Source organism: Coffea arabica, chromosome 4c (assembly GCF_036785885.1).
Source record: "Coffea arabica cultivar ET-39 chromosome 4c, Coffea Arabica ET-39 HiFi, whole genome shotgun sequence".
NCBI classification, from domain to species: Eukaryota; Viridiplantae; Streptophyta; class Magnoliopsida; order Gentianales; family Rubiaceae; genus Coffea; species Coffea arabica.
This window is the reverse complement of record NC_092316.1, coordinates 13,676,672-13,748,760: the sequence shown is the minus strand read 5'-3', so window position 1 is coordinate 13,748,760 and position 72,089 is coordinate 13,676,672. Positions and strand designations below refer to the sequence as shown.

The window sequence follows — 72,089 nt, the reverse complement described above, 5'->3', positions numbered from 1 at the left end:
AAGTTGAATGGCACCTCCTTTTGAAGCAGGCGAGACAATGGTTGAGCAATTTTTGAAAAATCTTTTATGAAACGCCTGTAAAAACCTGCATGGCCTAGAAAACCACAAATATCCTTGACATTAGTAGGGTAAGGTAGACTAGTGATCAAATCAATTTTAGCCTTATCTACCTCAATACCCCTTGATGAAACAACATGGCCCAAAACTATGCCTTCCTTAACCATGAAATGACATTTTTCATAATTAAGAACCAAGTTTGTTTCAATGCATCTTTTCAAAACCTTTGTTAAATGGTCTAGGCACTGATCAAAAGAATCACCGTATACTGTAAAATCATCCATGAAAATTTCAATGCAATTATCAATCATATCAGAAAAAATACTCATCATGCATCTTTGAAATGTTCCAGGAGCATTACACAAACCAAAAGGCATACGGCGATATGCAAAAGTTCCAAAAGGGCAGGTAAAAGTGATTTTATGTTGGTCCTCTTGAGCAACAATAATTTGATAATATCCAGAGTAACCATCTAAAAAGCAAAAGAAACACTTACCTGCCAACCTCTCAAGCATTTCATCAATAAATGGGAGTGGAAAGTGGTCTTTCCGAGTTGCGGCATTTAACTTCCTAAAGTCAATGCACATTCTCCACCCATTTTACAATCTCATTGGCACTAACTCATTCTTTTCATTTTTCACCAACGTGATTCCAGTCTTCTTGGGAACAACATGGACTGGACTTACCCACTGGCTGTCAGAAATAGGAAAAATAATTCCTAATTCTAAGAGCTTGAGAATCTCTTTCATCACCACCTCCTTCATTGCAGGATTGAGCTTGCGTTGATGCTCTCTCACGGGTTTTATGTCCGACTCCAAAAGGATGTGATGCATGCAAATGGATGGATTGATGCCTTTGATGTCTGCTAACGTCCATCCAATTGCTGGTTTAAATTCCCGTAAGACCCGTAAGAGCCTCTCTTCTTGTAACGCAGTTAAATCATTGGCAATGATTACAGGCAAAGTCTTGTTATCTCCCAAGTAAGCATATTTCAAATGCTCGGGCAGTTCCTTCAATTCCACATTAGGTGCCTGTTGAATAGAAGGTAGAATCCTTTCATTAGAAGTGGGTAATGGTAGAAAAGAATTTTCAAACCTGCCTGGAAGCGGATGTAGTGAATGTAAGGACATGATAGCTTCTTTGACTTCCTCCTCCTCCATGTCGTCCACTTCCAAATTGGTCTTGCCTTGTTGTAAGACAAAGTCCAACTTGTCCCTCATGAAATTCTGTTCAAAATTCTCTTGCACAATGGTGTTAGTCATGCCAACAAAATTTACAGATTCAGTATCCACAGGATGCTTCATTGCATAAAAAAATATTAAAAGTGACCTTTTCTCCATCAAATTCCACAGATAAAGTCCCTTCATGTACATCTATTTTAGTCCTTGCTGTACTCATGAAGGGTCTACCCAAAAGAATCACTGTTGAATCAGTACAGTATGCAGCATTCATATCAACAATGTAAAAATCCACAGGAAAAATGAATTTATTGACCTTTACTAGAACATCTTCAACTAGGCCCTCAGGGTAGACATTCGACCTATCAGCTAGTTGAATGATTACCCTAGTTTCTTTGAGGGGTCCTAAATTCAAAACTTTAAAAATTGAGAGAGGCATGACATTTATTGAAGCACCTAAGTCAAGCATGTGTTTTTCAATTCTTTGATTGCCAATTATGCATGGTATAGTAAACATACCTGGATCCTTGCATTTCTGGGGCAACTTCCTTTGAAACATCGCTGAGACATTCTCCCCCACCTTCACCTTGTCATCCAGACTCAACTTATTGCGGTTAGTGCATAAGCCCTTCAAAAATTTAGTATATTTAGGCAATTGCCTAATAGCATCCAATAAAGGAATATTGATCTCCACTTTCCTGAAGGTGTCAAAAATCTCTTGCTCAGATTCTTCCTTTTTGGCTCTTGTAAACCTGCCAGGAAAAGGAGGAGGAATGTCAACTTTCTTTGAGACTTCAGAGGATTGTTTCTCATCTTCCTCTTCCCCCTTCCTGGGCACTTCTTCTTCTTTGGCGTGGGCACGCCTAGGAGACTGTACCTCCTTGCCACTCCGTAATTGCATTGCACTGGCATTCTCCTTGGGATTAGGAATTACTTGAGATGGTAACTTTCCTCTATTACTATTTTCCAGGTTGCTCATGGAAGTTGCCAATTGAGACATCTGTACTTCCAAATTCCTAATGCTAGCACGAGTCTCTTGTTGAAATCTGTGAGACTCCTGCTGAGATCTTTGAGCCTCTTGCTGTAATTGACTCGTGCTTTGCGCCAGTGACTTCACCATATCTTCAAGAGACATGTTTGAATTGGAAGTGGATGGTTGTTGCACTGGTGGCCGTGGCTGGAAATGTTGTTGAAAGCCAGGGGGTTTTGAAGCATAGCTAAAGTTAGGATGATTTCGCCACCCTGGATTGTAAGTGGGTGCAAAAGGATCATTCCTTCGTGAAGGTGGTCCAGAAAAATCTTCCACTATGTTGGCTTGTTCAGATGAATCCTCCTGGAGAGTTGGGCACATGTCAGTCATGTGTCCGGGAGCAGCACAGATACCACAAGTCTTCACAGATTGTAATTGCCCTCTTGCCATTTGACATACCAGAGAGGTAAGCTCAGATAGTTTATCCTCTAAGTCAGAGTGATTCACTTCATTGACCCTTCGTATTGCTCCATCAGCTCTCACTCCAAATTGTTGGGAATTTTCAGCCATGGTGGAGATCAATAACGTGGCTTCGTCTGTGGTCTTGTTAACCAGAGCACCGCCACTGGCTGCATCTAACATGCTCCTATCCATGGGTGATAATCCCTCGTAGAAATATTGTATTAAGAGCTTATCAGGGATTTGATGATGCGGGCAGCTGGCACACAGTTGTTTAAAGCGCTCCCAGTACTCATATAGAATTTCCCCATTTGCCTGCCTAACTCCATATATTTCTTTCCTTATATTGGCGGCTCTAGAGGCAGGGAAAAATTTCTCGAGGAATCTTCTCTTCAATTCTTCCCACGTAGTGATGGATCCAGATGGCAGGTAAAATAACCAATCTTTAGCCTTATCTGCCAAAGAGAAAAGGAAGGCTCTCAACTTGATGTGGTCCTCAGTGACTCCTTGAGATTTCATTGTGGAGCACACCACATGAAATTCCTTCAAGTGTTTATGTGGGTCTTCACCTGCAATACCACGAAAAGTAGGAAGTAAGTGAATAAGACCAGATTTAAGCTCAAATGCCTCTTCCGTGTTAGGAAATGTAATGCATAATGGCTGCTGGTTCACGTTAGGAGTTGCCAACTCCTTCAAAGTTCTTGGGGCTGCCATTGCTACTCGGGGAATATGCACTTCTTCTTTTTCAGATTCACTTGATGAATCACTGGAAACAAACTCTTGCTTAGATTCTGAAGGTGACGTTGAATCTTGTTGCTTACGCAACTTTGCCTCCTTGGTCAACCTTCTTGCAGTCTTCTCAATCTCTGGATCAAATTCTAATTCTCCTATACGAGAAGATCGAGGCATAAAATAAATAAAAATAAAAATAAAAACTAAAGCCTGTGTAATAAGTCACTTAAAACACCAGTTCCCCGGCAACGGCGCCAAAATTTGGTGGGTGTCAAACCACCAAAAATAAAATTTATATTAGACCTACTACCAAAACTGAATGAGTATAGTGGTGAGTAGGGTCGTCTCCTCAGGGAACAGGTAGGCAAATCACACAGGAAAATAGGGGGGATTTTTAGCAGTAGTACCAACTAATTAAAAAGGAATAAAAACTGAAATTTAAAGTTGATTAAGATAGCAGGAACCAAACTACACAAATAATAATTAATTAAAACAACCTAGTCAAGAAATTAATCTTGGCACCGAAGCACACAACTGATCACAGATACACGGGACAATTCATATACTCACGAATAAACTGGTTATAGTGGTCAAGCGACGCGCCCAACCACCAATCTTTCCTTAATTTTATGGTAGTCAAGAGACGCTCATAAACTACCCTCTTGTGACTAGACAACCCCAGAAACGCTCACAGGATTTAATGTAGCCACAGCATTAGGAATTAGAAAGACCCAATTCTAGATGACAAACACACATGCGGGTTTATTTAGGCTAGATTAATTATCCCCACGATCCAAATTGAACCGCTTGCGAGGCGGTGAAATTGTCTCGTTTGCCACTAATCAAGATGTTTAAAGGCTACGCGCCAACATCCTAATTGGCTATCAATTATTTAGACAATCGAATAACAGGCCTAATTATCCAATAAATCTAAACAATAATAACTCAGGGAAAAATAGAGAATAATCAAATACCCATGAACATATAAATTAAAAATAAAACAATTAAAACGATCTCACAGTTATGGTGCTCCAATCCTTGATTTATTCCTCAACTAGATAAAAGAACTAGCCTTGCCGCATAATCATCAAGCAATTTGGAGTTTTCATGGAGTTTTTGTTGATTCAGGAAATAGTAAAAGATGTCGGCTGCTATTTTCTACTTGCATTCAAAAAGAAAACGAAGAAAAGAAACAAAGAGACAAGTCCAAGACAGAAGATGCCCTAGTCTATTGCTGCCTTTTTATTTATAGTGTTGCCGCCGCTTCCCTTTGCTTGTTGAATTGGAATTTGTTTCCCACAAGGATTGTTTCCTTATTTCCCTCATTGGATTGTTGCCAAAAGTCCTCTTCGAATTCTATTTCCTCTGCTACTTAAAGGTCTTCGCAGCACTTGCTTTCCAATTCCAATTAGTTTCCAATTCTCCTGTGTTTCCCAAAAGGATTCCTTTTTCTTACTTTCTTAGTTGTTTGTTGCCAAAAGACTTCTTGCTTTTAAGGTTTCCTGATCTCACGCATGGTAAAAAGGTATCTTCCAATCAGAATAGTTGTTCCAGGGCTTGGGCCCGCGATCCGGCTTTTTCACGCAACTCTGTGTCGTCTGGCGTGGGCACGCCAGAAAAGCAAGAGTCTTCTGGATTTTTGCCTCCCTTTTGTCACTTTCAACACTAATTGCCTGTAATTAACACCAATACTAATTATGAGCAGAAATCCAATACTTTGCATACTATACTGCCAAAATTAAGACCAAATAACCACAAATAAAATGCATAATTATATCCCTATCAATTTGCTAAAATGAACAGTCAATATGAAGCCTTTAACACAACCATATCTTTTTAAAAAAAAAAAAAAAGAAGGAAAGACTTTTTAATTTATTATATAAAAAAGCAAGGGTAGATTACACTTTACGTCTTGTATTTTAGTACTTTTCCATATAATTCTTCTATAGTTTAGAAAGTTATACATCATTTGAACTAAAATATCAAATTGATGAAATCATCGTGTTTTAACGAACCAGTTGAAACTTCAAGATATTCCTTATTTAGAAACTAACATGGTTGAAGTAGTCAAGATATGTAAATGCAGTATACATTATACTTTAATCCCCTATAATCTAGTCCTATTTCACATCATCCTTTTATTGTTTTTAAAATTTATTCGTAACCCTCCTATGGCTAGTGAATAATTTCTATCTTGACATTGGAGTACTTTTGACAATTAATTGCAGATTTTAAACTTTTACACTCGTTAACAACTACAAAGCAATAAGACTGAGGTGGCCTTGGTCAAATGATTAAGGTTAAGGCTTTAGGACCTAGAAATTTTGGGTTCAAATCTCCATACTCCTTTCCCATTTCTTAAATTCTATCCTTCCTCAATTCCCATTCCCCTTTTCCATTTCTTAAATCTTACCTTTCCCCTCTTGCTGGAAAAATTTTTTCCTAATAAAACTATGACCTCAAAAAACCGTCAGAGCTCTATAGATGTATAGAGCTAGGAATGCCCTGTTCAGCATAAAGGTTTAAAGCTTCCTCCAATGATTTGAAACCTTTCCGTCCAGCCACCATACTCAACTAATAAAAGCATATGCATTGTCTGTCACTTAACTAATACAGGAGTAGGTTATTTGCTGTAAAGAAATACAATTTAATCAGTTGAGTAATCATTTTAGCTAAAGGAAAATTCTAGATATCAAATTAGGGAGCTTTAATTTAAATAGTTTAGTTGCAAGTGCCCTGTTTGCTCTTATCTTAGAAAGGAGAAGCACAATGATTTCCATCCTTTGATTTAGTTATATTTTCGAGTCATCAAACCTTTACTAAAACCACGCTTGTAGATAATCAATCATACACAAGAAACCGAATAATGCAAAAAACCTAACTTTCAAGGTGGCCAGGATTTAATGAAGCAAAAGCCCGGAGCTCTGGATTTTTGTCAAATATAGCCATGCCATATTCTTTTAAGGTTACCCATGCTTCAATCCCATCACCGCTTTTTGTATCCATTACCCAAGCTATACGTTCGACTCTGGATCCTTATATATTTCTGTTTTCACGGCCGACGAAAGACCAAATGGGCTTTCCCCATCGAAAATCAACTTCACGAAAACCAATCTTACAAAGACTGCTGATAATAAAAACTTCAGCCGAGCTGTTGGGGTTAGAAAAAAGTTGGTTCAAAATTTTTTAATGTCTTCATCAGCTTGAGATACTTATCCTCACCTTTCATACCTTCAACAAAATCAGTATAGTAGTAATAGCATTCCTTATGCAGTTAACCAGTAGTTGCAGCTCTGGACTGGAATTTGTCCCTTGTTTAGCATATGCCGGCCAAACTATATTTCCAAATGAATGACTTTGTGTTTTGTTTTGTTGGGGGGGGTGTACATCTTGTCCTTAAATTAACTGTGACCAGCAGACTCAACTTCTTCTGTGAAGCCACTATGGCAGATTTCTACAGAAGTCCCATAACCGCTGTGACCATGGTTCAAAGTCGCAGTCGCGGTTGCGGTCGCGGCCCGGACTGTTCCACATCGGTCTCGCCATATCGATCGCGGTCTCGGCGAAACGTAAATTTTTGAAATATTTAATATTCTAAAAATTGTAAAAAATACGATAAACAAAAATAATTAAAAAATTAGTAAAAATAATAAAAATTCGAGTTGAACTGGAAATCGGAATGACTCGAAGTGATTCGGTATGATTCGGCCATTTCAACCCTTCACGATAACGTCTCGACTAGTCAAGTATCTCAGAATCGTATCGTTCCAATATCGTATCGAGAGGAGTCAAGAAGGTGATGACTCGACCTAGTCATCTCGAACTCGGCTGAGTCTTTGAACCATGGCTGTGACTGAACTTGGTTTCAAAGATTGTAAAAATTCTGTGGGAAGTCTGTCTTCCTATTGCTTCCGTGTCTTCCATATATACAAACAACGAGGATAGAATTCTATCACATACCAACTGAAAATAGAATTCTATCACACCTCAATGACAGAGTTCTATCATACCGCAACTGCTCCTAAAAATATTTCCAAGGATAACAACCACAGATAATAACTAAAGGTACAAGGATAGACATATACACAAGATAAGATAATCCTTAATACCCCCCTCAAGTTGGTGCATGGAGATCGCAAACGCCTAACTTGCGAAGAAGATACTCGAATTGTTGTCTCTCAAGCGATTTGGTAAAAATATCGGCTAACTGCTCTGAACTACGCACATAAGTAGTGTTAACATTTCCACTTTGAACTTCATCACGCACAAAATGACAATCCACCTCAATATGTTTTGTCCGCTCATGAAACACAGGATTAGCCGCTATATGCATGGTTGCTTGACTTCACAGTAAAGTTGCATAGGTCCAGAATATAACACCCCAAGGGAAGCTAGCAAGCCCCTCAACCATCACAGCTCACAGATGGTCGCGGCCATAGATCGATACTCTGCTTTAGCAGATGACCTTGACACTGTATGTTGTTTCTTAGTTTTCCAAGATATAGGAGAGTTTCCCAATAAAACAAAGTATCCAGTGAGAGACCGGCGTGTCAAAGGATAGCTTGCCCAGTCCGAATCACAATATGCTTGCAATTGCAAATTGCAATCTGATCGAAGGAATATACCTTGACCAGGGCTGCCTTTCAAATAGCGAACCGTCCGCAAGGCTGCTTCCCAATGTTCCTCTTTGGGTTTCTGCATAAACTGAGCGAGAACATGGACACCATAAGACAACTCAGGTCACGCTAGTGTTAAATAAATTAACTAGCCTACTAACCGAGTATACATTTTTGGCTCTATCAAAGGCATGCTGTCTGCCATTGCCAACCGATGATGTTGCTTCATCGGAATTCCTGTTGGCCGATCACCCAATAACCCGACATCAGTAATAATATCCAGCGCATACTTTCGTTGACGGAGAAAAATTCCATCCTTATTTCTAGCAACTTCCAATCCTGAGAAGTATTTCTTCCAATCCTAAGAAGTATTTTAACACTCCTAAGTCTTTCATATGGAAGCATTGACACAAATATTCCTTGAATTGCTGAATTGCAGCACTGTTATTGCCCCCAATCACAAGGTTATCAACATATACAAGTATACTCATTTGTATGTTATTCTGACTCAGAGTAAACAACGAGTAATCAGAATGAGATTGAGAAAAACCATACTGCTGCAAGGCATTTGTGAGTTTAGCAAACCAACAACGTGGAGCTTGTCGTAACCCATAAAGAGACTTTTGTAGCCTACACACCTTTCCAAATTGTGGAGTTGTAAACCCGGAGGCATCTTTATATACACTTCCTCTGCCAAATCACCATGCAAGAATGCATTGTGAACATCCATCTGGTGGAGTTCCCATTCCTTTGCTACTGCCACCGACAAGAAAGTGCGAACAGTCACCATTTTCGCAATAGGAGAGAATGTTTCATGGTAGTCAATTCCCTCAACCTGATTATTGCCAAGAATCACCAGATGTGCCTTATACCACTCGACAATTCCATCTAAGTTATACTTGATTTTGTATACCCATTTGCTACCCATGGCTTTCTTCCCTGGTGATAGGTCTTCCACCGTCCATGTCCCATTATTCTCAAGTGCATTGATTTCATTTTTCATGGCCTGTCGCCACCGAGAGTCCTTCACTGCCTCACTATAGAATTTTGGCTCCCTACCGGTTGTCAGAGCTGCTAAGAAAGACCGATAATGCACAGAAAAATTATCACACATTACATAATGTGCTATAGGATAAGGAGTACTTGAGGATGAGGTTGGTGTAGATGAACATGCTGAAGGGCTTATGCATTGAGCTATGTATATCACATAATCTTTTAGGCGACTAGATGGGCGCTTTATTCGTTGACCACGCCCAAGTTGCTTAGCAACCGATCCAACTCCTTTGCCTGTGGTGCCCCCCTTTCTTCGTTATTCTCATCATTGTGATCCCGATTTGTGATCTTCGGTATTATACTCGTAACTTCTGTAAGTAGATCATCTTCCCTTGCATCAACCACTTCATTTTCAGCAAGATCAATTGACTCAAGTGGACTTGTCCCCAGGACATCTTTGGTTGTATTAGTTGCACTTCCCTCCGCATACGGAAACTCATCTTCTAAAAACACCACATCTCGTGATACAAAATAGTCACCATTTTCAAGGTCATACAACCATCCCTTCTTAGCAAAGGGATATTCCACAAATAAACAACGCCGACTCCTATTGGCAAATTTATCTCTCTCTCGATTCACATCTCTAGCATAGCACAAGCATTCAAATATACGAATATGTTTGTAACTGGGTGGCTCTCCAAACAAACATTCATACGACATCTTATTCCCTAAAAGTTTGGATGGAGTCTGATTAATCAAATATCTGGAAATCAGCACACGTTCTTTCCAAAATTCAATAGGAAGATTTGCTTGAAAGCACAATGCTCTAGCCACATTCAGAATATGGCGATGTTTCCTTTCAACACGCCCATTCTGCTGGGGTGTTCTTACGCATGATGTATGATGAATCATTTCATTTTCAGCAAAGTAACCATCTAAGCAAGTGAATTCCATGCCATTGTCACTTCTAACAATTTTCACATCCCTGTTATATTGTTGTTTGACCATTGCAAAGAAATTACGAAGTACACGTTCTACTTCAGATTTAACAACCAACATATATATCTACACAACTCTTGAAAAATCATCTACAATAGTTAAAAAATATGAGGCACCACAAGAAGCAGTAGTTTGATAAGGTCCCCATATATCACAAAGTATCATCTCAAAAATTGCATTTGCTCTATTATCACTAGGAAAAAAATACTTCTCTAGTCTGCTTGGCTCTTAAACAAATTTCACAAGATTTTCCCTTATCATACTTATTACTAGTAGAACTCACATCTAGAAGTAATCCTACTATTTTTGTAGATAGGTGTCCTATTCTTCTGTGCCATAGCCCATTGATATCCAGACATTTTGTATTGCATGCCTTGATTTCTCCCATGGACTTGAGGTAGTAAAGCCCTTCGTATCGTTCACCCGCTCCAATCACCATCCTCGAAGTGCGGTCTTGTATAACACATAATTTTTTAGTAAATAAAACATTGCAATTCAATTCATCAACCAACTGTGATACTGAAATTAAATTGCAGTTCAAATTGGGGACATATAGCACTTTCTTCGACTTCATGTGTTTCCCCAAACGAACTGACCCTTCTTTCAACGCCATTGTTTGGTTGCCATCAGGCAATCCTACTGTACACCCCGTCAAATCCTTCAATTCAGACATACATTCTAAACTTCCAGTCATATGGTGAGACGCACCCAAGCTAATTATCCAGTTCAAATAATTCTTACCAGATAACTTTTCATTGGTACTAGGTTTGCAAGAGTTCAGTAGACTCAGGAAAGCTGCCCACTGTTCACCATTCAACAATCCTTGCGCCGTATGCTCTCTTTCTGCGGCTACTGTTGACGAGGAGGACTGACCTCTCGTCTGAACAGAGTTAGCCCTAGGCGCACCCCCATGTCCATGTCCTGAATTCTGGTTCCCGCATCCACGTCCTGAACCGCGTCCAATTCCTTTGGGCCGATCACCCCACCAATCAGGATATCTGATAAGTTGAAAACAATATCCAGCATCATGTTCGCTGTGATTGCAATATGAACACAGCGTAGACTTGTCCTTTATTTCAGTCCCAGGTTTCCTACCTCCTGTGTTGACTTGAACAACAAAACTCACGGGCTCTCCACGTCCTTCTTTTCCTCTAGACATGCTTCGGACGCACTCGTCTTGGCATATCAACGAGTATGCCTTACCCACGCTGGGAAGTGGTTCTGTGCCAAGAATGTTGGAACGAACTGTTCCATATGCCATGTCATCCAAACCCAACAAGAACTGATGAAGTTTTTCTTCCTCACGTTTCTTGTCAAGTTAGACTGAAAGATTGCACATGCATCTTCCACATTGGCATGTCGGAATTTGTTCATAGTTTGCAAGCTCCTCCTATAATTGCTTCAATTTCCCATAGTAGGTCACAATTGGAAGTCCCTGTTGTTTCCATTCTGCAATCTCTCCTTTGATCTGTTGTACCTGAGGTCCGTTAGCGATAGAGAACCTCTCTTGAATGTCTTCCCATAGGTTCTTTGCGATTTCCACACGAGTTATGGTGGATCGCAAGGCTGGCTCTATCGTGTTGAGAATCCATGAAACTATCATCAAATTCACAGTCCACCAATCCTCCAGATTGGCAGAATCATTATCTAGCTGCTTCATCGTTCCGTCGATAAATCCCATTTTCTTCTTGGCTCTCAACGCAGTGCGCATCGCTAGAGCCCATTCATCATAGTTGTCACCTTTCAATTGTACCTGGGTAATAATAGCCCCAGGATTATCATTCGAAGTCAAGATGTATGGTGAGACAAATTTCTTCCCAACATTCTTGTTTTCCCTTTCGTCATCCATGGCTCTGATACCATGTAAAAATTCTGTGGGAAGCCTGTCTTCCTATTGCTTCCGTGTCTTCCATATATGCAAACAATGAGGACAGAATTCTATCACATACCAACTGAAAATAGAATTCTATCACTCCTCAATGACAGAGTTCTATTATACCGCAACTGCTCCTAAAAATATTTCCAAGGATAACAACCACAGATAATAACTAAAGGTACAAAGATAGACATATACACAAGATAAGATAATCCTCAATAGAGATGATATGGTTGCTTTAGTTTTGAGGACATCCAACGCCTAGTGGTAAAAAAAATATCTCTTCGTTACAAAATTGTGCTCATCTGATTGGCCTTTGGATTGCAATGTGGAGACAGGTGTAAATAACTTGGAATATTTAGATGTATAGCGGGAACCTGGCGAAAGAGTGGAGGAAACAAAGATGGCATTTATTTGTTCTAAGGATTCCCGTGCTGTAGCAGCCCAAGCATTCATAAATGTTGACATTGAGAGGCCATCAACAATCTTGTGAGAGGCGCTAAGACCAATGGCAATGCCACCGCAGGAAAAAATGCTTATTTGAACCATGGCTACATAAGTTTGCAACATTATTTCCACGGAACTTGGATTGAATGCAAACAGCCGATTTATCAACTCATTCTCAGGCTCTTTCAGGAAATCTGAGATCGAATACTTACTTGAGCTTCATTCTAGTAAACTCCAGTGAAGTCGAGTTTATAGGTTCTCAAGTGAAGTGGAGTTGGAGATACTGGTTTGACTTCTTCCTTTGATATGATCTCTATTTCCATAGCTGTAGTTTCTGGGCTGTGAATCAACTGGATGCTGCAGATCATAGGTGCTCCAAAAGTATTTCCTCACAAAATATCAAATGAAAAAAAGTTTTAAATCTGCTTTTAACAACTACTAAAACCACCCAATCAATTCTGAAGACTCAGTTACAATAGAAATCTTTTCTTTTCCATTTTTCCCCCTATCTACTTAAGAACCCTTTTTTTAAGTTGCAGTCATATTTCTCTCCTTTTTTTCCATCTTCTACTTTTGCTTGTTGGTACTTGCAAAAAAATTTTTCAAAATAAATTGTGCTAATCATAGGATGAATGGCATCAGCAAGGTTGCGCAAAGCACTAAAATTAACACATTAGAGATGAATACTAGTTAGCATTGGAACGGCAAAATACCTAAATGGTCCTGAAACTTTCATGTTCTTATACTTTTAACCCGCTGTGACTATTAAATTTTTTTTTTGCCCCCTGAATTCTTAAAAGGGTGTCCCTATAGCTCTTTCCAAGATTTGAGGCATTAAGGCTAATAGATAGTAGTTGAAATCCTCTATGCCACTACTCGGTGCCAAATTCAGTGTCAATCCCACTTATCATGTGATGGTAGAAGAAATTTAAATAAATAATACATGACAAATTAAATAAACAGGACATTTGACATAAATATAGAAGTAACACTCCAGTGGCACTGAGAATCCCGTGTGAATGGATAGAGCGTCAAGCATGAAAAGAGGAGCGAAAATGGAAGGCTTTTCTTTTGGAATAATAAACAGAATAAGCACAAAATTAAGGTGTTTAATTCAATGCAAATTTGGCTAATATATCTGGAATCTCTATAACATGAGGAGTTCATATTGTGTTGACATGATAAAAATTATGACACCTGTTGGACCTTCAAGTAAGCAAACAAATGTTGAAATAGTGTGAAGTTTTATCATAAAAATTTAGAATATTTCATGCCAATTTCTTTCTCTATTTTATCTCTTCTCACTCTCGGGAACATTTTGGTACAACGTGGTAATCAACCCTCGGTCAACAGGGTGGGCAACCATTCACTGGCGGCAAATAAGGGTAGCGATACATAGTTGGATGATTAAAAGATTAAACTAATGTCTTTTTGAAATATATTCCATTAGGTTTATGGCTCAAATAGATAGAAGGGGCGAATTTATACTAATATTGTTAAAATAAAAAAAGTTCACAAAAGTAGTGTAAATTGGAAGTTCGTTCTACATTAAGAGTTGCTGCAAATGGTATTGGAGGCTTCTTTAAAAGATTGTTTTAATTTTTCATTTTTCACCCCTACGAATCTAAGGAGTGATTTTTTTTTTTTGAAAATTATTATTAATCAAACTACTTCGCTGCTCATGAAATGAAATTACTACAAACACATAAAAAATGAAATTACTACAAGCATGTATAAAAATTACATGTAAGAATTATTATAAATGCCTTTCATAATAAATAGCCTACAGTTGTGCCCGTATTCAAAAAATTTCCCCTCAGTAATTTTTTCCCCTTCAATGTTTATCCCAAACAGTTAAATGAACAGCTTGTTATTTGATTTTCGCATGCTTTTTTTTTTAACATCTTGTATGTATAATGAGTAGTATTTAGGAAGCAATCAATTCTCACTTTCAGACGGACCACAGTTTATATGGGACTAGGAGGAGAATACCGCGCGATGCGCGGTGTAATTTTCAAGGTTGCCCAGAAATGCCCAATGATTCAAATTCAAATATTAAGTATGAAAAGTTACACAAAGATACACCAAAAACTTTGTCGTTCTGTTTTTGTAGTTTTATTAAGCAGTGAATATGAATAATCTATTAAAGAAATGCAAGACAATATAATGAGAGACTACTAAGATCATTAAGATGCTCCTTGCTTTTGCATAGAATGAAAATAAAAATAAAAAAAAGACACATGTAATGGAGGAGAAAGGGAAAAATATAGCTTGAAAAAATATACAAAGCGAGTTGTTAGTTCCTAAAAAAGGCATTTAATAGCTATAAGTTTGTTTTTTGTTGATAAAAACCACAAATCAAGTTGTCAGTTCCTAGAAAAAGGATATTTAATAGCAATAAGTTTCTTTTACAATATATTCAAACGAATAATAAAATGCATATACATGCAGTACAAAGAGAAAATCTACTTAGTAAGACTAAACGTATACCAATGCCAATTGAAAAAATTGACAAAGAAAAGAAAAAAATATTTCTAATTGGCCACAAGCAAAATGACTCTAGACTTTCAATGACTAATAGCATCAGAGAGCTCAAGCTTCATTCTGATTCTCCTCTCATTCCCATGATCACAAATACCTATCTAGCAGTGAACGATGGGTTTAGAAACTCACTCTATAGACGAAACTCCAAGTTAAAAGCTATAGACAAGAAGCAATGTCATAAACCAAATTACCAGACATTAGAACAAAAAAATCCTAAAGAAAATATCAAAGGATTTGAATTTCTATGGAACACTTAACTCCGATCAGAACCATCAAATTTTGGAAAAAAAACAAAGCAATTTATACCAATCTATAATAATAGTCCGAAAGTATAAGCAAAGAAATAAGTAAAAGAACAAGACAATACCTCGGGAGAAACCAAAAGCAACGAGATCTGACAAAATTTCTTGATGATATTAATGCAAATAATCCATGAGCATCTTCACACTTCACGTGCGCGAGAGGTAATTTTAATGTTTCTAAACAAAAGAAAAAGGATCATATCTCAGGAATCGAGAAAGCAACAAAGACAATCTTAACCAAAACCAGCGAGAATAATTAAACCCAGTAGGATAATGCATCATCAGTGGAACAGTTCAATCAAATACAAACGTAGATCTTCAGACATATTCAAATTGCAATACATTTGAAATTATTCTACCTAAAGCAATAGTAAGCTTAACCTATGATGTTCGTTATTCCTCCTTGTTTTGATTCTAAAATCGTCTAACTAATGCCTTGAATTTTTGTGGCCCTATAGCACTATACTTTTATTATTACTTTAAGCTTTGAATTGCATTACTTTAAGCTTTAAATGTACACCACAAATGCTAATTTTAGCAAATCTAATGATAATTAACATTGATAACACAAAATATAGCTCTTCTGGTACCTAATTCCCACAAATTGAAATGAAACCCCAAACCAAAAAGTATAAATGATTCTACTATCTACCTTATCATTTGAAAGCTATTAGAATCCTCACACAATCTTATCAAAATCAAATCTTATTGAAAGCATAATAAATAATTGCACAATGAATAAACCAACAAAAAATGAAAACTCAAAGCAAAAACAATCTGATATGATCCTAAGCATTATTTGATCAATTACTTTCAAGCTCTTACCATCTACAATGAGTCTATCAAAATCTAATTTTTCAATCATTCTAATAACTAATTCTACAACCATAGATGCAACTCACACAAATTTTTTTTCAAAAAAAAAATCGCTTAGGACTATGAAATTTTATTATTTCTTCTCTCTTTTTTGCTTCACATTCAATAATAGAAAGTCAGAAATTAAAAAAAAAGGCAAACAAGAAAGAAACTTAGAAGACTGCTCAAGTTACAAAGAAAAAGTAACAGAAAAAATTTAAAGCATTCAATCAAACCAAAGATCTGTTCTTTCCCTTCATCTATTTCACCTCATTTTCATTTCAAAAACTCATTTAAAAATGTATTTTGAACTAAAATAAAACCTTACAAAAACTGCTTAAATTAAAGAAACTTATAGACTTGATTGGGCTGAAGATCCATACTTTTCTCTTCATCTGCTTATTCTTCTTCTCATCTTCTCCTTCTAATTAGGGGAAAAATTAAACAAAAAAATACTTACAGAACCAGCTTAAATTTCACAAAAAAAGTGAACAAAAGAATACATGTTCTGATGAAGATCCATTTTTCCTCTCCCTACTTCTTTTCATGGCCTTCTTTTTTTTTTGTCCCATTTCTCTTGCTGTTTAAAATGGGAACCTGAACATAATCAAAGCAAGGCCATTAGAAATTTGTTGCAATTGTGAGAAGCTAATACAAAGAAAAATCAAAGAATCCTTAATCTTGCTTTCAAACCAAATTGTTCCATTTTCACCAAAATTATGCCCGAATCTAGTTTCTTGTTTTCATGTAGCTCTATTTATTCTCTCAAAAGTTTCCATTTAACCATTTAATGGTGAGATGAGGAATAAAACCCGTAAAGTAAATTTCACAAATTTAAATATGCAAACAAATCGTTATAATTTACAAAATAAGCAATCTTGGCAATGGTTATTCGATGCACACCTATGTTTTCAGAACCGGACCGGATATCGACTCGGCCGAGGTCAGGGGTCAGGGGTCAATGGGTTCGACCGGGGGTCGATAGGGGTCGAACCGGATGACGTCATAAATAAAAATTATTTAAAAATTAAATTATTGTATATAAAATATCCAATAACATATTGATATTAATAAATGTATATTCATATATATTTGATGTTTCAAATATATTTAACAAGAAAATACACAGAAATTAGAACAATCAAGTAACAATTTATATTATTTAATAAACATTAACAAGTTTAGAATTAAAATTATGAATTTAATTGAAAAATAACATCAAATTTTAGGACAATATTTATAAAGTATGAAATATTTGAGATATATTAATAAGTTTTCACAATTTAGGGGGCCAAAATATAATATTAAAAAAGTTTAAACTTTTTTTACAAAAGCTCCTGTTGGACCGGTTTTTCCAGTTCTGTACCGGTCAAACCCGGGTTTTGACCGGAGTTGACCGGGTTTTGAATCTCCCGGTTTTGATGATCAACTCGGACCGGACACTCGACCGGTTTCCGGTTCAACCGGTCGGACCCGGCCGGTCCGGTCCGAGTTTGAAAACACATATGCATACCACAAATGTCCACTACCTAAGGCATGACAATGTGTATGTCAAACGCATCCAAACTTGGCAACAAAATATCCTAAAATAAAAACTCATATGCTATCTTACCCAAACCATACAAACAATCTAAATAGCAAGAAATATAGAGAAAACCTCTTGAATGGCAATAATTCTTAAAAGTTTTCTTACAATAACAGCATAATGGTCAACAACAAATTCAGTAAGTTTAAGTTTCGCATAGTTGTATAACCCCATAATGATTAAAAGTAAGAATTGACCACCATTTTTTCTTTCTTCCCTCTCTTGACAAAAATCTGAGCAGAAAATCATAGAGCAAATCAGTACATATATGACGAGTAAAGCCTAAAAAAAATTGACCACTTAAACATTTTTTTCTCAGTAAACTTTGAATAATTCTTCACGTTTCTTGCTGTAATAAAAGATAATTAAATAAAATAAGAGACCAAAAAAAACCTTCTATTGTAAACAAAGTATTATTTATGATTCCAATACAGTGAATTAATGGTGTGCAAATAGTGAAGGACTAAAAGGCTGAAATTAAGAATAAACCAGCTAATAGTGACCATGCTCAACACAAAAGCAAGATAAAAGAAGATAAAAAAGGACTGCATTTTTAACTTACAAAGTTTGTTATTCCACGAACTGGTTTCGGAGTGACTGCATCTTCAATCATTTGCACCTTTAACATGAACAAAGTAAATTAATAACATAAAAGAATAAAAAAAAATTAATAACATAACCAAAAGTAAAATGAAAAAAAAGATGACTTAAGAAAATAGGATCTAAATGCAAAGTAATCCTAACATCTTTTTGTTATTTTAGCTGTAAAAAATTCTCTTTACCTTTTCAAGAAATATAAAGAAACTGGAAAGACCAACATATCACCGCACCAAACTTTTAATTGCCCATAAACATTGAAATCATTTTCACGAAAGGTAAAGTCCAAATAAGCAAGAAACATGTAGTAAACCACTTAAATGGTAGTAGATGGTAAGAAATTTCTCTGCAATAACAGGCTAATACTCAATCTGCCATATTTACTCTGTTAGGCCCGAAAACAACCCTCTTTTTTAGGCGACCACACAATGGAGCAGTTGATGAGAAAGCACAAGTGCTTGTGAGTAGAAGAGATAAACAAAGTACAGATTTCAAACGTAACAATAAGTAAATAAAAAGGAAAGAACAGCAAACCAATTAACTACCCAACTCCTCTTGAGCTTATAGGTTAATTCAAACAAGCTACTTCAAGTTGATGAATTACAATCACTCTTGTGTACAAAGGAAGGTTCACCTCCTCCTTGCCCCGAACTCCACTCGGTCAAGTCAGGACGTTTTACTATCCCTCAGGACAACCCTCACAGAGCTATAGTCATGAAGTATTCACTCACAAATGAAAAACTTACAATGAACCTCACACCACTAAGACTACAAATCTTCTTTGAAGAGTACTTTCTCACTAAAATCACTCTAGATCTTTTGTATCTCCAGTGTGCAAAAGTTGTTTGAAGTATCTGACCAACCACTATTTATATAGGATCAAGAAAGTGCCTCATTAGTGCTTCCAACGGATAGAAAGTAGCTGAAGAGTCAACTAGCCGTTGGAGTGTCGGACGTCCGATAGCCCTGTTTTATGCGTTCGACAGCAGGCAGTGAGTTTAAGAGATTTTCTTCAATTCTTTCGGACGTCCGGTGCAAGCTTTTTGTGCGTCCGACAGCAAACAAAGAGATTTGAGAAATTATCTTATTTCTATCGGACGTCCAGTAGAGACATATTCAGCGTCTGATAGTTTCGTCGACTTCGAAGGATCCTATCGGACGTCCGAAGCATGCGTACGAAGTTGTGCAATGATTATCGGACGTCCGGTACTGTCTTCTTGACCGTCCGACAGGTTCAGCATACTCTGTCTTTTTCAAATGTGCTTAATCTTTGAACCTGATTTGTTTCATTTCTGAAAAAGCCTTTGAGGAGATGTTAGCAACATCCATTTGTTTTGTAATCATCAAAAGCTAGGAATCAAGGTCAACATACTCTATATTCACTTTTTATTCCCAAAATGTTATCCCCAGTAGATAAACTCAAACCAATCTTCTAGGAACAACATAAACAAAAATTTAACCAAAAAATGGTATTATTGTAAACCTAAAATAAAAGGTACTCATTTAAAAGAAGAAGGGCAGGCAAGATTCATGCATATACAAATATATAGGGAACATGTACTTAAAACGAATATCTCAACTAATGGCTCCTTGATCGGTTTCAGTGCTTTTATCAGCAACTAAGAAAACACAAAAAGTATTTTTTTTTCTTTTGTTTTAAAGAATCCATATACGCTCTCCGGAAAATGAGAACCAAAACTTCACAAGGGAAAAAAAAGAAAAATAGTTTTATCAAAAATAAAGACACGAAAAAAATAACTAAAGTTTTCAACAGTCATTGACATGAAATTTGATCTCCATAAATGGAGACTTTGGGTTGGTTACCATATGGATTGTCTATTGTGAGTCAATAATTGAACGCACCCCTGCACATAACAAACCAAAAAAAAAAAAAAGCCATAAGATGAGCCATGAAAACTCCATTTTTCAGAGTTTCTCGACAACCTTTTCCTTCAGTTTCTCTACCAAGTAATTTTTTCATTTATAATAAACATCATACAAGTTTGTATAGGGGGCTCTAGAGACCCAAAAGAAAGAAATAAGTAACATAGAAACTACTTAAAAAAGAGTACAAAAGTTAAAAAAATGAAAAAATAAAATAGAGAAAACCTGAGATGAAGAAGGACAAACCCCAAGGAAGTAAAATTGCGCACAATGTTTCTCGGTGATGATCTTCTCTTGGCCGTACTTGTCTTGGGAGAAAGCATGGATAAAGAAATAAGGAACAATATAGGCGAAATTTAGTTATTAACCAGGCGAAAATTTTTGGGGAATAAAACCAATAAATATAGAAAGGAAATAAAGATTAAGAGGCACGGAAAAGGGACTTCAAAAGGGGGAAAAACTTACAAAATAGCATGACGACGATGGAGAAAATCTCCAAATTTCATACCTGCAACATTGCAACATCACAAAAGAAAAAAAAAATTAGACGTGATTTTTTGAAGATCTAAGAAAATCACATCTGTTGATAACAAATCTCGGGAAAGAAAACGGCCATCAAACACAGAAAGATTGCATCCTTTTTTCCTTTCTTATTTATCCAACAGATACCTTGGCCAGAAAAGATTTATTAGAGAGATATAAGGGAAAAAATCCAGAGAAAATGTACAGAAAAGCAAAAAAAAAAAATCACAGAGAAAGTGTTCACCTTTAGAGAACAATCTCCACATTTCTTCATGGTTTAGTTGATAGTCTGACCTCTCAACCTGTGACAAAAAATATGAAACTTATCAGAGAATGAGAGAAAATTTAATCAAGGGGAAAAAAATGTATACAGAACAAAAATGGAGAAACGGTGGATTTGAGAGGAAATCGGAACCATTGTAAAATCGGAATCATTACATTACCAGTGCAAATTGGAACCAAGGCATTAAATCAGGAAAAAGAAGGTTTAAAATAGCTAAAGAAAACGAAGAACAATGTTTATGAGGTAGCTCTTTCTCTCTAGCAAAGAAACAAGAGCAATAGAAAAGGGTAAAGAAAGGAGTAGATGCACAATTACCACTGTTCATGATGTTGAGCAGCAGAAAATCTGCTGGGACCATTGTACAAATGCAAAGAAAAGCGGAGAAACTCTATAACCATTGTACAAATGCAAAGCAGAAAACAACGTCAATCGACGGGAGCAAAAGAGCTAATGGGCGACAACGAGAAGAGGCGACGGCAGATTGCAGATTTACAGACATGACCCCAGAAAAAGGACAAAAAAGACTACAAAGGCTCTTATGAGGAAGCGTAAATAGAGGCAGAAAGGATGGGTAATATAATAAAAATGAGTCAGGTATTATTCAACTCAGGTAAAATCAGCTGTCAACAAAAGGAAGTTGGAGGCTGATGACAGGAAATGTGAGCGATGGATGAAGAAATCGAGAAACGATGCAGCCAAACTAAACAAGCAAAATTTGTCCGTTGCAAAGACCTGGTAATTAAGGGTGTTAGTTTACTAGGAGGAGAACACCGCGCGGTCAAGCTTGCCCAGAAACATCCAGTTATTCAAATTAAAATATTAATTATAAAAAGTTACATAAAGATGTATCAAAATCTTTGCAATAGTTACAAAAAGGACATCAATTATACCCATTCTATTTTGTAACGAAACGATGGCTTCGGAGTTCAAACTATTGTTTTACGGAATGAAATACAAAGTAAAGCTCACGACATTGACAAAATATTCATCCAATCCAACAAGAAAACTTCACAAAGAAATGCCATTGAAGTTGACAATATAAAACTACATCCTCTAATAAACCATCAAAAAATCAGGAAATTTGATTTATTGATGTCCTTTAAGGACCATCATCATTACAAAGAATTAAAAAATAGCTTCATTACCAGTGGCATTGGTAACTGGCTAGGTTGACATTGCCAACCAAAATAAAGTCCCAACAAAAGGCAAACTACAAATTATCTAAGAAAACAAATTAGTTTACTTTCCTTGCCACTATTGAGTTGATAAACAAAAAAATAAATAAATCTTGCAACCCATCAATAAGGTTGACAAATAACCAAAAACTAAAAAAACAAAAACAAGACTAACATCTCTAGAAAAAGGGAACAAGCAAAACTACAAGCCGAACAGCAAATGTACAAGCAATAATATGCCCAAGTTGAATTTTGCAAAAAAGAAATTGAGCTTTAGATTTTATGGGGGGAGGGATGGGTTGGGTGGTACGGGAGAAGGGAGTGTAGGCAAGAGGTCTCCCGTTCAAATCCTCCTGCTTACACTAAAAAAAATGATAAAAAAAAAGAGCTTTAGGTTGTATGATTCTCAAGCAGAGAACTCAAAACAATAAAAACAGAGTAAGTAAAACAAATAAAAGAAAATAACTTTGGATCTAGAGGAAATAGGATGCCATGTAGAAAGTTATAGCCAGTTATAGTGAAAAAATTCTGTTCACACAAAAAAAAGGACATTAAAACATATCGTCAAGGCTTACCGAAGAAAAGTAGCCTCCTTTATCTTTTCTTCCTTCATCTAACAAAGACTTAGAATAAACAATGCTGGCAAGAGCAAATTTATTAGGGGCAAAAAATGAAGAAGACAAAACCTTGGATCTATACTAAACAGATTAATATTTTTTTTTTGTTTTAAAAAAAGGGCCTAAATAAAATTCACATTAAGAAAACAATTTCCAAAATCCTTTTGTACTATGCTGTAAATCTTAATATCTCAACCCATAATAAACATTTGGGATTTAGTAGAAAATAAATATAGTTAAAATTCTTATGCTACAGCATCAAATCTAGCATAACATATGTGAAATCACAAAAAAGAAGTAAAACAACAGGAATAAAGCACTGAACACCTAAATTTTTTTCAAAATTTCACATCTAAATCACATTGATGCAATAGGACAAAATATCGTCCCTAAGCCACTTTTTGAAGTAAATAAATAGTTTGTAATCTAAACAGATAACAAAGGACCTAAAAAAGTGGCTTAGGGACTTATCAGATAACAAAGGACCAAAAAAACCTTTAAAATTACTTTTGCTGCATCATAGGTGAATACATGAAAGGGTTCGGACCACCTTAAGCAAATGGATCAAAATGCAATCTACTACATAAAAGGACACGTAGAATTACATAAGAAATCTGATAATATCTAATAAGTCAAAAAGGAAAATATTTACAAGGATAAATCAGCATTTTCTGAAAACTTTTCGTACTTCCTATAACAACATAAGAAAGTTTCCAAACAATGTGATATGATAATTCTACCACATTTCCAAACAACGTAGCAGATATAGTAGAACTATGTTATTAGAAAAGGCTTTCCAAATCTAAATCTAAAACCTAAAAAAAGGACCTAAACCTTACAATAGCAACAATTAAGGACTAAAAACACTTTTAAAGTTACTTTTGTTGCATCATAGGTGAATACATGAAAGGGTTTGGACCACCTTAAGCAAATGGATTCAAATGCAATCTACTACATAAAAGGACACGTAGAATTACATAAGAATTCTGGTAATATCTAATTAGTCAAAAAGGAAAAATATTTACAAAAATAAATCAGCATTTTCTGAAAACTTTTCGTACTTCTTATAACAGCACAAGAAAGTTTCCAAACAATGTGATATGATAATTCTACCACATCTCCAAACAGTGTAGTAGATTTAGTAGAATTATGTTATTGAAAAAAGGCTTTCTAAATCTAAAACCTGATTCTTCTATAATTGTTATAAAACAACCAATAGTTGGCCACAATCTAAAACGTGAGAGAAACACTACCATGAAATCACCAATTCTCAAAAGGGATAAATCACAAAAATTGAGGTCATTAGGTACGAGCGCCTTGATTACTGACTCATACTGCTACTCAGATAGCATTTTGAATACCCAGTGTCCTTTTTTGACGAGTCTATTTACTGAAAAAATGTTTATCTTTTTTTTTTTGTCAAATGATTATAAATTCCTCTTCCTTCCTACAAAAATAATCGTAAGACAAAAAAAATTCAAAAGATTTGAGACTTGAGAAACAGAAATCACAAGAACATTCTTATCAGCCAAAAAGAGTTTTAAAAAAAAAAACTTCAAAATAATATACCTCTACATGACAGAAAAGAATGAAAGGTAGGTGCTGTCATCTTTCTTCCTACAAAGGCAATAATATAAAAATACAAATCAGATAAAAATATATCAGTGACACAAAATACTTTTAGAGGCAAAAGATCAGAAGAACAAGGTCTTGTTAACGAAAAAAGAAACCATGAGTCATTAAATCTAGTAAACATAATTCATCAGATCAACTAAACATAATCCCCCAGTTGAAGGATGAGACAAATCACAAAAGGGATTATAACACCAAGCTAAACCTACCCAAATAGTCAAACATAAGCCAAATATTCCAAAAAAAGAAAGCATAAAATGAGCTTATTTACTTGGAGTTGAAATGTGCTAAAATACAAATAAGTACGTGATTGAGCAACAAACCTTCTATACATTCTTGTGCTCAAGTACAAAAATATCAGAGTTGAGAATGTTTCCGCCTCTCGAAGCAATATATTCTGATAGCTTGTAGCTATTCCAACTCATCGTGCAAGAAAAATATGGAAGAAAGGGTAAAGAGTTCACAAAGAGAACCTGAAAACAAATAAGTAAAATAGATGGTTATTAAACAATTACCCAAAGACAATGAAAAATGTAGTAGCTGAAAGTAAACCAGCAAATCACACAAATCATAAGTTTGTATAAGCGCTCTCAAAGAAACGGCAAAAAAGAAGAAGAAGCAAACTTAGTAAATATAAATACAACTCCATGAGAACTATTAAAACTTAGACCAATAAAACTAGTAGCAAAGGTATGGCGAGATCACTGCCAACCAAAAGAAGAAAAAAAAAAGAGTTCAAAGAAATTAATTCACATGCAATAAACAAATTTTTCTAGAAAGAGAGCCCCAAATTGCAGGATACCTTAAAGCCGTCCTTGGGAGAAAAATGATCATATTTTATTCCATACAAAAGAAAACCCTATAATGATTATTTTTTATCTATAACATAATATGCGCTCGGAAAAGGAGGATGGGTGGAATGAAACTTTAGATCCATAACTTTTCTAACAAAAAAGTAGTTGAGACCAGTATGAACAATATTGGATTTTCTCATACTATAGTTGAAGGAAGAAACGAGTTAAAAAAAACACCATATTATCACAGCCAAATAACCCCAAAAAAAATGAAAAGGCAGGAAACTAACTGTAATTCCTCCTTCAGTGGCCTTCCTTGTGTTTTTTTACCTGAGATAATCACACAAAAATTTCATAAGAACAAAATAATCAGTCAAAAAAGCCATGAGAAAAATAAGCATCATGTGAGATTTCTTACCTGACGGGTTCTGTAGAGATTGAGGATACCAGATAATAAAATGCAAACCTTAAACTTGCACCCTGAAACAAACATGAAATTGATTAGAGAATAAAGAAAATCAGTCAAAATAAAGGAAAATTTTAAAACTAAAAAATGGTGAGATCAGCGGATCGAAAATAAATCAGATAAGCAAGATCTCCAAGGTAATTATATCCCAATAAATAGAAAAATAATTGCGAGAAAATAGAAAATTTTCTGTATAGAGAGGGGGAAAAATCATAGGTTTATGAGGAAAAGGGATGAAGATCAGAAACAGAAAAAGAAAAACCAAATGTGAGCAGTTGAGCAAACAAGATCGACCAAATCTTCGAGGTTCTCCTATCTCAGGATAAGAAGGAGACAAAAAGGGCAAGAGAGAGAGAGAGAGAGAGAGAGAGAGAGAGAGTGAGTGAGAGAGAATAAAAGGTGGGTTTTGAGTGTCATTTTTTCGAATAATCTTTAAAAGAGGGGAAAATGAAGAAGAAAGAAAGAATAGAAGCGGTGTGCTGTTAGTCTGTTTCTTTTCTTTTCTTCAGGCAAAAAAATGGATGAAATCCATGGAAGGAATGGAGGAGGTCAGTCATACTCTCGGATGAGACAAAAGGAAATAGAGGGTTTCGGAAAAAGGAGGTGAGGAGACTGGTAATACAATCCAGAGAGAGGCGAGAAAGGAGACTGGACAATGAGCTATTTCTCCTCCCAACTTAAGCACGTGCAGTCCTCATGAGTGACGACCATCGTCCAACCAATAAAACACAGCAAAGACAAGGAAGAAACTCAGTAAGATGCAACGGTGCATCTGATTTTAAAAGAAGGGCAATATCATCAAATCACACCAACCACATTGAGCCCATCACCAATCACCTGTCATCAATCAAACCATCACCAACCGTCAAACTTACTCAGCTAGCAACGTGTATTGTCAAAACCGAAGGTCCTTCTTCTTCTCTCTCGGACAAAAGCAATTACACTTCCTCTCTCGAACAAAAGCAAGACAAGAAGAATTACACTTCCCAGCGAGAGCACACCACCACCCTTAACAATCCCATTCGCGCTTTTACTATATAGGTTGATAAGATTAGTTAATTATGAAACAATTAACTTTTAAGCCCGCCAAAAGCAAAGAAGACAAGAGTAATGAGAAGCGGTCTTCTCAAAACAGAGCAACGTAGACAGATTAAGTAACTAACAATTAATAACAAGGTAATTAATTGCAAATCGTCAGGCAAAAAAAAAGTAACAATATTAATTAATTAGTTAGCAATCAATTGTTAAAAAGGGCAGCCAAATATGATTCGATCCGCAACCCCAAAAAAGAGGCTAAATTTTGGCTAATAACTACCGAGAGCTGGTAATTAAATGCGGCTTGTTGGGTAAAAAATTTCAATAGCTATAAAATTCGGTAATTAAAAGGAATTTGTCTGGCAATAAAACTGCAAAATTAGGGGCTAATTTAAAAAGAACAATTTTAAAAAGTTGATAATTAAACTTGATTTGTTGGGCAACCCAAGATAAAGGTGAACATTTTCTTAATAAAATCTGGAAAAACAAAGGTAACTAAATGCGATTTTGTGAAGAGGCAAAAAAAATGGTTTTTTTTAATAGTTTCGAAAAAGTCATGAACTAAATGTGATTTGTTAGGTAAAGAAAAATAACAAGTAAAAATGACATCATTAATTAGCTATTAACAATGAATAAAAAAAATTGGTAATAAAAATGTGATTGATTGGGTAAAAAAATGGAATTCAAATAAAAATAGATAAATAAATAGTTATAACAATTAATAGTGGAGAATCGATAATTAAACGCGGTGCGTGACGTGAATAAACGATAAATGACACCAGCGGAAGCGCACTATATTGCTGATTATTTATGTAGAATCAATACCAAATAAAGCTGTAATGAAAATTTGATAATAATAGGTGAATGCCTTCCCCTCTTATATTTGAAAAAATATATGTGTTAATAATTAATATGTGTCAATTACAAGAATTTGTTAATTAATTGTGATTCATTTGGAAACTACAAAAATGTTAATAATTGTAAGAAGTTGAAAGTTAAATGTTATGTGTTAGGTAATAAAAAATGAAATTATTGATCAGCTAACGAACAATCAACTGGAAAAAAAGTATTACTAAACGTCTAAGAAAAAAAAAAGAAACAAAATCCAAAAGAATTGCTAAACGTTTGGGCAAACAAAAAACAAAAGAATTCACGCGTGGGAATGGACGGCCATCAATTGGAAATTGGCACGGATAAACAAAAGGCAAAAGGATTGCTAAAGGTCTGAGCAAAAAAAAAAAAAAAAAGAAACAAAAGAAACAAAGCAAAGCCAACCAAAGCCACGTGGGTCCATGATAGGATGTTAATTGTTAGTAATTTTATTGTTAATTTTCCTTTTTATCCTTGCCAAATATTGCTTTAATTTGTTTTAATTGTCAATATATATTTATATTTGGTATTTGGATATAATTTCAGAAATGGGAGCAGAAACCTCTTGAGAAGATTATTGTGGAACTTTGCACAATTTTGGTGCAAACCAACGTAGAAGAATGGAATTGCATTTGGGAATTCAATTTGGCTAGACAACATGTCAAAGTTAGTGGGGACCGCAAATAAGTTGTATTGTCTAAAGTGTGCTTTCTTTGCACATTTTTGGTTTGCTCTCTTATTTGTGAACGTGTGCACTTGGTCAAAAGGGAACCGACAAACCATAGTTGGCTTTGCTTTTGTTTTCGGTGGAGTTGATTAGGTAGGGAAGGAATGTTTTTCTTTTGTGAGCGTGGAGTGAAGTTTGGAATTGGCTTGTTTTTATGCGGGGGAGAGCCGCACATTTCGGAGGGTGAGTTTTTCTTCCTCTCTTCCGTCTGGGAAGAGGAGTTTTAGTTTTTCTCTCCGAGGGATGTTCCAGAGGAGAGAATAGGGAGTTGTTTTGGTTTGTTGAATTCTAGTGTGCAATTTTCTTATTCTCTTCCGAGAGCTTTGTTATTCACTCTCTCAATTATCGAAGAAAGATGATGTCTTTAAATTCAATTGAATTGTGTGAAAATTTTCTTATGAGTCGTGGCTAATTTTCTCCTCTAGTCAAGGATCAACGCGAAGACGCAGTCCCAAATATCTGTGAGATCTAATTAATTTTACATGTTCCTTAATTTGATAATATTTGCATGTTTTCCAGTTTAATTTCCATGGGATTATTTTGTTAATTGGATATCAAGGGCCCGATGTGCAATTTGACTTTTTAATCTCTTGTCAAATTAATCAATTAAATCCGTAATTGTTTAGTTGGTTAATATTAGTGGCAACTAGTATTTTCACATACTAGGAGAACATGCAATCTGAGTTAAATAACCCTCGTAGCGTGTTATTAATTTGGGTTAGGCTTTTCTAGTTTTTAATGCAATTAGGAAATTAATTCCTACGGTCGTACTTAGGAGTATTTCCTAGTTAGAGGTAATCAACGGTCGTACCTTGGTTATCAATAAATTAAGGAAAAGCTGGTCGTTAGAGCTTATCGGCGACTATAACTAGCCTATTAATTAAATTAAGTGAACCTTCTTTGCATCAATGATCGGATGAATGGACTGTGTCTGCGTAGTTGTATCCTTGGCTAGAATTTATTTATTATTTATTTAATTGCTATTTACAATTGTATTAATTAATTATTTATCTTTGGTTAAATTGTTTAATTATTTTTAGTTAAATTGTTTAATTATTTATTTTTAGTTTTATCTGATAAAAATCCCCCGTGTCCCGAACTTGAAAAGAATCGAATTTTTTTTCCAATCCCTGTGGATTCGACCCTACTCACTACTATACACAGAAAATTCATTTTTCTCGAGTAGGTATTTATTATTGCATAGGCTCGACACCTGTCAATTTTTGGCGCCGTTGCCGGGGACTGGCGTTAATTATTTGTTTCTTTTTAAGTTCATTTTTGTTCTAATTTTCTGGTATTTTTCTAGTTTATGTCTCGTTCTTCTCGTACAGGCGAATTAATTTTCGATCCTGAAGTAGAGAAGACCGCGCGTAGAACGAGGAAAGAAACCAGGCGGCTCAGAGAAGAGCAATACGGTATTGCACCTCAGGGACTTGATCCAGAGGTTGAGCCGACAAATTTGTCTGGTGACAATTCGAGTGATTCAGACCAAGAGGAAGTCACTATGGCAAATGCACGAACATTAAGGGAGTTGGCTGCTCCTGATTTAAATCAGCAGCCCTTGTGCATTACTTTTTCAAATTTAAATGATGACACTCCCTTTGAACTAAAATCTGGTCTAATTCATCTCTTGCCATCTTTTCATGGTCTACCAGGTGAGGAGCCCTACAAGCACTTGCAAGAGTTCGACGTCGTTTGCAACAGTATGAAGCCTCCGGGAATTACAGAAGAGCAAATAAAGATGAGGGCTTTCCCCTTCTCTTTGAAGGACTCCGCAAAAGACTGGCTCTACTACCTACCACCTGGTAGTATCACCACGTGGGATCAATTGAAGAAAAAATTTCTGGACAAGTACTTTCCGGCGTCTCGAGCTGCGAGCCTAAGGAAAGAGATATGTGGCATCAAACAACACCCAGGCGAGTCACTCTATGAGTACTGGGAGAGGTTTAAGAAACTGTGCACCAAATGCCCTCAACATCAGATAAGTGAGCAACTGCTCATCCAATATTTCTATGAGGGATTACTTTTCAGGGACAGAAGCATAATCGATGCTGCAAGTGGAGGGGCGTTGGTGAACAAAACCCCTCGAGGAGCATGGGAGTTGATTGAAGGGATGGCTGAGAACTCACAACAGTTTGGTTCAAGAGAGGACATCCCGACGCGCAGGGTGAATGAGGTGGAAACGTCCTCTATCCAACAGCAGATCTCCGAATTAACATCTTTTGTAAGACAATTAGCTGTGGGGAATGCTTCACAAGCCAAAGTGTGTGGGGTGTGCACTGCCGTGGGTCATCCTACGGAAATGTGTCCACTGGTTCAAGAAGAAACTGCAGAACAGGTGAACATGGCTGGCCACGCGCCCGCGCCAAGAAAGCCATATGATCCATACTCAAACACCTACAATCCTGGTTGGAGGGATCACCCCAACCTTAGCTATGGAGGAAATAGGCAGTCTAACTTTGTGCCAAATAGACAGCAAGGACACCAACAGCAGTATCATCCTCGCCCACCACCACCACCACCCCCTTCAAACTCAAGTCCGTCCATGGAAGAAATGATGAAGCAATTACTTGCCAATCAACAAAAGACGGATTCAGACCTGCAAAGCATGAGAAATCAACTGGGACAGGTGCAATCATTGCAAAATCAAATGAATCAAATGGCTATAACAATCAACCGTTTGGAGTCCCAAGTTCAAGGAAAATTGCCATCTCAACCTGAGGCAAATCCAAAGAATGTAAGTGCAATGACCTTAAGGAGTGGCAAGGAAGTTCAAGGACCCGAACCGGTGATTCCTAAAGACAAGGACGAGGAACGGATTGAAAAAGAATTGGAAGAGGAGGGCACAGACAACAAAAATGCAAAGGTACCCTCGAACCCAATTCCTACAACTAAAACTAATCCACCTCCCTTTCCTAGCAGGTTAGAGAAACCAAAGAAGCAAGACAAGGAAAAAGAGGTCCTGGAGATCTTTCGCAAGGTGGAGATCAACATACCCCTACTGGATGCGATTAAACAAGTACCCAGGTACGCAAAATTTTTGAGGGACCTGTGTGCCAATCGCAAGCGGTTGAAAGGGGATGAACGAGTTATAGTTGGGGAGAATGTTTCGGCAATTCTACAAAGGAAACTTCCACCAAAATGCGGAGATCCAGGTATGTTTACTATTCCTTGTAGGATAGGTAATACTTTGATTGGAAAGGCCATGTTAGATCTAGGAGCATCGATTAATGTCATGCCGAAATCTATTTATGCTTCTTTGAACTTAGGCCCTTTGAAAGAAACTGGAATAATAATCCAACTAGCTGACAGGACCAATGCATACCCTGACGGGTTGATTGAAGATGTTTTGGTAAAAATTAATGAATTGGTTTTTCCAGCTGATTTTTATGTGCTCGACATGGAGGATGAACACTCCCGTGATCCGTCACCTTTGTTGTTAGGTAGACCCTTTTTGAGCACAGCCCGAACCAAAATTGATGTTAATAAGGGTACTTTGTCTATGGAATTTGATGGTGAGATTGTCCACTTTAACATCTTTGAGACCATGAAATATCCATCCGATTCAAATGTTGGCTCTGTTTTCTCGGTAAATGTTATTGACCCTGCTATACAGGAGGTTTTTGAAATTGAAGGCAGGGATGAGCTAGAGGTCGTTCTGACCAGGCACTTCGAGTCCGAAACAACCTCTGGAGTAGAGTTGAGTGAAGAGCTTAAATGCGTGATTGGATCGTTGCAAACGTTACCAACCACGAAGACAAGGTATGACCTCGCACCCATTTTTATACCTGAACCTCACAAAAGGTTACTTCCATCTGTGGTGCAGGCACCTGTTTTGGAACTGAAACCGCTGCCGAAACACCTGAAATATGCATACTTGGGTGAAGGGGAGACACTTCCAGTGATCATCTCCGCGGGTTTATCAAAGGTTCAAGAAGAGAAACTACTTCGAGTTCTTAGGGAACATAAGCAGGCGATAGGATGGACCATCGCCGACATCAAGGGAATTAGTCCCGCGGTGTGTATGCACCGAATTCGACTCGAGGAGAATTCTAAACCCGTACGGCAAGCTCAACGGAGATTAAATCCTCTCATGATGGAGGTCGTAAAGAAAGAGATTTTAAAACTGCTGGACGTTGGAATTATATTTGCAATATCAGATAGCCCGTGGGTAAGTCCAGTACAGGTGGTCCCGAAGAAGGCAGGGGTGACGGTAGAATCAAACCAAGAGGGTGAGCTCGTACCAATTCGAAAGCCCACCGGATGGCGACAGTGTATCGATTACCGAAAGCTAAATGCCGTCACGAAAAAGGACCATTTCCCCCTCCCTTTCATTGACCAAATGGTGGAGCGACTAGCATGTCGAGCTTACTATTGTTTCTTGGATGGATTTTCAGGTTATTTTCAAATTGCCATCGCACCCGAGGACCAAGAGAAGACTACTTTCACCTGCCCATTTGGAACATTTGCATACCGAACGATGCCATTTGGATTGTGTAATGCACCTGCTACCTTCCAAAGATGCATGGTAAGTATCTTTTCAGAATATGTTGAGAAGATTATTGAGGTTTTCATGGACGATTTCAGTGTATATGGTGAAAGTTTTGAAAACTGTCTAGATAACCTGAAATTGATCTTAGTAAGGTGTATAGAAACTAATCTCGTGCTTAATTGGGAAAAATGTCATTTTATGGTTGAACACGGGATAGTTTTGGGTCATGTTGTATCATCTACAGGTATTGAGGTTGATAAGGCAAAAATAGATGTTATATCTACTTTACCTTACCCCGCGAGTGTGCGGGAAGTTCGTTCTTTCTTGGGTCACGCAGGTTTCTATAGAAGGTTCATCAAGGATTTCTCGAAAATTGGAGCACCCTTGTTCCAACTTTTGCAAAAAGATGTATCCTTCGAATTTGATGAAACATGTAAGGGGGCATTCAATAAGTTAAAGGAGTTATTGACCACCTCACCTATTATCCAACCCCCTGACTGGAACCTCCCATTCGAAATCATGTGTGACGCCAGCGACTATGCAGTGGGTGCGGTATTGGGTCAAAGAGTAGGAAAGGCAGCTCATGCTATCTACTACGCATCTCGAGCCTTGAACGGAGCTCAATTGAACTATTCAACCACCGAAAAGGAGCTTTTAGCAGTTGTTTTTGCCTTAGAAAAATTTCGGTCTTATTTACTTGGTGCTAAAGTTATTATTTTTTCTGATCATGCAGCTTTACGGTATTTATTGACCAAGAAAGAGGCAAAACCGCGATTGATACGGTGGATATTGTTGTTACAAGAGTTCAACCTGGAGATCCGAGATAAGAAAGGGGCAGAGAACCTGGTAGCAGATCACTTGAGTCGAGTACAAGTCGTCGAAGAGGACCTCCCATTGAGAGAAGCATTTCCCGAGGAGCATTTATTTTCTATTAATTCATCCTTGCCTTGGTATGCAGATATTGTTAATTTTCTAGTCACTGACAAATTTCCTACAGGATGGCCTAAGGCAAAGAGAGACAAGTTGAGGAGCGATGCAAAGTTCTACATTTGGGATGATCCTTACCTCTGGAAGCGGGGTGCCGATCAAATCATCCGTAGATGTGTAAGTGAAGTTGAATTTCAATCTATTCTAGCATATTGTCACTCTTTTGCATGTGGAGGTCACTTTGGACCGAAGAGAACGGCTCGTAAGGTGCTAGAGAGTGGATTCTATTGGCCAACTCTATTCAAGGATGCCTACTCATTTTGTAAGTTATGTGATAAGTGTCAAAGAGTGGGTAATATCTCTCGTAGGGGTCAAATGACTCAAACCCCAATGATTTTTGTTGAAATTTTTGACGTTTGGGGCATTGATTTTATGGGTCCTTTTCCTTCGTCCTGTGGTTTTTTGTATATATTGCTTGCTGTAGATTATGTTTCGAAGTGGGTAGAAGCAAAGGCCACCCGCACTAATGATTCCAAAGTGGTTGCAGAATTCGTTAAGTCTAATATTTTTGTCCGCTTTGGGATGCCACGAGCAATTGTAAGTGATCGGGGTACTCATTTCTGCAACAAAATGATCGCTGCAATGTTTAGGAGATACGGTGTCTTGCACAAAGTCTCTACATCCTACCATCCTCAGACAAATGGTCAGGCGGAAGTATCGAACCGAGAGATCAAATCAATTCTAGAAAAGATGGTCCGACCCGATAGAAAGGATTGGAGTGTGAGACTAGAGGATGCACTATGGGCATATAGGACGGCATACAAGACACCCATTGGCATGTCCCCTTACCGATTGGTATTTGGAAAGCCATGTCATCTCCCGGTAGAGTTTGAGCATAGAGCGTTTTGGGCGGTCAAGCAATGCAATATGGATATCGAGGAGGGCGGAATTCAAAGGAAGTTGCAATTACAAGAGTTGGAAGAAATCCGAAATGAAGCGTACGAGAATGCAATGATCTATAAAGAGAAGAATCGGATCTTTCATGACCAACAGATCTCTAGGAAGACATTCGTCTGCGGGCAAAAAGTTTTACTATACCACTCCAAATTGAAGTTATTTTCAGGTAAGCTACGTTCTCGTTGGATTGGTCCCTTTGTTGTAACTAATGTCTTTGATTATGGTGCAGTGGAGATCCAGAGTCTGAAGACGGAGAAGAAATTTGTGGTGAATGGTCATCGTCTCAAGCCTTATTATGATGAGGCTCCAGTTGAGCGAGTAGAGATGACGCATTTGGAGGACCCAATTTGCTTGGTTTAAGCAAATTATGGGCTATGTCTAGCCAAAGACATTAAAGAAAGGCGCTAGTTTGGGAGGCAACCCAAATATTAGTTTTGTTATTTCTAGTTGTTTTGTTCTTTCTAGTTGGTTCTTTTGCATTGGGTCATTTACTCGTTGGGTAGTATCAGTACTCATATTTCCTTTACTGAAATCAGGAAGTGAAATCTTGGCGCGCCCACGCGGCGTTGGTGTCTCCTGAGGTCAGGGGACGAAGGCCAATCTTGGCGCGCCCACGCGGCGTTGGTGTCTCCTGAGGTCAGGGGACGAAGGCCAATCTTGGCGCGCCCACGCGGTGTTTCCTGAGGTTAGGGACGTTTCGTAATCTTGGCGTACCCACGCGGTGTTTGACGACCTAAAAAAAAAAAAAAAAAAATCCTTCTTTTTCTTCTTTTCTTTTTATTTCTTCTTTCTTCCTTTCTTTCTTTCTTTCTTTCTTCTTTCCCTGTTTTTTTCCTTTTCTCTGGTTCCTTCAACCAGAGCCGCCGCCGCCGCCCCAGGTCTCCTTCCTTCCTCCTGCTCCACCGACGCCATCGCCGCTCCTCACGCGCGCCACCTGGAGCCCGCCGCTCCCTCGCGCGCGCTACCCCAACCCGTCGCCCACCACCCGCAGTCGCTGAGCACCACTAGATCCAGCTGCCGCAAACTCTTCTCTCTCACAGCCACCACCTTCATCGCACCACTGGCTTCGTATGCACGCGCCTGCCTCAATCTCTTTCTATTATTTTTTTTTATTTCCTTATTTTATTATTGCAGTATGTTTTTATTATTTTTATTACAGTACGTTTTTGAAAATTTTGCGTGTTTGGACTACCTGACATTTCTATTCATCCTTAGTTGGATACTTCTGTGTTACTTTGCTTGTTTCTTTTTACTTTGCTTGATTTTTATTTATTTAGTACAATTTGGAAAGAATGGTGAAACCACGATCCCGACCCTTTGACCTCCGCTCCGCCTCCTCCAACTACAGGTGCTAATAGCTGGCACCAGCTTCAGGGGAGTTTCGTTGTCCTTCTTCTTATTTTTACTGTTTCATTATCACATTGAGGGCAATGTGTGATTTAAGTGTGGGGGGATTTGGGTTTAGTTTTGATTGGTGTTTCTTTAATTTACTGCCTTTCTTACTAGTGTTTTGATGAATAAATATGGCAATTCATTCGTTTATTGCTGGTTGTGATTTATCCTATGAATTTTGTTTAGATGGCAAGTAAACGCATGTTATCTTGGTGAATATCATGAGTTTAATGACTTGGTGCAAATTGTGATTAACTTGTTTAGGCAATTTAAATATTTTATTAGCAATTGTTATGTGGATTGAGCAATTGTTGATCTTAGTTCTCCATATTAGGAGATGACGTGGGCCATGATCTTTAATTATCTGGTATTCTGATACTTTAATTGTGATTAATAAATGACTCTACTCCGCTAGTGCCGTCACCCAGTAACCGGGAGTCTTCACCACAAGTGTCGACTTTCGCGTCAAAAAGTGGCGATATCTATGAGTAGTTAGTCCTGAAGCTGTGAAAAGTTGAGTAACTGGGCTCTTTTATCTAAAAATGTCAGAGTTCACGTCAAAAGACTTGAATAGCTTGGGACTGAGCATTTTTGAAAAAAAAAAAAAAAAAAAAAAAAAAAAAAAAAAGAGAATAAAATAATGTGTAAACTTATGATCATATTGGCCTGCCGATCCTTGTTCTTCAATGTTGAGATTTTGATTTTCAGTTGACCCAATTGCTAACTTTTGCTAGTTTAATATTTTAATTTCTTAGACGAGTTAGCCATGAATTGGACGAGTCTATGATTTCAGGAGCTAATCGGGAGAAATATGTCTTGACACTTAGCCACTAAAACTTGATTTTGGGATAAGCATAGCTTGGTAGTAAATGAAATGAGAGTTAGCCATTGTTGAATTTAGTTGTTCCCATGCTTGAGGACAAGCATGATTTAAGTGTGGGGGGAATTGATAGGATGTTAATTGTTAGTAATTTTATTGTTAACTTTCCTTTTTATCCTTGCCAAATATTGCTTTAATTTGTTTTAATTGTCAATATATATTTATATTTGGTATTTGGATATAATTTCAGAAATGGGAGCAGAAACCTCTTGAGAAGATTATTGTGGAACTTTGCACAATTTTGGTGCAAACCAACGTAGAAGAATGGAATTGCATTTGGGAATTCAATTTGGCTAGACAACATGTCAAAGTTAGTGGGGACCGCAAATAAGTTGTATTGTCTAAAGTGTGCTTTCTTTGCACATTTTTGGTTTGCTCTCTTATTTGTGAACGTGTGCACTTGGTCAAAAGGGAACCGACAAACCATAGTTGGCTTTGCTTTTGTTTTCGGTGGAGTTGATTAGGTAGGGAAGGAATGTTTTTCTTTTGTGAGCGTGGAGTGAAGTTTGGAATTGGCTTGTTTTTATGCGGGGGAGAGCCGCACATTTCGGAGGGTGAGTTTTTCTTCCTCTCTTCCGTCTGGGAAGAGGAGTTTTAGTTTTTCTCTCCGAGGGATGTTCCAGAGGAGAGAATAGGGAGTTGTTTTGGTTTGTTGAATTCTAGTGTGCAATTTTCTTATTCTCTTCCGAGAGCTTTGTTATTCACTCTCTCAATTATCGAAGAAAGATGATGTCTTTAAATTCAATTGAATTGTGTGAAAATTTTCTTATGAGGCGTGGCTAATTTTCTCCTCTAGTCAAGGATCAACGCGAAGACGCAGTCCCAAATATCTGTGAGATCTAATTAATTTTACATGTTCCTTAATTTGTTAATATTTGCATGTTTTCCAGTTTAATTTCCATGGGATTATTTTGTTAATTGGATATCAAGGGCCCGATGTGCAATTTGACTTTTTAATCTCTTGTCAAATTAATCAATTAAATCCGTAATTGTTTAGTTGGTTAATATTAGTGGCAACTAGTATTTTCACATACTAGGAGAACATGCAATCTGAGTTAAATAACCCTCGTAGCGTGTTATTAATTTGGGTTAGGCTTTTCTAGTTTTTAATGCAATTAGGAAATTAATTCCTACGGTCGTACCTAGGAGTATTTCCTAGTTAGAGGTAATCAACGGTCGTACCTTGGTTATCAATAAATTAAGGAAAAGCTGGTCGTTAGAGCTTATCGGCGACTATAACTAGCCTATTAATTAAATTAAGTGAACCTTCTTTGCATCAATGATCGGATGAATGGACTGTGTCTGCGTAGTTGTATCCTTGGCTAGAATTTATTTATTATTTATTTAATTGCTATTTACAATTGTATTAATTAATTATTTATCTTTGGTTAAATTGTTTAATTATTTTTAGTTAAATTGTTTAATTATTTATTTTTAGTTTTATCTGATAAAAATCCCCCGTGTCCCGAACTTGAAAAGAATCGAATTTTTTTTCCAGTCCCTGTGGATTCGACCCTACTCACTACTATACACAGAAAATTCATTTTTCTCGAGTAGGTATTTATTATTGCACAGGCTCGACACCTGTCAGCGAGCGAATTCACATGAAGCGGACGACCACAATCGATCAATGGAAGCGTGCCACGTCAGCAATCAAACAACAGCATTCCCCAGTACACTAGATATGTTAATAAATGCCTTGATTTGTCTGCCAACTGCATTCTTTTCTTCTTTTCTAGCACATGAAATATTCAATAATTCAAACATGAATGATCAATGATGTATCAAATTACCAATATCTAAATTCTAATTACTAATTATGTTTATTGTTTAATATTTAGTATTATACATATATATATATTAATTATTATCTAATTCTAGTCATGTTACTTATGTATAAAATAATAAGTAGTTATCTTATATTGTTATGTATTACTATATATTTGTATTATTATAGTCATATAACAATTAACAAATACTAAAATAATATATTGTACATTACTATATATTATTATTATTATAAGTACATGATAGGATGATAATACCATATACTAATTATTATTAATAGCATTTACCTATATAATATAATAATATATTAGTAGTATATACTAATACTAAATAGCATTTATCTATATATTATATAATTTTATATACCAATTTGGTATTCGAATGCGGTAATGCGGTACCCTATTTCAATTACCGAATTTGAATGCGAAATCGGTTATTACCAAATTTATAATCTCATTACCTATTTCATACCATATTAGAATTCGGTGAATTCGGTATGTACCGAATTTGTACCAAATTACCAAATACCCGATTTCAAATTACCGAATTGAATTTGAATTCGGTATGAACCGAATTTGCTCACCCCTACCCCCACCCATTTATATATATTCAAAAATAATTATACATTTAAACTCAATTTTTAGTGAGTATTAATCAAATAAATTTGCTTAATTTTTTATCAATCTAATAACAATAAAATACAGTTATTTCTTGTCAAAAAACAAAAAAAAAGTAGAATTTTAAATGACTCATAAATTGGTAATTGAGTATATCCATATCTATTTATTAAATAAATATAAATGGGTATACCCATTTATTTAAATGGATATAAATGAGTTGATTCAATTATACCCATTACCTAATTATAACCCATCGAATGATTCATTTTGACACCTCTAAATTGAACCAATCAATTACTAGTGAAGCTCTTATGCATTAGTAATAAATTCAGCCCATGCATGTAGAAAATTAACCCACAGAAAATAAACAAACAAAACAATATAACAATCAATAACCTCGGCAACGGAAAAGATCAAAATTACAAAGACAGAGGAGACAAAACTTTTATTTCTTTAACTCACGGCTTTCTCAATATAACAGTAGTGCATGGACACACGTGTACACAAACAATAGAAAAGATCAAAATTACAAAGACAGAGGAGACAAAGCTTTTATTTCTTGAACTCAAGGCAACAAATCAGTAGTGCTTGGACACACGTACGTATAGCGCTGGCGGCTCTATACCAAGCACTTGGTAAAGAGTCCGAATTCGAGCTACTTGGTAAATAAAACAAGTCGACAGTTGTGCCCATATAAAAAAATTTTCCCCTTAATAATTTTTTCCCTTTCAATGTTTATCCCAAACAACTTAAATGAACAGCTTGTTATTTGATTTTCGCATGCCTAATTTTTTTTAACATCTTATATGTTTAATGAATAATATTTAGGAAGCAATCAATTCTCACTTTCAGACGGACCAACGCTTTATATGGGATGAATTCCTTGATTTTCTTCTTTTCCAGTACATGAATAGAGGCTTTTATTTCTTTGTTCTCTTTTTCAGTTTGGGCAGCATGGGAAAAATTAGAATCAACCAAATACCTCTAGAAATTTTTAATGAATTAGACATTTCCAAATGCCAAGAGTTTACTATCAAGATTTTTTAGGCCTACGGAAGACATGAACTGTTTTTTTTTTAATTTATTTCTACTTGTATTAATGTGATATATGCAATGTAAATTGATAGAGAGACAAATCCTAGAAGGTTCAGGTGTAGACACTGTTAGTTACCCAAAAAATCATTAATGACAAAAGAGTCATTCCTTGTTTAATAGTGGGATAATTAAAAAAAAAAAAAAGCAAGCATTGAAGTGCGAGATTTCAAATAAAAAAATGGACTTAAAAAGCTTATTGGTTGGTATGGATTATATGACAAAAATAAAGAGTGAAATAATGGCAAGACAAATGTTATGTTGAATCGGAAACATTCTTTTTATTTATATATTTTGATAAAAACTTGAAATAATTTTATTAATCACTACACTACATAATTTCTGTTCCTTCTGCAAGATGCTAGAGTCAAAATATTCTGAGGTTTGCTCCTCGGTAGTCCGCATCAAGCCTACTGATAAAATCTTCTGGCATGTCCTCAAGCTCAAGCATATCAAGAGTAGATATGTGCTTCAGCTCTTCCGGCAACTTCTCTAACTTGGGGCAGTCCGTGATTCTCAGGCATTGGAGCTGCGGCAATGCACCTTTCTCCATCTCTATTTCATCCAAACGACGTAGGGCACTGAGCTCAAGCAATTTCAATTGGTGAAAGCCATGTCTGGAAATGACTAGCTGGGGTCCCCAATATGCTTCATATTTCATTTTGAGGAACGACAGCTGTCCCAACTTCTCTAGTGTTGGCATTGGGTCATCCTTGAGCCTTGTATGTTTCAAAGACAAGCAAGAGAGATTTGGAGGGAAATCAGGAGGCAGCGTTCTCAAACCCGGCCCGAATAGCTCAAGCTCTATTACATGATGGAGCTTAGAAAGTCCAGCTAGAGATGGCCACCCGCTTCCCGCAGCATGGTAAAGATGTAACGTCTTTAGACTTTCAACCTCAGATAAATGCATGCAGAGTATGTCTATGTCTGACCAGTCATCCACCCAAATCCCCAGTTTCTGAAGACTTGTCAGAGTTATCATGTTATTGTGCATAATGTCATCAAAGCATATGCCTGACAGAGTCTGGAGATTCCTCAATCCTTCGACCTTAAGAGGCATATCACATTCCATTTTATCCGCATATAGATGCCGTAAACTTTCAAGCTTCCAAATGAAATTTGAAACTTCCACTGTGCTAGAGTTCCGTATGTCAAGAGTTTGCAGGTATCGCAAGTAACCGAAGGAATGAGGTAGCAGTGTAATCCATGTGTCTCTTAAACCGAGGTACCTTAGAAGCCTGACTTTACCAATTTCTTTTGGCAAATTATTCGGTATCTTAACATTCTCAAAGTCCAGTACCCTAAGTTTTCTGAAACTTTTGACACTAAGACTAGTGTTTTCCTCGTACTCGTGGACATTGAAAAAAAGTAGAGACCGGAGAGGAGGGGTCGAAGGCTCAAAATAATTTTTATCCCAAGGGAGAATATGAACAGCAAGGTACCTGGATTTGGCTGATATTTCATCATGTCTGGTGTCATGGATCTGAAAAAAATTTTCATCCTCTGCCTTTCTGATTGCAAGCTCTCGCAGTAAATCATGGACTCGACAGCTTTTAATCCTCTCATCAACAGTCATTTCCGCCACCTGGACCATATTTCTGCTACAAAGTCGTTCCACATCATCATATGCTGCAGTTTCCTCCAAATTTTTTGCATCTCTTTTTTGGATTATTCCCTCTGCAACCCACATATGGATCAACTTGCGCACAGAAATCACAAAATCTTCGGGAAACAAACCCAAATACAAAAAGCAAAATTTCAGATTGGCAGGAAGGTCTGCATAACTTAATTCCAGAATTGCCCCTGCTTCACTAATTGCCCCTGCTTCACTCTGGCTCCTTGACAGGTATGCGTTGAAGTTGTTGAGAACTTTCTCCCATTCACTCTTCAACTTTTTCTTGCCCAGTAGCAGGCCACCTATAACCGTTATGGCCAGTGGTAGACCGGCACATCGCCCCGCAATTTTCTTGCCTACTACTTCCAAATCTGGAGGACACACACCATTAGCTCCATGGCCTAAGGCCTTTTTGAGAAACAACTGCCAGCTATCCTCCTCCCTCAAAGTTTTCAACTCATGTGGGGGGCTAAGAGCATCTGCGTGTACGGCAACATCCCGATTGCGACTTGTAAGTAGCACTCTACTTGATGTATTAACATCAGGAAAGGCCCTCCTGGCTAGACAATCCCACGCTTCTTCCTTCCATACATCATCAAGAACCACAAGATAACATTTGTCTTGTAGATCTTGATAGAGCCTTCGTTCCAACTCTTCCTCTTCCATCATTTCCAACATTTCAAGTTGCTCTTTACTCATTTCATTCAATTGCTTTATGATTGCCCTCAGCATCTTTTTGTGATCGTAGCTTGAAGAGACGCAGACCCAAGCACGGCAATTGAATCTTGCCCTGACATCAGCATGGTTATAAACTTTTTTGGCTAGAGTTGTCTTACCAGCACCTCCCATGCCAATGATTGAAACCACATGGCGGTTTCTGTCCTCTTTCAAAAGTTCTGCCACCAGTGATTTTGTTATCTCCTCGAAGCCCACTATATCCTTGTCCTCGCTGAGAGGAGAGGACCGCCGGATCCGTTGAAGCTCTTCTCCATGTGTAGTCATCCCCTCTCCAAGATTTTTTATACCATACTCTTCGCGGCTATCAGCAATCTCCTTGAGCCTCATTCGTAAGGACTCAATCTCTTTCCCTATCTTGTAGAGGTTCACAATTTTCAAGGGATAATACGTCAATTTGGTGACGAGTCCCTTGTCCTTTGTGAAGGACTCAACTTTGCAGGCAAAGATCTCAATGATATCCTCCGCATCGTAGGCAGCAGCTCTGATTTCAGAAACCCAGTTGCGGATCCTCGCATCTTCAACTTGCCTCTGATCAGCATCTTTCAGGAAACACCGCATCCGGACCAGATCATTTTGCAGCCTCTCAACTTGTCGTCGAACGCCTTTCAGGAAAACAATTTTTTGAATCAGCAGATCGCTAGTTCTCTCAATAACAAGAGAGATAACAGGGTCAGCCATCCTGGTAAAGTGAGCTTTGCTTTCAACAACTAGTAAAGGAGGAGAAGATATTGCCTGTTATGTCATATGTGCAGCTGCAAAACTTCTAATCTCTGTTGTTTTAAACTGATCTCAGAAGAGAGAGGCTCGTTTCACGTGGTTCGTGTTCTCTTCCAGTCAAAAAGATCGCAGTTCGATTCACATGGTAGGGAGGACGTCTGGGATCCCTCCAAAAAGTTAAATATATTAAAAAAAAAAAAAAAAGGTGCTGCTGGTGAGATGTTTTGGGATGGTGGAATGGATGAAGAAGAATTAAATAAAGGAAGTCAAATAAAGCATACGAAGGATGAAGAATGAACTAACTAGTGTTTAATAGTTAAATTTCTCATGTACTAATTCACAGTTACAAGTATTTTCTTTTTTTTTTTTCAAAACTAAAGTTACAAATGATTTGAAAAGAAGAGTTTTTTTTTTTTTTTTTTGAAGAAACATTTAAGTGGAATCGTAAATTCGTGATGGATTCAAGAAACATTTGAGTGTAACACTTTTAGATGCACAGAAAGCGGACGACCTAAGTGAACATCAAACGGTGGATATTTTGCTGTTTTTGTGCGTATAATTAGTTTTTCAAATTTAAAGTTGTCTAAATTTTTAATTCAATAACACCTGAATTTTTAAGTGCAAAAAAGCTTCCAAAGAGAACAATTGCAAAATTGGACCGGAAGAAGACTCCCAAAAGCAGAAAAGGAAAAAATAAATTCAACTTGTGTGGTCCACGAAATTCAACAAACAAGTTTTGCTTTATACCTATGCAATATTATTAAAAAATTTTTAATTTTCAGCATCATCATTCCTAAATCTATATTCATGAATGCGCAATAATAATTATATAGTTGATGAATTGGGATTTCGCTATATTGAATTCTGCAAGTTCAAATAAATTTGGACTTTTAAATTGCAATAAGTAGTATAGTAGCCTAGTAGGTTCCATTTAACAAAGTTTAATTGAAATTTGGTTAGTTAAGTTAAATAATAACTCTGTAGTTTTTCAAAATATTACTGATGCCGGTTTTGCTTTTCGTTCTTTTTTCCTTGTAAATTGGTGGAGGCTGTGATCCATTACATCCAAATTGGACGGAATTGACACCGGTTTTCCGTTTTGGCATGCATCCGGTTTTGGGTTGCATTCTTCTCAAAATCACAGCCTTGATTGCTGTGTTTGTGTGTAGGCAGAAATTTATTGTCTGGTAGCAAGTGCCCATGGTTTTGGATGCTACAATAATAAAGTCTAGGTCATTGCTATGGTGGCCGCCTCTATAGTCTGGTATTAAAATTGTACAAGTGGTGTGAGAATTAATAAATTATAGAAGAAGTCAGGTTAAAACTAGTCAACTAACACAGCCAAAAACTCAGCAATAAGCTACCGGGTGAAAAGTAAAGAAGAGCACTAGTCATTCAATATAATATGATGCACCTTGTGGACATCAAAAGCATCTGAGATGCAATTGAGGGATTCTTCTTGACACATTATCAGAGAGACTTCACCAGATGAAAAATATCAGTTTTACTCCGTGTGGGCATTATCAAGAATGAACAACAAGATGAATTGACTCAATTTTCTCTGACTTTCAGCACGATTCTGTGCTCTCCACGAGCTTTCATTGTAAAACTCCAATTTAATATCAATTTCAAGTTCGAGTTTAATTGAGCTCGACAAAAAATAATAATAAGTGATTATTATTTTATTTAGTAAAATAATAATAAAGTAGTCATTTATAACAAGTCATTGGTAAAATAGTCATTTATAAAATAAGAATAAAATAGTCATTTATACCATCAATTTGTTAAATATATTCATTTATAGCTTCGAGCTTCGAATGTTTTATGTTACCTAGGAAGTTTTAGAAAATAACATGAACTTTAGCTTGATAAGTCATGGTCAAATTAGTCCGTAAATTAGATTATATTATAGGGAAATAGTAGAGTCGATGTAGTTGTTAGAATAAAATGTCATTATAGTAATAGAAGTAAATAATCCCAAATTATCATATGATTTAATGGACCAAACGAACTCTTCATGAAATGCGAGGTAGTTACTTATCTTCGGATGAATAATATTGTTGTCAAGCCTTTGGTTATTTTTACATTAGATGTTTAGTTTAACAAAAAAACCAAGTTCCTTATGGTTCGTCAGGAATAGGATGCGATGTATTTACTTACTTATAGACCAAAATTGCTTTTGGCAAATCTACTATTAATTCTATCAATAATAGGGGTAAATTAGTCCAAAAAAGTAAAGTTTAATTGTCATGGCCAAAGTATTCCAACACATAAATTTTGTATTCATAGGAGCGGGTTTCAACAACTAATAGTAATAATGAAACAAAACTAATTAACATCATGACAAAATGAAGAACCTGAAGAAAAAAAGGGTAGTAGAAGAGAGGAGGTTTGGGGAAAAATAATTTTAAATGGGTTAATTGAATTTGATGGATTACCCAATAACATCCATTTAGACGAAACTAGTTAACATCATGACAAAATGAAGAATCTGAAGAAAAAAAGGGTAGGAGAAGAGAGGAGGTTTGGGGAAAAATAATTTTAAATGGGTTAATTGAATTTGATGGGTTACCTAATAATATCCATTTACTAAATGGATGTTATTGGTAACTCATTTATATCCATTTGATGGGTTACCTGATTTCATTTTGATTCTGGGCCACTAAAGAGAGGTGCATAAACGAACAGACCAAAATAAATAAATAAATAAAACCAAATTAAATGAAAGAAAGATATGCATATTGGTATCACTACTACCATACCTATTAAGATGTTTAGCATGCTACATACAATATTATCAATATTTGACTTAACAACTTGGCTACTCGTGCTAAAAGTTTGCAGATTTTGGATGTCAAGCAAGAGAATGTGTCAGCCATATTGATAGGTTTGGAGCATCATGCACTCACAAAACTTGATTGTTTGCAGATTTAGCATGTCTAGCAAGAGAATGCGTCAGTTTGTTACAATTTCGACTCGCCCACTGTAACTCCCATCCTGTAAGTTGATGTAACAAACTTCGAACATCATCAAGCAATAGGCCTAACAAATGGAAAAATCATCGCAGCTATAAGTGACTGCTTGAATGACATATGAATACTATCTAATAGTAGTATGATATTTGGCCCTTATTGTTTGGAATATGATATTTATGGCATGCTCCCAACATTTGATAGAAGTGGTTTTAGGCATGGTTTTGCGATTTTTTTTTTTTTTGGCAAATGCTTAAATGCTTGCTTGCTTTGCTTGTTAGGATTTACGTTAGCCATTTAATTCAGAAGTGTTTGTTAGCTCCTAATTAGCCTAATTTTGACATGAAGTAATAGTTATCAGAAACAATTAATTAAGTCGGTCTCTTAATTTGTACTTGACTTAGATGTCCGTGCTCTTTAAGCTATTTTACTAATTAAGTGTAGAAAGCATTCTTGATTCTGTGCATAGATGCAAACTTTATAGTTCAAACTTCAAAGACAGGACAATCTTTTAACTGATAATCATTTCCTTTCGTGAGATGAAGTTTGTTTAGCCAATCAATTACAACAATAAAGAACATGATATATGATATAATTTACAGGTGGAAATGGAATTTCTCAAACTAATATGCAACTCCATATCTTGTCTATAGGTAAGGAATCAATAAATTTCCAAGATATCTCTATTCAGTTTGTACGTAAAGGATGATTCCAAAGTCTCCAACCTTAGTGAATCGAATATTTGTCAATGGTCCTATATGTTAGGACCGGCCCAAGAATAAACAAACTAAAATTAGAATAAAATAGGCGGTATAACCGACCATATAATGGTTAGGCGGTAGATACCAGCCATATAATAATTAGGCGGTAAGACCGACCATATAAAAGGGTTGTGGCAACCCAATAAAGACAAATAATAAAGTAAATAAAAAGCACAGAAGATTTACATGGTTCGGTCAAATTGACCTACGTCCACGGACAGAGAAGGAGCAATATTTCTACTATGAATAAGAAATACAAAAACCGTAGGAAAGTGGTTCCTAGACCAAAAGACACTTATAAAAGGTTTAGGAAATATTCCTAAACACAATACAAGAGAGCCTAAAATATTTGACTAAATGGGCTAGATGACTCAAGAAGCTAATAGCCCATATAACTCTCTTGAGTGGTGTAATTAATTCCTTCAATAGGCTTCCTTATTTATAACCTTCAGCAGCCGACTTTTCCTTGCCATTGTTTGATGTGGGATGAAAAGAAGAAAACTTCCTTACGCAGCATCTGATGTGGAACGAAGAATTTTGCCACACAAGGTCAAACCTTGAGGCTCAACAAATCTCCACCTTGGCATAATTTTGAGTTCCACCATCGACAATAGTAAAACTGCTCCACCTTCTCCACATAAGCCCCAATGGGCGTAAATTACCAACAATGAATACCAATCAAGTCCAAACACTGCTTGAACTTGTAAACTGGAAGAGGCTTCGTAAACATATATGCTGGATTATCCTTGGTATTGATTTTCTGAACAAGGACCATTCCTTCAGCAATGATATCCCGAATGAAGTGATACTTCACATCAATGTGTTTCGTCCTCTCATGATATATCTGATCTTTAGTCAAGTATATGGCACTTTGACTATCACAGTGAATAATAGTAACACATTGATGTAGACTAAGCTCGCTAAATAAACTCTTCAACCACAAGGCTTCTTTGACTGCCTCGGTCATAGCCATATATTCTGCTTCTGTAGTAGACAAAGCTACGACAGATTGTAGAGTAGCTTTCCAACTAACAGCACAACCGCCAATGCAAAATACATAGCCTGAAAGCGATCTTCTCCTGTCAAGATTCCCAGCGTAGTCTGAATCTACAAAACCAATCAAAGTGTCATTATTTCTTCCAAACTCCAAACATACATTTGAACTACCTCGCAAGTATCTGAGAATCCACTTCACAGCCTACCAATGTGTTTTACCAGGGCAAGACATATATCTGCTAACAACACTGACTGCTTGTGCAATATCTGGACGAGTACAAACCATTGCATACATAATACTGCCGACTGCACTGGAATAAGGAACCCGTGCCATATAATCTTTCTCTTCATCTGATTTTGGTGATTGAGCAACAGATAGCCGAAAATGGCTAGCAAGACGAGTAGATACTGGTTTAGCATCTTTCATGCCAAAACGCTCCAAAACTTTCTCAAGGTAATTTTTTCTGGGTCAAGAACAACTTCCCTACTCTTCGATCTCGATTGATATCCATGCCAAGAATTTTCTTAGCTGCTCTCAAATCTTTCATTTCAAATTCACTATTTAACTGCAGTTTTAGAGTGTGAATTTCTGACAAATTCTTGGCAGCAATGAGCATGTCATCAACATAAAGCAGCAAATAAATGAAAGAACCATCATTTAACTTCCGAAAGTAAACACAACTATCATACATGCTCCTTAAATAACCATGACCCAACATAAAGGAATCAAACCTCTTATACCACTGTCTTGGAGACTGTTTCAATCCATATAAGGATTTCTTTAATAAGCAAACATGGTCTTCCTTACCTTCAATTTCAAAACCCTGGGGTTGTCTCATATAAATTTGTTCTTCAAGTTCGCCATGTAAGAAAGTTGTCTTAACGTCGAGCTGTTCTAACTCCAAATTATACATGGCAACTAAAGCAAGCAAAACACGAATAGAGCTATGTTTAACAACAGGTGAGAATATATCATTAAAATCAATACCTTGTACCTGACTATAGCCCTTTGCAACTAATCGTGCTTTATATCTTGCATCTTCAACCCCTGGAATACCTTCCTTTTTCTTGAAGACCCACTTGCAACCAACAATTTTCTTAGCTGACGGCGGCTTTACAAGAACCCAAGTTTCATTCTGATGAAGAGATTCAATTTCTTCATTCATCGCAATCAACCACTTTGCAGAATCATCACAAGAAATTGCTTCTGAATAGGTGGAAGGCTCACCAGCTGCATCAGTTTCTTCTGCAACAGACAAAGCATATGTAACTAAATTTGCATATCTTTGTGATGGTCGAATGTCTCTCCTTTGTCTATCTCTGGCTATGGAATACTCCTCTTTTTCTGAACTATCTTCAATAGTAGATTCAGGTGCATCTACTGGCACTTGCTGAATAGAAGATTTGGATTGAGAAGGACCAGAACTGCCAATATCAAGCTCCACCTGCTTCTGTGTACTATCAGTAGTACAAGGACTAGAAGACTCTTTCTTGGAAGATAACATAGACAATTCATCAAAAGTAACATCTCTACTGATTACAAATTTTGGGGATTTGGGATCAGGACACAATAATCTGTATCCTTTCACCCCAGAAGCATATCCAAGAAAAATGCACTTTTTAGCCCTAGGCTCCAATTTTCCATCATTCACGTGCATATATGCTGGACACCCAAAAACTTTTAAATTAGAGTAATCAGCAGGAGTACCTGACCAAACTTCCTCAAGAGTTTTGAAATCAAGAGATGCAAAAGGAGAACGGTTGACAATATAACATGCCATATTGATCGCCTCTGCCCAAAAGTCGTTTGTCAACTCTGCATTGGAGATCATACATTTTGCTCTCTCTAAAAGCGTTCTGTTCATACGTTCGGCCACACCATTTTGTTGAGACGTCATTCTGACGGTGTGATGCCGAACAATTCATTCATTCTTACAAAATTCATTAAATTCACCTTCACAAAATTCCATGCCATTATCTGTTCTCAACCGCATAACATGTTTTCCTGTTTGTTTTTCAATCAAAACTTTCTACTGTTTGAAAGTTAGGAAAACATCATTTTTATGTTTAAGAAAATAGACCCAAACTTTCCTTGAATAATCATCAATGAAAGTCAACATGTACCTGGCACCACCTTTAGAAGGAGCACTAGAAGGACCCCATAGATCCGAATGAATGTAATCAAGAGTACCTTTTGTCTTGTGAATTGCTGGTAAACTAAAGCTGACTCTTTTCTACTTCCCAAAAATACAATGTTCACAGAATTCCAATGGCCCGGTACTTTGTCCACAAAGAAGCCCTTTTTTGCTCAGTATGCCCAAGCCTTTTTCGCTCATGTGCCCCAAACGCATATGCCATAATTTGGTGATGTCTGTATCTGATAAAGATAATGTTAAAACAGCAGCAGCACATGTAACAGTAGATCCCTGCAAAATATACAAAGTACCAGATCTGTGTGCTTCATAACAATAAGAGCACCTCGAGTGATTTTGAGAATTCCATCTCCACCTGAATACCTGCACCCAATAGACTCAAGAGTGCCCAAAGAGATGCGATTTTTCTTCAAATTTGGAACATGTCTAACATTTGTGAGCGTCCTCACAATACCATCGTACATTTTAATCCGGATTGTACCTTTACCAACAACTTTACAAACGGCGTTGTTACCCATTAAGACAACTCCACCTTCAGTTGATTCATATGTTGAAAACCAGACACATATGATACGAACAACCCGAATCTAAAATCCACTCATTGTTAGACCTAAAAATATTTTTCGTTGCACAGAATATGGTTCCATCATTCTCATCAGCTGCTATACTAGCTTCAGCGGATTCAGTATTTTTCTCAACAAATTTCCCTTTTTACTTTTCTTTATTTTTCAATTTAAAGCAATCAGAGATAACATGACCCTTCTTTTTACAATAGTTGCACACCACATTTTTGTGTCTGGACTTGGATCTACTTCTATTTTCTGTGTTTCTCTTTTCAGATCTACCCCGAATAAACAAGCCATCGGCTTGACTCCCACTAGTTTCCCCAGTAATATCCCTATCTATCTGCTCTTTAGATTTTAGTGCAGATTTAATTTCCCGATATGAAATTGTTTTTTTTCATAAATCATAGTATCACGGAAATATTTAAAGAACTGGGGAAGGGAACACAAAAGTAATAGGGCCTGATCTTCATCATCAATTTTCGAATCTATATTCTCCAAATCCATAATAATGGAATCAAATTTATCAAGATGGGAGAGTATAGATGTACTTTCAGACATCCGAAGCATATACAAACTCTGCTTCAAATATAGCCGATTCTCGACTGTTTTCTTCATATACAAGACTTTCAATTTATCCCACATAGCATTGGCTGAAGTCTCCGTTGCTACCTCACGCAATACCTCATCGGAGAGATTCAAAATTATGCTGGATCTAGCCTTCTTATCCATATCAGCGAAATCTGCATCCTTTACATTTTCTGGTTTGTTCTCGATTCCATGAATCGCTAGATCAACTCCATCTTGGACAAGAATGGCCTCCATCTTGAGCTGCCACATGCCGAAGTTGATATTTTTGTCGAATTTCTCGACAACCGTCTTTGTTATCGTCATTGTTGCCACAAAATCTGTAACCTGAATTTTGTCTAAAAAAAAACTGGCGAAACAAATATGCAAGTCTTGTGAGTGGGCCCACAGGGTGAGCGGTCCCCACGAGATAAGCGGGCCCCACGGGATGAACGGACTTTACAAAGTGAGCGGGCCCCACGAATAAATGGATCCCACAGGATGAGTGGGCCCCACAGGATGGACGGACCCCACCAGATGAACCTGTCTTGCAAAATATATCAACCAACTCTGATACCAGTTTGTTAGGATCGGCCCAAGAATAAACAAACTAAAGTTAGAATAAAATAGGCGGTATAACCGACCGTGTAATGGTTAGGCGGTAGATACCAGCCATATAATAATTAGGCGGTAAGACCGACCATATAAAAGGGTTGTGGCAACCCAATAAAGACAAATAATAAAGTAAATAAAAAGCACAGAAGATTTACGTGGTTCGGTCAAATTGACCTACGTCCACGGGCAGAGAAGGAGCAATATTTCTACTATGAAGAAGAAATGCAAAAGCCATAGGAAAATGGTTCCTAGGCCAAAAGACACTTATAAAAGATTTAAGAAATATTCCTAAACACAATACAAGAGAGTCTAAAATATTTGACTAAATGGGCTAGATAACTCAAGAAACTAATAGCCCATATAACTCTCTTGAGTGGTGTAATTAATTCCTTCAATAGGCTTCCTTATTTATAACCTTCAGCAGCCGACTTTTCCTTGCCATTGTTTGATGTGGGATGAAAAGAAGAAAACTTCCTTACGCAGCATCTGATGTGGAACGAAGAATTTTGCCACACAAGGTCAAACCTTGCGGCTCAACACTATAGTCGTTTTAACTGATCTTAGAAGAGACCTGCGATTCGATAGTCCCATTTTTCCTTCCAGTTTTGTCCTTCAGCTTCTTAAACAAGAGCAACTACTCCAGTCAAAAGAAAGCAGGTTTTGATTTAAATGGTTTTACATTAATCAGGTTGTGAGATGTGGGAAATTCTCAAAAAACAGAAAAAGAAAGGGCAGATTGCTTGTTTTAGGAGAGTCGTAAATAAAATTAGGGATAATTTCAGAAACCTCCCCTGAGGTTTCTGACAGTCTCAAGGACCTCTCCTGAAGTTTTGAAAATCCCTTATACCTCCCCTGTCAGATTATTGGGCCCCAAAATGACAACATGGACGTTGAATTGACAGAAATATCCCTGCTGTTGAAGTAATATATTCTGATAATAGTGAAATGTCTAATACATAGGATTAACTAACTTAACTGGAACATTTTAATCAGTTCTTGTAAATGGATCCTTAGATGAAAACGATTTTCAGAGCAACTAAATCAAATCCTTTGGTCCATGATTGTTCTCCATAAGTTAAGGTTTTCAACTATAGCTTTTTTCTGTTTTGCTTCAGCAAACTGTTATCTAAAAATGTCCTACAAATCTCTATAAATAATTTGGTTGATTTATAGGTTTCCAAGTGCTCCTTGCTTTGATAAACCAAAGGACAATGAAATTTAATTGTGATCCAAGTATCTTCTGTCTCAATAATTTCTAAATAATTTATATTCTGATTATTCAAAACTAAAGTTGCAGCTTTACTTCATGATGCAGGGTCAATTATCAGATGGTACTGTAATTGCTGTAAAGCAACTTTCTTCCAAGTCTAAACAAGGGAACCTCTAATTTGTAACTGAAATAGGAATGATATCTGCTTTGCAACATCCTAATCTTATAAAGCTGTATGGGTGCTGTGTTGAAGGAAATCATTTAATGCTTATCTACTAATTCATGGCAAACAACTGTGTATCACGAGCTCTTTTCAATAAGCTCAGCTCTATTCAACGAACAAGTGCAAGTAAATTTGAAAGAGATGCACATAATTTTGGTGGATATATAGCAAACTAAGTAACTAGTTTGTCTTTCAAATGTCAACAGGAAAGGATTCAGCAAGCAAGATAAAGTTAGACTGGCCAACAAGAAGGAAAATTTGCCTAGACGTAGCCCGAGGTCTGGCCTACCCCCATGAAGAGTCAAGACTGAAAATTGTCCACAGAGACATCAAGACTAGCAATATTTTGCTTGACAAGGACCTCAATGCTAAAATCTCTGATTTTGGCCTGGCGAAGCTAAATGAGGACGATTGTAGTCACATTGGCACCCGGATTGCATGAACTATGTAAGTTCGTTGTGTCCATGTTTTTGGAGAATCTGTAGAGGTTTTAGCTCCTGCTTCAAATATCTTATCATATATAAATGGCAATGTGATAATAAAACAGGTTAAAATTTAGCTTCATTAATCATGTGGCTAAAGCTTAAATGCCTGCCTTCATTTTGTCACTTTGACATATCTGCCATATCAGCGGGTTGGTCTTTGTTTTCACCTCTGAAAACAAAGCAACAAGAGCTTCCTTTGATAGTGATCATAACCCCGTGACCTGCTTATATTGTAATGAATGTTCCCTTAATACTTGCTCATGCAGAGGCTACATGGCTCCTGAGTACGCGATGCGCGGTTACTTGACTGCTAATGCAGATGTTTACAGCTATGGAGTTGTAGCATTGGAAATAGTCAGTGGAAAAAACAACACAAATTACAGGCCAAAGGAAGAATGTGTTTATCTTCTTGATGAGGTAAAACTGAAATTCTTCAATTCTATTATTTTTACTTCGATTTCCACTAGTAATTCTCACACATTCACAATCTGAAACCTGATCAGCATCTCATTGTCTTTCCGACTAAATTGCCATAAAATTTCCAAGCCTACACTGTCTTCCCTCATAGGATTCTGATGCAGCTTGTTCCAGTCTAACTTTTGTCATTTCATTCTTCTGACCAGGCCTATGTTTTACAAGAGAGAGGCAGTCTACTAGAACTGGTTGATCCAGACTTGGGTTCATCAAAAAAGGCAACTATCATGCTAAATGTGGCCCTTCTATATACAAATGCATCCCCAACTCTCAGGCTTACAATGTCTCAAGTTGTGAGCATGCTGGAAGGCCAAACAAATGTTCAGGACATACTTTCTGAGCCAGGGTTCTCAACTGCCCCTTCAAAATTCAAGAACATAAGAAACCATTTCTGGCAAAATCCAAGTCCCAGTCAGACTCAAAGCATTTCATCAAGCGGTCCACATTCCTATTCATCCGTCTCAAATGCAGATATTGAGGAGAATAGAACCTTTCAGAACATATTGAGTAAAAAGTAGTATTCTATACACAAGTAAGTGTATATAGCATAGCAGTAACTGCAGGTGAAGTCGCCTTGAACATGTTTGTAGGTAGTTCAGCTTATTCTTGTATGAGCACTTTTGCAGAAACCTCAGCCACAACCCAACAATGTTGACAGCTTTCTCTTGAGCTCCCATGCAAGCAAATATATAGACCTCCAAAGCAACACTACTGTTTCTTTTTACCGTTACAAACAACTGCTTTGAGAGCCGTTGGCATGAACCAGAAGACAATTTCTTGCAATACATCCTTACCTTTTTCCATCAGTTTCATATACACCCTTTGAAATTTCAAAGGAACAAGATTCTATTGAAATTTTCAACATAAACATCCTCACTAATGACAATCTTGAGGACAGGGGTGGAATTTTTTTATTTTCTCTCTCCTGATACACATTTTATATTCATTGTCCATGTCAATTGGGTTGAATCTGATACTATCTACTTAGTTCTAGGGGAGGTATAAGGGATTTTCGGAACTTCAGGGGAGGTCCTTGAGACTGTCAGAAACCTCAGGGGAGGTTTCTGAAATTATCCCATAAAATTATTTGGTGCGCAAAAGGCTACAATCAACTTTATGCCATGTTTCCAGGTCCAAACAACAATAGCTTCTATAGTTTCTTTGGTCCAAATCATCATGAAATCATCTGGTTATACAGTTTCTTTATCATGAAATTCCCTCCCATTGCTTGAAAAGCAGAGTTAAAGAACATATTTCTCAAACAGATTTACTCACATTAGTCCAAAATTTGTTTTTCAATCTCTATACCCACATATATTACCCTTCCCCACCACCACCACCACAAAAAGGCTGCATATCTTTTAAGAAAAGCAGCCCAGAATTCAATTCTCTTCACCTGGAGTGTCAGCTTCTTTAATGCCATGTATAAAATTTGTTTCTTTGTCTTTCAAATATACCCTTCTGTTAAGCTTTCAACTTTCTCCTAATAGCTTATGAAGATAAGAATCTTCAACAGAACTAGGGAGATATAAAGCTAATGTACCAGTTACTAACATTTCAGTAGACAAATATTTTAGAAATTCATTCGTAAAATTTAAAACCATGGAGATATAAAGGAGTCACTTGAACTTTCTTTAACCTTCACCTATGACAATCAAATCAATTTGTAAGATACCACTTGCAGACTAAGAATCGATTCAGAATATAACCATCTCATTGAGTAACAAACTCAAAAACAGGGCTGCCTGTTTATGATTTCCAGCATTAGCAGCGCCTGAATAACGCTTTGAGTAAGCATCTATTTTGCTTTCTTTGCTAATTGCTTTTGCACGTGGGGATATCCTGTTCTATTTGTGAAGCTCATGATTGAGTTGCGACTCCTTTGGTGTGTGAATGATTTATTCCTTATTGCAGCCAACTGTGGCTGCCATAGAAGCAGGGAAAGACATTTGCTTGGCCAACAAATAGACGTTAATTGCTGGTGGTCCTTTTGTACTTCCTCTTGCGCACAAACACCAAGTGAAGATTCTTCCTGCGGATTCAGAACATTCTGCCATATTCCAGGTGTGCACCTATGTATTTTGCTGTGTCCTGTATGCTAAGACTGGGAATCAGTTGCTTTTAGATCATACTTCGAATTGATAATTGTTCAGTTTGAAATCTTGTTTATTCAGTTGTCATTTCCCCTTATTTCCCTTGTAATCGTGAAAAATACTTGCTAACAAAAAGACCTAAAATTTGCTTCAGTGTATACAAGGTCTGCCTGAGGGTGCACTTCAACGTATCATTTTAACAGCATCTGGTGGTGCTTTCAGGTATGATATATAAATTTCTATGGAAGATTTTGCAAATGATCGTTAAATGTATTATCTTGTAGATACTGAACAACCTTTTTATTGAATTCTGCTAAATTTACTTCCAAAGCTTGTGGAGTTTTTGATGTTTATACTCCCTCCGTCCCACTTTGATAGTCCTGTTTCTTTTTTCACACAGTTTAAGAAAAAGTAGTTAATTTTGTTGGAAAAGTAAATTTAGATTGCTATTTTCTTAAAATACCCTCGCATTAAATATGGTACAACTTTATGGGAACTTAAATTGAAGGTAAAACAAGAATCAACTCTCATTAAATGGGGTAAGTTTATAGTAACAACAACTTACATTGAATAAGGGTATTTTAGGAAAATTAAAATACAACTACATTTTTCAATTGAAAAGTGGACTAAAATTTGGGACAGATGAAAAAGGAAAACAGGACTATCAAACTGGGACGGAGGGAGTAATAACTAGGAAAAATTATCCTCCAACTTTCCAATCTCAGCGTGCAAATTTAAGTTCATATAAACTTGGGATCTCATATTTTTCTTCTGAGAGTTAAATGTTCTGAATCAATGCAGTTTTTTAAGTTGCACATTATTCTAGTTTTACATTAGGTCGACCTAAATTCGAGATATTTGTGGTTTCTTTTTCGGCAGATCAGGGAACAACTGTAAAATTTCATATGAATGCTCTTAAAAATCTCTTAATTCGTACACAAAAAGCAAAATAAGCTCTCATGCCTGGAACAATGAAAAAACTCCACCTCCTGTTTTTTCTCTCAGTTTCTGTTTGTGTTTGAAATTTAGTTCTCTTTTCTTTTTGCTGGAGTTGTTGAACTGAAATTTAGTTTCTATACATCATGAAAAAAACTGCACATCCATATCCGTTTTCACTCTCAGTTTCCGTTAGTGTTCAAATTTTGTTCTCTTTTCTCATGCTGGAGTTGCTGAACTGATATTTGCAATCTGTTATGGTCATGGTTCAAAGTCGTGGTCGCAGTTGCGGTCGCGGCCAGAGCCGTTCCACATCGGTTTCAGCATATCAGTTACGGTTTCAGTAATATGCAAATTTTTGAAATATTTAATATTGTAAAAATTGTAAAAATATATAATTAAAAATAATTAAAAATTAGCGAAAATAATAAAAAATCGACCTTATTCGGGATGACTCGGGGCGATTCGAAGCGACTCAGCCGTTTCTATCCGTCTTGGAGACGTCTTGGTCGAGTTCTCAGTGACTCATTATTTCGGAGTCATCTCGTCCTGGTATCGGATGGGGAAGGCCCGTTCTAGTGACGACTCGGCCGAGTCATCTCAGTCTCGGCCGAGTCTTTGAACCTATCAACACCAGGGATTGGCCAGTTGAGAAATTGAAAGATGTTAAAGTAGCAGATGCGTTGAAGCATCCTAACTGGAACATGGGAAAAAAGATTACAGTGGATTCTGCCACCTTATTCAATTAGGTGATTTTCTGGACTTTTTTCTGGTGTATTCACCTAACCATGACAACTGTTTCTTCTTGAACTTTCTCATGAACCCCAACGAACCAAAATATTTGGATAGCTTTGTCATGGAGCATTTTTTCTTTGCAGGGACTTGAAGTTATTGAAGCCCATTATCTTTATGGGGCCGATTATGACAACATTGAAATCGTTATTCATCCGCAATCTATCATCCGCTCAATGGTTGAAACACAGGTATAACCCTCTCGTGTATCATCATTATATTTTCTCAAGAGTTGAGCTAAAGTAAGGTTCTTGCTTTGCAAGGTTATTTATTCTTAAGGGTTGACTTAAAACATTTTCCACACATTTGTTGCTAATTAGGATGGCCTGGTATGCGGTTACCCATTCTTTACACAATTAGGATGGCCAGACAGAATTTACCGTTTTGAGATAACTTAGGCCACGCCTTGCCTTGATCTTTGCAAGTAATTTTCCTTTTGGTTTTCTGTTTATCATTTTGAATTTGTTTCACACTTTGGCCTCGGACATTAGCATTTATCAAATTGATGTCATTTTCATGCTATCTACACCTTGTCATTTTCATGTATTGTGTACCATTTCCTGTTTCAGAATCGGCTATCTGGACATTTTCAAGGTTGTGGAGCTAACATGCAACAAGCATCAAGCAGAATTGGTGTCCTCTCCATCCCTCGAGGAAATTGTACATTACGATTTGTGGGCACGTGACTATGCAGCAACTTTGCAATTCTCTGCTGGCTTAAGGCCTGCTCTTGTATAAGGAACAAGGCGGCTTTGATGCAAATCAGAGGTATCTCTTCTCATTGTATTGGCAGATCTTGCCTAAATTTGATAAATGGGATGGTGGAGCATGATTCTGTTGTATCATAGAATTCAGGGATGAACTGCATGAGCATCTCTAATGTTCCATCATTACAGATTATAAATGTCTTTTTCTGCTTTCCTTAGCCTGTGAAGCATAGAGATCTCAAAGATTAGTGTTAAAGAAAACATTTGTGTGGGGAAACAGATAAACTTAAGAATCTGTTCAACTTTAAAAAAAAAAGAAATGCAAGCACATATTTACACGCACAAACACAAACGCACACTTTACAGAGCATTTGTTGAAGAAAAATGTAGTAAATTTGAAGTTACAGCCGAAATGAAAAGCACCTTCATTTCTCTAATTTGAAGCTTTTTTCCTTTTTGTCTTTGTTCTACATGTTATTGCCTTCTTATTATCAGCTCATTGAAATTGAGTAAGTGCAAATTGTAGATTTACAGGAAAACGTTAAAGGAAACAAAATATGCACAAAAAATAATTTCCTTCTTTGAAAATTGAAACAGTTGAAACGTAAATTAAAATAGTTCCTTTTTTTAAAGCGTTGGTTTAATCCAGACTACCGAGAGATAGGGGCAAAAATAGACAATTACAAAAACGGATTTATGAAAAGCAAAACTCCTGTTCTCTGAGACTGGCAAATTTTGCACTTATTCAAGAAGGCTGAAAATGGACACAACGCTTAGGAAGTTACATCAAGAAAACAAGGAAAAAGCTCATCCACAATTTATTGATAGTTAGGACACCGAAATGGATAAGATAATCACTAGATTTAGGAAGGGTAAGACTCCATACCATTGGATAGACTTTTTATCAAACACCATTACCGAGAATTAGGAGACTTAATATTGACAAGATATCACAAGATGAAATTAGAAAGGCAATCCTTGCAACTGATGAGACTTCAAGGTGGACAACAACATCACAAATCAAGTTAGAAAAAGCAAGAATGCAGGCAACTACCAAGACTTAAAAATGCAGAAGATTCATCCATACAAATACCTAGATTTGCTAGCAGACCATCAAGAAAAAAAAAAGATTTGCTAGCAGACCAAAAAAGAAAAAATTAGCTATGGAAAGTTTTGCAATGCAGAAGCATTTGAACTCTCTACCACTTCTTCTACCTCCCAATGTATAAAATGAAGATGTAAAAACATAGAGAATTGGAAGACTTTTTCATCTATTATACATAAACAAAGGAAAGGCTTTAATACAACTATATTTGCTCAAATGAACAGTCAATATGAAGCCTTTAACACAACCATATCTCTTTTTTTTAAAAAAAAAAGGAAAGACTTTTTAATTTATTATATAAAAAAGCAAGGGTAGATTACACTTTACCTCTTATATTTTAGTATTTTTTCACATAATTCTTCTATAGTTTAGAAAGTTATACATCACTGATCACTAGCTCATGATTTAGACTAAAGTGTCAAATTGATGAAATCGTCGTGTTATAATGAACCAGTCTAAACTTCAAGATTATCCTTATTTAGAAACTAAAATGGTTGTATTCAAGATATGTTAATGTAGTATACATTATACGTTAATCCCCTATAATCTAGTCCTATTTCACGTGATCCTTTTATTATTTTCAAAATCTATTCGTAACCCTCCTATGGCTAGTGAATATTTTCTATCTTGACATTGGAGTACTTTTGACAATTAATTGCAGATTTCAAATTTTTACACTTGTTAACAACTACAAAGCAATAAGACTAAAGTCTCCTTGGTCAAATGATTAAAGTTAAGGCTTTAGGACCTAGAAGTTCTGCATTCAAATTTCCATTCCCCTTTCTTATTTCTTAAATCCTACCCTTCTCCAATTTCCATTCCCTTTTTCCATTTCTTAAACCCTACCTTTTCCCACTTGCTGGAAATGTTTTTTTTCAATAAAACTATGACCTCAAAAAACCGTTAGAGCTCTATAGATGTATAGAGCTAGGAATGCCCTGTTCAGCATAAAGGTTTAAAACTTCCTGTGATGATTTGTAGCCTTTCCATCCAGCCACCATACTCAACTAATAAAAGCATATGCATTGGCTGTCACTTAACTAATACAGGAGTAGGTTAGTTTAGTAATCATTTTAGCTAAAGGAAAATTCTTGATATCAAATAGGGAACTTTCAACAGTTCAGTGGCTATTTCCATATTTGCTCTTATCTTAAAGAGGAGAAGCGCAATGATTTGCATCCTTGTATTTAGTTATATTCGTGAGTCGAAACCTTCACTAAAAGCCATGCATGTGATGTATAGCCAGGAGCTCTAGATTTTACTCAAATATAGCCATGTCATCTTCTTTTAGGTTTACCTATGCTTCAATCCCATCACCGCTCCTTGTATCCATTAGCCATGCTATATGTTCAACTCTGGATCCATATATGTTTCTGTTTTCACGGCCGAAGAAAGACCAATTGGGCTTTCCCCATCCAAAATCAACTTCAGGAAAAATAGCCTTACAAAGGCCACTGATCATAAAAACTTCAGCTTCGTTGTTGGGGTTGCAAATCAGTTCTTCAAAATTTTTTAATGTCCCATCTTCACCTTTCATACCTTCAAAAAACCCAGTGTTTATATTAGCAATGACATTCGTTATGTAGTTGACCAGTAATTGCAGCTCTGGACTGAATCCTGTCCCTTGTTGGGTATATGCCAATCAAACGAATGACAGTGTAAACAGGGAGAATTGGTAGGGGAGAAACATCTCGAGAGAATCCATCAAAGAACCTAATATGTAAGTCAGAAACTCAACTCTGACCCAAAAACTTAAGTCATAAGATCTTAGGCTCTTACTTACATATTAACTATTTTTTCTTCATTTCTCGGACCAATGTGGGACGTAATCTTTTACTCATGAACCTAGCAAATTTCCTCCTGTTAGGGTGGTTATCTAAATTTAACTATTGGTAAAAACTATCACCTATTAAATCCAAAATCTATATGGCGATTATTAAGAAATATATTAACAGTAAAATAACGGAAGCGTACCTGGATTCATATCGACAAACTGATATATGAATCTCCAAGGATATTGGGGTGGCTTTTCAGGTCAACACGTATTCGTCGATCCTTAAGAGAGCCCTTTAGTATCTCTCTGGTATCTTTCCTGACGATGGGATATCAGGGAAGAGTTATCTTTTGTGGTACTAGAAAATACGACAAATAACAATGATATGTGTGATTTGGGGACCATGAGCCTATTTATAGGTAACATTCCTGTTACCTTTTGGAACCCTATTTCAACCCATCATAGAAATAGGAGCTCTTAAGTCTCTACACATTAAAGACACACACTCTATTAGATACATTAAATCCAAACTATATTTGATCACTTTAATTGGGTTTAACTTTAATTGACAGTTTGCAATACATAATTATTCACATATAAGTCCAATGTTGGATTAAGGATCCAACAATCTCCCACTTGGACTATATGTGTAACCTTATAATTATGTTTCGTAATTAATTGTATGAGTTCAACTTTACTGTTATTATCATAATGTATCTGTAACTGACAGGTGTCGAATCTGTGCAATAATAATTACTAAAAAGTCCTAATTACCACCTTAATTAATTAATTATAGAACAAATCCAAGTACTGGAGCAGGGACCCTAGGTGTGCAATGGGTTATTTGATTCACCCTATTCCCGAAGAGTTTGCTTGATCCGATATACCGGATTTGTCTATAAAAATTCTAATTTTGCGTACAATGGCAAGTAGGGTCGATTCCACAGGGAGCAGGTAGGACTTTATTTCTTTCCAAATTAGTAGAACGAAGTTGGGGGATTTTCAATGGGAGGCAAATAAAAATAAAATAAAATAAAACAAACGAAATTCAAAACTAACTCACAAAGCACAATTCACGAAAAATAGCAATTAACAAAATTCCACCCAAAGGATCAACTGCTCAGGCACGGTCCAATTTAAATGATCATCGATGCAAAGATACTTCACCCATTCACCACTAGGTTGGTTATAGCTATCAATAAGCTCTGACAACCAGTTCTTCCTTACCTTTTCGACAGTCAAGGTACGACCATTGACTGCTTCCCTAACCAGATAACAACCCTAGGTACGACCGTAGGAATTTAATTATCCAATTGCATTAAAACTAGAAGAACCCAAGCCTAACCAATAAACACGTTAAGAGGGTTTATTTAAATTAGATCTTGCGTTTTCCCATCATAAAGTCAATTATGGTGGTTACCACGGGGTGTCAACTAAATGAACAATTACGGATTCTATTTAATTAACGTGGCAGTAGGCTATTAAATTAAATCAAATACCCGGCCGTTGATATTCAATTAATCAAATACCCATGAACAATTAATTCAGAAAATGCACGAATAGCAATAAATTGGGGAAATAATGAAGATTCGATTAGATCTCACAGATATTATGGACCGCGCCCTTGCGTCACCCTTTGGGTAGAGGAGGAAATTAGCCGCTCCTCATCGTGTCAATCCCGTGTGGTTTAATTGAATACATTCAATTGATTGCCAAAGAATTGGAAAAGCCCAAGAGGAATCTCACGGAATTTAGAAGAGTTAAAAGCAAAAAGTGAAAAAGGGTCTCCGTTGTACAGAGCCCAGATGCAATCCGCAGAAATATTCAATGTCTGGCCGCTAGCCGCCGCAGAAACAAAAGTCACGGAAAAGCAAGGACAAAGCCGCTGACAAAAAGTCGGAAAAGAAAAATTGAAGCTAAGGCTAAAAAGTTGATCCAAAAAAAAGTTGATTTCCCAATCTTGCTTTTCTTTTCTATATATAGCCGCCGCACACGAAGTCAAAAAGCAGAGACGTCTGGAACAATTGCATCTCACAAAAGCTATTTCCTTTGGAGTTTTAATCCAATGCTTCGGGTTCACGTGGATCACGGTCCGGCTTTCGGTTTCGTCCTCCTTCTAAGGCGTGGCCACGCTCTGAAATGAAAAGTCTTCTGAAAATTTTTCCCCGCGACATCATTTTAATGCTAACCACCTACAATTCACACAAATGTCAAATATGAGTGAAATCCCCTTTCTTAGCACCATGAATAGCCAAAATTAGGACAAGATGACAATGCAAAACGTGCCAAATAACTGCTCTATCAAATCCCCCCACACCTAGACAATGCTTGCCCTCAAGCATTTCAAAGCTCAGAAGTACAACCAAGAGAGTAACGGTCATGTAGTAGTTTGTACTAACACAAGCATCTATGGTCCTTGACAATATCACCAAAGGTAGAACACACCGGACATGTTGTAATTCAAAGAATATAAATGAATACTAGGAACGCTCAATTCAATATCACGGAATGCCATTACCATAGGCTTGCACATTTATCACATTTCCACCACTTAAAAGTGAATCGAACACATAAATCAAAGGGACTTTAATAGGGTTGTAATGAGGCTCAGGTGAAAGGCGGGTTAAGAAGGTATAGATAGGGGGTAAAGTGTCAAGAGAATGTCCGAAACTCCCCAGTAACCACAGTGCTTTATCGAAGGAGTTTAACTAATAAGGCAGTTTCCATTTGCTGTACACCCTGTACAAGTGCACAATTTTTTTTTTTTTTTGAAAAAGCTTGCAAGGCGTGGGCACGCCTTGTAGCTCATAGTCCTCTGGTCAGTGGCTTTTTCCAATTTCCCCTCCTTTATACAAGGATATCATCATATAGCTCCTAATCTAACAGCACTTGCAACCCCAATTTTTGTTTGCTTTGCACACATGATGGAATTCAGGCATCCCTTGACAACACAGGGGTAAACAAGAAAGGTTAAAGAGGTCTTGGGGTAACGAACGCGGATATCAACCAGAAACGAAGGACAAAAGCTCAAATTGGTTCACTATTGGGAGATAAGATGAGGGCTTGATTTATTTTTATTTTTATTTTTATTTTTTTTTAGGTAGCTAAAGAGGGTTAAATCCTAAATGCCCTTATCATTTCAAATGCATCCAATTCAACAAAAATGTGGCCTCGACATGCATAAACTAGCAAGTTCTAGAATGCCAATACCGTGAGTGATACCCACTCAATCAAACAAAATAGAGCAAACAAGAATAATATGCTCAAGCAAGGCTCAAAAGCTCCCCAAAAGTTACAAGAATGGGTCAATTCCAGCATATTCATCATTCAACAACATTGCCAAGGGAAACAAAATGCATAGCTAGCATACTTAACCACATACCCATTTACGTTGATTGTGTCATTCATCACAGCAACATGCCCCAACACTAACAAGCATATAAATAACCAAAAAACCGACTAACTACAATGTTTTTCATAAATTTTTTTTTTTCAACAAAGCAAAAAGAACTGATGAGACAAAGCGAAAAGGACTAGTTTCAACAAAGCAAAAAGAACTGATGAGACAAAGCGAAAAGGACTAGTTTCAACAAAGCAAAAAGAACTGATGAGACAAAGCGAAAAGGACTAGTGAAAACCACTCTCCCCCCACACCTAAGACCGACATTGTCCCCAATGTAGAAAAGATAAATGAAATAGTAGGAGAACCGAGAGGAACTTCCCTGATTACCGGGGAGTGAAAGCGAGACACTAAGGTGGAGGGGGATGAGGCGGGGTGAATCCAATGTGAGCGTAGAAGGCCGCCTGATTCTCTGCCTGAATGCGGGCGAAGACCTGGAGCGCCATAAGACAGCCATCTATCTGCGATAGTTGGGTGTTGAGCTCATGAACACCCCCTTGGAGGTCCGGGTAGCGGGGGCCTCTAGCAGGAGGAGGATGCGAGGAAGACGGTCCCGCCTGATCCGGATGGGGCGGCAAGTCAGTGGAGGGTGCAGTGGTGGGTACCCGAGGCCGTGGGGCGTCCTCACCAGGGAGCGTAAACTGGTAAACATCGCCCACCTTGCGAATAACACCCATTCGCTCTAAGCTGCGCACCAAACAACGACCAGACCACACACACCAACCAATGTCCCACTGCTGCCAATTAGCCGACAACAATAAAGAAGACCGAGCCAACTCCCCTCAAATCAAGATATTGGTCAATAAAAGGCAACAATTAGAGAGCTACCGACCACGTGTTCCAAGCAATAAATTCACTAGAGCCCACAGATTTCTCAAGTATATAATCACAGGGAAGCAGATATAAGGCCTCTTCCCTCAGACAATCAAATAACTGGTCCCCCGACAATACCAACAATTATAGCAACCCAATCGGAGGTAAAAATTCGGCAATTAAAATTCCCAATCGAAGTCACCAGTTCAACAAGAAAGGCAAATAGGGGTATTACTCTTTCCCTTTGTCCACGCTGAAGAAGAAATTGGCGGAGAAGGAGAGCTGGTGTCGCGGGCTGCGAGGAGGGCCGCGCGCCTGCGGCGCGCGGGCAGGGGGCTGGCGCGCGCGGGCTGGTCTTCGCGCGCAGGCTCGAGCTGCTGGACGTCGCGCGCGGTGATGGCGCGCCTGAGGAGAAAGGCTGCGCGCGGCTGGTACTGGTCTGCAGGCTGAGGGAGGCGCGACGTGCGAGGCTGCGCACTGCAGGTCGCTGGCAGATCTGGAGGACGCAGGCTGCTGGCAAGACCTGGGCCTGTTACGCGCGCGGGTGCGCGTGGTTGCTAGGCGCGCTGGGCGTTGCGACTGCTCGCGGCTGGTGGTGGGCAGCGCGCTGTAGGCGCGCGCGCGGATGCTGAACTGCGCAGGGGGGGCGCTGCTGTCCGCGCGGGCGCTAGCTGTGATAGATCTGGATGCCGCGCGATGGATCTGCTGCTGGGTCGCGCGCAGCACGGCGGGCGGCGGCGGTGGCGGCGGCTGACCAAGGTTGGAAGAAGAAATGCTGGAGGTGAGGCAAAAGCAATTTGGGGGGGAAACTTGGTAAGACCCACGGGAAGAAAAGTGAAAAAAGTGAAGTCCTGGGATCTTCTTCTTCTTTTTTTTTTTTTCCGCTATCGTAGGGGTTGGAAGGCGTGGGCACGCCTTGGAGGATATAGTTCTCTGACCAACGTATCCTAATGATACTCAAGGGAATTTTTGTCCAAGCGCGGGCACGCCTTGAGACTGTTAGTCCCCACTTCGCTCAGGGCACCTGGCGCATCCTTCCCAAGGCGTGGGCACGCCTTGAAACCTCTAGTCTTCTGTCCAACACCACAAAAACAGTCAAAACATTAAGATAAAACTGAAAAATTGCAGCGTAAGTAAAAATGATCACAACTAATATTGTAATCCTTGGGTTGCCTCCCAAGCAGCGCCTTTCTTTAACGTCTTTGGCTAGACATGGCCTTGAACTGTTTAGGCCTCCCCCCTTGGATCATCAAGAAATAAAACCTCCACTTGCTCACTATTAAACCCTTCGTAATAAGGCTTTAGACGGTGACCATTGACTACGAACCTTTTCTCCGTCTTAAGACTTTGTATTTCCACTGCATCATAATGAGAAATATTAGTAACAACAAATGGACCAATCCAACGGGAACGCAACTTACCAGGGAAAAGCTTAGGTCTCGAGTGATAAAGTAGGACTTTTTGCCCTGTGACAAACGACTTCCTCGACACTTGTTGGTCATGAAAAATTTTACTCTTCTCCTTGTATACTGCGGCGTTCTCATAGGTTTCATTCCTTAGCTCCTCCAACTCTTGTAATTGGAGCTTCCTATTCCCTCCGGCCTCTATAAGGTCCATATTACACCGCTTAAGTGCCCAAAATGCTTTGTGTTCATATTCCACCGGGAGGTGGCAAGGCTTCCCAAATACTAACCTGTATGGGGACATCCCAATCGGTGTCTTATATGCAGTGCGGTAGGCCCAGAGAGCATCTTCCAATTTCACACTCCAATCCCTTCTATCAGGCCTCACCATCTTCTCCAGGATTGACTTAACTTCCCTGTTTGATACTTCGGCTTGACCATTCGTTTGGGGATGGTAGGGAGTGGACACTTTGTGGAGCACACCATACTTACGAAACAAAGCAGTGATCGTCTTATTACAGAAATGGGTGCCCCTGTCACTCACTATAGCTCTTGACATTCCAAAACGGACGAAAATGTTAGATCTTATAAAATCTGCAACCACTCTAGAATCATTAGTCCGGGTGGCTTTTGCCTCCACCTATTTGGAAACATAGTCAACAGCAAGTATAATGTACATGAAACCAAAAGACGAGGGGAAGGGACCCATGAAATCTATACCCCAGACATCAAAAATCTCAACAAATAATATGGGGGTTTGACTTATTTGGTCTCTTCGAGAGATATTCCCCACCCTTTGACACTTATCACAAGATTTGCAAAACAAATATGCATCCTTAAACAGAGTAGGCCAGTAAAAACCACTTTCTAACACTTTACGAGCCGTCCGCTTTGGACCAAAATGCCCTCCACATGCAAACGAATGACAGAAAGTCAAAATAGAGTGAAACTCACTTGCACTTACACACCTTCTTATCACTTGGTCTGAACATTGCCTCCACAGGTAGGGGTCATCCCAAAGGTAATATTTGGCATCACTCTTTAGCTTATCTCTTTTAGCTTTTGACCAACCTGTAGGTAATTGATTTGTTACCAAAAAATTGACAATGTCCGCGTACCAAGGTATTGACGAATCAATGGCCAGAAGTTGCTCCTCAGGGAATGACTCCCTCAACGGTAGATCCTCTTGATTTGTGAGCAACTGGCTCAAATGATCAGCCACCAAATTTTCAGCTCCACTCTTATCCTTGATTTCTAGGTCGAACTCCTGCAGGAGCAAAATCCACCTGATCAGCCTTGGTTTAGCATCCTTCTTCGCCAGCAAGTACCTCAAGGCTGCATGATCAGAGAAAACTATTACTTTTGCACCCAATAAATATGACCTAAATTTTTCTAGTGTAAAAACAACAGCTAGTAATTCTTTCTCCGTCGTGGAGTAATTAAGTTGGGCTCCACTTAAGGCTCTCGACGCGTAGTAGATCGCGTGTGGCGCTCTTCCAATTCTTTGCCCCAAAACGGCCCCCACGGCATAGTCACTCGCGTCGCATATGATTTGAAACGGAAGGCTCCAATCTGGGGGTTGAATGACAGGCGGCGATGTCAGTGATTCCTTCAGTTTATCAAAAGCCACCTTGCATTCATTTGTGAAATCAAATGGCACGTCCTTCTGCAGTAACTTGAACAAGGGTGCTCCTATCTTTGAAAAGTTTTTGATAAATCTCCTGTAAAAGCCTGCATGGCCCAAGAACGAACGCACTTCTCGTACACATACGGGGTAAGGTAGAGCAGAAATAAGGTCTATTTTAGCTTTATATACCTCTATGCCCTTTGCCGACACAACGTGCCCTAAGACAATGCCATGATCTACCATAAACTGACATTTTTCCCAATTAAGTACCAAATTCGTCTCTATACATCTTTTCAGAATTAAAGCCAGATTCTCAAGGCATTCATCAAAACTGTCCCCATAAACACTAAAATCATCCATGAACATCTCGATTATTTTTTCCACATACTCAGAGAAAATACTTACCATACACCGTTGAAAGGTCGCTGGAGCATTGCAGAGGCCGAAAGGCATCCGGCGGTAGGCAAACGTGCCAAATGGGCATGTGAAGGTGGTCTTTTCCTGGTCTTCTGGTGCGATTGCGATCTGAAAGTAACCTGAAAAGCCATCCAAGAAACAATAGTAAACACGACCTGCCAATCGTTCTACCATCTGATCAATAAAGGGGAGGGGGAAATGGTCCTTTTTTGTCACGACATTTAGCTTCCTGTAGTCGATGCACTGACGCCAGCCAGTAGCTTTCCTGACCGGGACCATATCACCCTCCTGGTTCTCCTCCACGGTCACTCCCGCCTTTTTCGGGACTACCTGGACAGGACTCACCCATGGGCTATCCGAGATAGCAAAAATGATCCCTACTTCCAGAAGTTTAAGTATTTCCTTTTTCACAACTTCCATCATCAGGGGGTTCAATCTTCGCTGTGCTTGCCTCACCGGCTTTGCATCATCCTCGAGTCTTATCCGGTGCATACACAAGGACGGGCTGATCCCTTTAATATCGGCTATGCTCCATCCAATTGCTTCCTTATGCTCCCTAAGGATTCGCACTAGTTTGTCTTCTTGACTTGGAGACAAGTGTGCAGAGATGATTACCGGCAGTGTCTCCCGATCTCCTAGGAATGCGTACTTAAGGTGCTTTGGCAGAGGCTTTAATTCTAACTCTGGTGCCTGCACAACTGAAGGAAGCAGCTTTGTTTTAGCCTCTGGCACAAAAAGAGAAGTAAGCTCATACCTTGGGGATACGGGTGGAAGTGAGTGTAAGGCTTCAACAGCGTGGAGTACATCTTCCCTTAGGTCCATATCAAGAGTTACACCCAACTCCAGATGCTTGATTAGAGCCACTTCCAATGCGTCTTTGCCCTCTAATTTGAAAGTTTCCTGCACAAAAGTCTCAATAACACTCAAAGCAAAGACCGAGTTAGATTCTTTTGGATACTTCATCGCCTCAAAAATATTGAAATTCACTGTTTCACCATCAAATTCCATTGACAAAGTACCCTCATTCACATCTATTTTAGTCCTGGCAGTGCTAAGAAATGGTCTACCTAACAAGATAGGTGACGGGTTTAATGATTTCTCATCTCCCATGTCCAAGATATAAAAATCTGCAGGAAAAACCAGTTAATTTACCTGAACCAAGACATCCTCAACTAGCCCCTCTGGATATGCATTTGTGCGATTAGTTAGTTGGATTATGATGGTTGTTTCCTTAAGTGGCCCAAGATTTAGGGAAGAAAAAATGGTCTTTGGCATCACATTGATTGACGCCCCTAAATCTAACATTGCTTTCCTGATCGGTGTATTCCCTATCTTACAGGGGATCGTGAACATACCTGGATCTCCACACTTGGGTGGGAGTTTCCTTTGGAGCATTGCTGACACATTCTCTCCCACCGCTACTCTTTCGTCCCCTCTCAGTTTCCTCTTATGGGTGCACAGATCCTTGAGAAATTTAGCATATTTTGGTATCTGCTTTATTGCTTCCAACAAGGGGATATTGATCTCTACTTTTTTGAACACGTCCAGGATCTCTTTCTCCTTCTCTGCCTTCTTCGTCTTCGCCAACCTGCAAGGAAAAGGGGGTAAATTAGCTTTAACGGGTATTGATGGTGCGAGATTTACCCCAGGACCCCCACGAATGTGTCCTTCTTCCTCTATCTCCTGCTCGATCTCGTCTTCACTTTTACTCTTTGAGTTCGTGACCTTCGGCCCCTCCACTTCCTTTCCACTCCTTAATGTCATGGCACTTACATTTTTGGGATTTGCCTCAGGTTGTGATGGCAATTTCCCATATGCGTGGGACTCCAGGCGGTTTATAGCAGTTGCCATTTGACTCATGCGAGTCTCCATGTCTTTCATGCCTACTTTGGTGTCCTGTTGGAACTGAGTGGTGGTCGTGACAAGTTGAGTGGTAGTGTTGGCCAAACTCTTGACAATTTCTTCCAAAGAACTCCCTGAGCTTGAGGATGAGGGTTGAGACTTATGTTGCCACGGTTGCTGAAATCCTGGAGGCCGATTGGAGAATGCATTTTGTGGCCTACTACCATAGCTGAGATTGGGGTGATCTCTCCAACCAGAATTGTACGTATTGGAATACGGATCGTATTGCCTACGGGGCGCGGGCACGCCTCCGCCCATCTTTACTTGTTCTGCCCCGTCCTCTTGCAAAATGGGGCACGAGTCTGTGCAATGGTCCATGCTAGTGCAGATTCCACATACTTTCGCTCGCGGCATGTCTCTCATGGCTAATTGCCTAACAATCGATGTCAATTCTGACAGTTGCTGCTGTAAGGATGAAGTCTCTACCTCGTTGACTCTACGGGGAGGGTTGCTCTCACGGAAGCCAAATTACTGGGAGTTCTCTGCCATGGCTTCGATGAGCTCCCACGCTTCCCTCGGTGTCTTGTTTGCAAGTGCTCCCCCACTGGCAGCGTCAATGATACTCCTGTCTGTTGATTGGAGCCCTTCATAGAAGTAGTGGATTAACAGTTGCTCACTAATTTGATGTTGCGGGCATCTAGTGCACAACTTGTTAAACCTTTCCCAAT

At 37.8% G+C, this 72,089-nt stretch overlaps 3 protein-coding genes, 3 non-coding genes and 1 pseudogene across 6 annotated transcripts in view; 4 read left to right on the top strand and 3 right to left on the bottom strand.

The window, feature by feature from the left end:
* Positions 1 to 2,905: 2,905 nt before the first annotated feature.
* LOC113736170 (small nucleolar RNA R71) lies at positions 2,906 to 3,012 on the top strand. The gene has a single exon (XR_003459658.2). It is a non-coding gene; the product is annotated as a small nucleolar RNA R71 (small nucleolar RNA).
* Positions 3,013 to 11,394: 8,382 nt separating this feature from the next.
* LOC140004697 (uncharacterized) lies at positions 11,395 to 11,853 on the bottom strand. The gene has a single exon (XM_072044837.1). The coding sequence runs from the start codon at positions 11,851 to 11,853 to the stop codon at positions 11,395 to 11,397; it is 459 nt and encodes a 152-aa protein (XP_071900938.1).
* A 17,671-nt stretch (positions 11,854 to 29,524) lies between these two features.
* Positions 29,525 to 35,171, top strand: LOC140004696 (uncharacterized). The gene is made up of 7 exons (XM_072044836.1): positions 29,525 to 29,681; positions 29,871 to 31,370; positions 31,485 to 31,567; positions 31,832 to 32,810; positions 32,952 to 33,569; positions 33,666 to 34,757; positions 35,128 to 35,171. The coding sequence occupies exons 1-7, from the start codon at positions 29,525 to 29,527 to the stop codon at positions 35,169 to 35,171; spliced, it is 4,473 nt and encodes a 1,490-aa protein (XP_071900937.1).
* LOC113717512 (small nucleolar RNA R71) lies at positions 30,092 to 30,198 on the bottom strand. The gene has a single exon (XR_003454427.2). It is a non-coding gene; the product is annotated as a small nucleolar RNA R71 (small nucleolar RNA).
* Positions 35,172 to 40,619: 5,448 nt separating the features above from the next.
* On the bottom strand, positions 40,620 to 43,670 carry LOC140005299 (putative disease resistance RPP13-like protein 3). Its single transcript, XM_072046092.1, has one exon. It carries the CDS (start codon positions 43,392 to 43,394, stop codon positions 40,731 to 40,733), a length of 2,664 nt encoding a protein of 887 aa, XP_071902193.1. The 5' UTR covers positions 43,395 to 43,670; the 3' UTR covers positions 40,620 to 40,730.
* A 9,795-nt stretch (positions 43,671 to 53,465) lies between these two features.
* LOC140004695 (1-deoxy-D-xylulose 5-phosphate reductoisomerase, chloroplastic-like) lies at positions 53,466 to 59,198 on the top strand (annotated as a pseudogene).
* A 12,842-nt stretch (positions 59,199 to 72,040) lies between these two features.
* LOC140005422 (small nucleolar RNA R71) overlaps positions 72,041 to 72,089 on the top strand; it is a 107-nt gene continuing 58 nt past the window's right edge. Inside the window, exon 1 of the small nucleolar RNA XR_011813259.1 lies at positions 72,041 to 72,089. This exon is cut by the window's right edge and continues 58 nt beyond it. This is a non-coding gene — a small nucleolar RNA (small nucleolar RNA R71).

Excerpts from the sequence above, each read along its gene's own strand:
- LOC140004697 (XM_072044837.1), bottom strand. The coding sequence starts at position 11,853 with ATGGATGACGAAAGGGAAAACAAGAATGTTGGGAAGAAATTTGTCTCA.
- LOC140004696 (XM_072044836.1), top strand. The coding sequence starts at position 29,525 with ATGTCTCGTTCTTCTCGTACAGGCGAATTAATTTTCGATCCTGAAGTA. Across the intron at positions 29,682-29,870 it reads TGAGCCGACAAATTTGTCTG|GTGAGGAGCCCTACAAGCAC; the intron begins GTGACAATTCGA and ends ATGGTCTACCAG. Across the intron at positions 31,371-31,484 it reads ACCAAAATGCGGAGATCCAG|GCCCTTTGAAAGAAACTGGA; the intron begins GTATGTTTACTA and ends CTTTGAACTTAG.
- LOC140005299 (XM_072046092.1), bottom strand. The coding sequence starts at position 43,394 with ATGGCTGACCCTGTTATCTCTCTTGTTATTGAGAGAACTAGCGATCTG.